This window comes from Coptis chinensis, chromosome 1, assembly GCF_015680905.1.
Source record: "Coptis chinensis isolate HL-2020 chromosome 1, ASM1568090v1, whole genome shotgun sequence".
In the NCBI taxonomy this organism is placed as follows: domain Eukaryota; kingdom Viridiplantae; phylum Streptophyta; class Magnoliopsida; order Ranunculales; family Ranunculaceae; genus Coptis; species Coptis chinensis.
Window position 1 is genome coordinate 60,762,330 of NC_141456.1, and position 72,089 is coordinate 60,834,418.

At 35.9% G+C, this 72,089-nt stretch overlaps 2 protein-coding genes, 2 long non-coding RNA genes and 1 pseudogene across 4 annotated transcripts; 3 read left to right on the forward strand and 2 right to left on the reverse strand.

Annotated features, from left to right (window-relative positions):
- The first annotated feature begins 26,195 nt into the window (after positions 1-26,195).
- Positions 26,196-27,350, forward strand: LOC147524790 (uncharacterized). Its single transcript, XR_015197310.1, has 2 exons — positions 26,196-26,313; positions 26,785-27,350. It is a non-coding gene; the product is annotated as an uncharacterized LOC147524790 (long non-coding RNA).
- A 458-nt stretch (positions 27,351-27,808) lies between these two features.
- LOC147524791 (uncharacterized) lies at positions 27,809-28,808 on the forward strand. Its single transcript, XM_086563735.1, has 3 exons — positions 27,809-28,149; positions 28,237-28,302; positions 28,691-28,808. Exons 1-3 carry the CDS (start codon positions 27,874-27,876, stop codon positions 28,775-28,777), a joined length of 429 nt encoding a protein of 142 aa, XP_086419861.1. The 5' UTR covers positions 27,809-27,873; the 3' UTR covers positions 28,778-28,808.
- A 1,265-nt stretch (positions 28,809-30,073) lies between these two features.
- LOC147524792 (uncharacterized) lies at positions 30,074-30,892 on the forward strand. Its single transcript, XR_015197311.1, has 2 exons — positions 30,074-30,505; positions 30,660-30,892. It is a non-coding gene; the product is annotated as an uncharacterized LOC147524792 (long non-coding RNA).
- An 18,654-nt stretch (positions 30,893-49,546) lies between these two features.
- Positions 49,547-50,834, reverse strand: LOC147524793 (large ribosomal subunit protein uL18y pseudogene; annotated as a pseudogene).
- Positions 50,835-59,728: 8,894 nt separating this feature from the next.
- Positions 59,729-60,718, reverse strand: LOC147524794 (uncharacterized). The gene is made up of 2 exons (XM_086576465.1): positions 60,164-60,718; positions 59,729-60,028 (listed from the first exon to the last, which is right to left on the reverse strand). The coding sequence occupies exons 1-2, from the start codon at positions 60,716-60,718 to the stop codon at positions 59,729-59,731; spliced, it is 855 nt and encodes a 284-aa protein (XP_086432591.1).
- Positions 60,719-72,089: the final 11,371 nt, after the last annotated feature.

Consider the following 72,089-nt stretch of genomic DNA (forward strand, 5'->3'; position numbering starts at 1 on the left):
ATCATTACCTTCCCATGACCTTCTCATTAACCATTATGTTGACTCCACACCCCACCTGGATGAGAAAATTCTTGAACATGTTTTGGATGACCACTCAAATTCGATAGATGCCTCCGAGGAACCTCCCACTGATCCATCTGAAGATGAATATAATGATGACACATTAGAAGATATTTATAAAGATGTGACGGAGGAAGAATTTGATAACTATTGGCATTCTCTTAATATGGACCTTTTGGTTGAGCATGTCCAGGCCTTTGTGTTTGCTAACCGCACTCGGCTAGATGATTCCTTGACACATTCGAATGATGCCATTGAGGATACTTATAGTGTTTTTAGAGGAAGAGGGTGAGGAAATAGAGATTAACAATTCTAATATAAGGCATGAACAAGGTCATGTGTAGGAATTAAAGGAAGTAACTTCTTTATCGCAATGTGAATCTCAATTTAGTTTGGCAGCTGAGTAAATAACAATGAAAAAAATAGATGAATTTCTTAAAGATAAAGCCACGAACCACAACTTTATGGATTCAACTAAGCTAGATGATGACTTCTATGATTTCTTAAAAGCGTGTGAGGATCCACCAACAGATGAACCACCAACCAACCACCATCCACCTGAGTTACCACCTTCTATAATCCAACCATCTACCACAACTAAGCCATCCATTCACCCACCATTTCAAAGGAACCTCGATTTTGCTCTTGAGCCAATTGTCTCAGAGACCCTCTATAATTTTTTCAACCTTCACGATGAAGAGTGTTTACCTAGCACACAATCCCATGAGTACACCATTCTTGTAGTTGAGAACCAAGCTTTGACCGAGTGTAGTGAGACACCTAGTTTGTCTTATTTTTCCTCATCTGAGCCTCATGAAAGACATCAGGATCCATACTTCATTCCTTTCTCACCTAAAGTATCGTTAATTCATCTTTTGGGTCATTCCAACTTTTTAACGTAGCTACAACATGATGGTTTGCATATGTTCTTTGATAGGTTGCATAAGTTTTCTTTCATTCTTTTACATGATTGCTTCCAATTATACAACTTCATTCTATTTGGAGGTGCATTTAGTATCTTGTTTTTATGTCTAGACCCCCAACTCTTTCAACTATTAGTTTATAGTTGACCAGGCATCATCTATTTTGTGTCACCCCAGAGTTTCTTGCTTGTTTAGGGGTGTGCACAGTCTAGGGGAATCTGACTTAAAACGACCCAATATTAAGTCTAGGAAAATCTGACTTTAAAAGACCCATGTTTAAAACAAATTTTCTAAACTCTGTTCTATAAAATTTGTTTGGGGGTGGGGTGTTTGGTTTTTCCATTCTTGATCACTCAACTTCCTATTCTTTTCCCTTCCTCATCTCGTAGCTAGATTTCTTGTTGTTTGTTGTTTTGATGTTGTTTTTATTGTTTTTAGTAGATTGGATGTTAAGTTGTTAAATTCAGTAGTTAAATTTGAATTCGGTAGTTAATTGTATTTGAATTTGAATTTTAATTTAATTTGGTTCTTTTCAAATTATGCATTGATTTTAGTGTTAATCCCACCTTCTCGAATTGTTTGGGGGTGGTATTATTTCTTTTAGCATGGTTTTTATATGATCCACAATTTATTATGTAATTTTGCGATGATTGTTGGGAATGTTGCTGATATTGGCATGGCTATGAGTAAATATTGTGGTAAGATGAAATCTCAATGAGTTAGGCAGTTACTACCCTAAATTCAACCTAAAAGATATTAAGTTTGTTTTAGAATCAAGAATATGGGTTGTTTCCGTTTTCGGTTTTGGAAATTTTTGTTTCCGGCAATTGCCTTAAAACTTTTTGGCAACTTCCCGATTCGTTTTGGAAACTAAAAACCTATATAAACTCTATTCATTCTCCACACAAAACTTACATCTCTCACTTTCATCTCTCAACTTTCACTCCTAAGTTTTCCTTCTTTTTCTTTCTCACTTCAGCATTTCAGCACCTCGGAGCGCACCTGCGCCTCAGTGGAGTGCCACCTGCACCCATAACACTGCCAGTCCAAATTCACCTTAGCGCGACCCGCGCCCTACCCAGGCCTAGGTTGAGCACGAACCGTGCCCAAAACACGGTAAGTCTAAATTCTTCACAGCGCTTGTAGCGACCTGGGCCCATACAAGGCTTTAGTTGAGCGCACCCCGCGCCCTGAACCCCATGGGCACGAAAAATTCCAATTTTTGGTGGGTTGTTCCAGGATCATTTGCAGCTGTTCTAGAGGGTAGTTTTGAAATGACATCCCCTACAGTCATACCGGAACAGTCTTTCAAAGATTTGTTCCAAATCACCACCTATGATGCTTGGTTTCGCGAGGTGATCATACACGTAGGCTGGGAACCACTAATGGTAAGACTTGATGAACATTATTCTCCAGCACTTACATCTTATTTTTATGATAATTGCATGTTCTTTGATAGACCGGAGGGAGAATAAGTGTTCTCCATCAACATTGAGGATGAACCAATGGAAATTACCAGGTTCTTGCTAGCATTTATTCTTGGACTTGCTATGCCCGCTGAAATACAAGACCCATGGGGCTATTGGGCAGATAATATGTATGTCTACACCTATGAGTTTTTGTATGAGGCTTATGGGCAGGAATTTTCCGTATCAAGGACCAAGGGGAATACAACGTCACCTTTGGTAGCCTGTCCATGAATGTGGGCACTGTTATGTTTTGGATCATGCTAAACATATTAGGGGAATGGCGTTTTTCGTTTGTGAATGACGCCACTTGTAGCGTCTTCCTTGCTTTAGCCATGGGACGTATGTTTTATGACCTTCCCTGAACCTTAGTTTCTAGTTTAGCGCGAGCCCATAGCATGAGGCATAAGTACCTTCTTATGCCTGTTTTAGTTTGCCGTATTATGCTATGTTTCTTCCCTATTTTTTGTACCCATTTCACGGATTAGGTTGGGGTCGACATTGTGAGACCCACCAATTGTATTATTCGATCTTTCCGTGCAATGACTTGGCAAGGGTGGAGGATACAACCTCATCAGGTTGCACCTTACACCCCATCCGACCAAGTGCCGCTTAATAGGTTAGCATCCGTAGATGATAAATGGCGTCAAGCCTGGAAAATTATCATGGCATGGTAGGACGCGAAGGAACCTCAATTCTTTATAGAAGGAGAGGATGAGGAGGACGATTAAGCGAGAGATAAGGTAAGTTTTTAGTTTCAGTTAGTGTCTGCTTATGTCCCAAGCAATTTATTTCTTATTAACCCCATAACGGGTGGAACTCTTATAGAGTTGCGTCAGTTTTATTTGCTATATTAGTATGTTATAACCTTGTTTTGCAGATGTTCCATAATTTCACGCATTTTCATGGTATTTTTCTACCCTTTTTATTTAAATACTTTGAGGACAAAGCATGTTTTTTGTTTGGGGGTGGGCATAGAAACACGTGTAATTTAGGCATCTGTTAGGATATAGATATGTATAATATGCACTTATTTTCTAGTAAAAATTTGAAAATTTTAAAAATATAAATAAAAAGTTATGTTATACACTTAGGAATATTGGTATTATTTTCTTTCTCTATGCTCTTAATAATCTAGAAGTCTCACGTAGCTTTTGCATTAGAATAGTTTTAGAAACTTAGGTTAATATGTAGGTAATAATTTTTGCATCTATCTATAAATATATTACATGAGTATCTATGATTATTTGGTAGTAAGTTTCTGAAATCTAAGCTAGAGTACTTATTCTACAAATTCTGTGAAAATATAGCCTAAAGCCTTATATAAGTGAAACATTTGAGAAATGACACAAGGGAGAAGTATAATTCGGATAGAGAAATCACACGTCCATTTGCTTGATCACTATACCATATCTTAAGCGAGAATTTAGGCCCTCTTTGGATCGATATAGCAAGAAATTCAAACCTTATGAAATTATTTTCCGCTAGTCGCCCCGTTGAGACTTTTCTTTAGCCTTTCATAAACCACAATTCCTTTACCCTTTTACAAAACAAAATAAAAATAAAAATCAGCTTACCCATTCTTTGAATGAGTCTGAGAATAGAGATGAAGAATAGAAAAGAGAAAGACCTTTGAAATCAAGAATTTGTTAGTCGCTTCAGATAAGAAAAGAAAGTTTCCATCCAAATAAATAAATAAAAGAAAATAAAGAGTTAGAACTCCAAAAAAAAAAAAAAAAAATAGAATCAAAGGAGTCAAAAGCCAAAGAAAAAGGAAAAAATATGGCTAAGGATGGAAACAAAGTGTAAAAGCAAAAGTAAAGAACAAGGTTTTCTCTAGTACATAATATGAAGACTCTATTATCTCAGACTTGTCTATTTTGAATATCCATTTCCTTCCTTCTTAAACCATCTTCTAATCCCCGCAACACCTAATAAATACATCTAGCTCAATTATAAATATGTTAGTGTGATAGTAAGTGACAGATGTGTTTAATCGACTCCGACTTCCTTGTGTATCATTGAGATTGTAAGTTAAAGTGTGCCCATCGCATTAATTTGGAATATAAACTTGAGCGGAAAAATCAGAGTGGTTTTTGTCTTGACATTTATGTGAGGACCTACTTAAGGATGATATTCCGAGTTTTCATAAATGGACCTGCTAGTGCATTTCATAGTATTGCTCATTGTATATATGTTTATTCGTAGATGATTGATTATTATGCATATATTAGCTTAGGTTTCAACTTGATTATTCTTTATTCATTGCTAGTGAGATATATAGAAAATTGGGAGCATAAATAAGGAAATAATAGTTTTATTTCTTAGTCGTTATAGTATAGATAAAGTTTGTGAGTACATTCACTGGAAAACTCTCATGAGGCTATAACTCGTCCACTAGGGAATTCCTAGTGGTTTAAGACCTTGTTGCATATGGTCAATGCAATTGCACTCGGCAAAACGAGATTAGTTAGAACTCCATTTTTGGTCACTTATTCTAATTTCTCATATTTGCTTGAGGACAAGAAAAATGCTGTTTGGGGGTGGTTTGATAAGAGCCCAAAACTGTAGTTTTAACCCCTTAACAATATTGCTTTTAGACAAATTATATGATTAATAAGTAAGAGTTAGTACTGTTATCGTGTTCTTATGTATTTTAGTCTGAGATAATATGGCCTTCAAAATATGTAACTAGAGAAAACTTTGTTCTTACTTTGCTTCTACACTTTGTTTCCTTCCATCCTTAGCTCTTTTGTTTTGGTTTTTGACTCTTTTGATTCTATTTTTTGGAGTTCTAAGTTTTTATTTTTATTTTTATTTTTTTTTCTTTTCTTTGGATGGAAACTTTCTTTTCTTTTCTTATTTGAAGCAACTAACTAATTTTTGTTTACACAGGTTTTTCTTTTCTATTTTGCTTCACTCATCCTATTTCTCAGACTTATCAAGATAGGTAGGCTGATTTTATTTTTTTTATTTTGTTTTATTGGGAAAATTATTTGTGGTTTGTGATAAGAACCTAAAAGTTTAGTTTAAACCACTTAATAGTATTACATTTAGGCCAATTATGTTTATAATAAATAAGAGTTAGTAATGTTTTTGTGTTTTTGTGTATTCCTAGTCTTGAAACTGTTTATGTGCTTAAAAACACTATTTTGCATGGAAAATGAGTCAAGATGATTGTTGAGGAAGTTTTATGTTTAAAGCCTAAGAATCATGAAGAAAAGCCTTTTTCAAGCCCAGTCAAAACTGGGAAGTCAAAGTCAATCGGGTAGAAAAAGAACATAAAAGTCAATATAAGTTCAAATAGACATATCTTTGGACTCGGGCCTCGGAATTGGGCCTACTTTATGTCAAAATGACCATCTCGGAATAAGCTTTCCAGTGGATCTAGCCTTGCTCCGATTAGAATTGTAAAATTAGATGAAAAGGGTACTAAAGTAATTTCCATTATAATTGGCCCTTTTAGACTTGACCTAATGGACTTTGGGCTCACATTAGAGGCCCAAAGTCTAGCCTCCATGCCCATGCATGAAAATGTAACTCTAACCCTCTCCTATATAAAGAGGGTTAAAGCTAAACTTATTCTCTCCTTCTTTTCCTTCCCTTCCTTAGTTAATAATTAGTTTAATATACTTGTAGTTTAGCTTAGGGTTAAAATTAGGTTAACAATTGTAGCCTCCATTAAAATCTTATCAAATAAAGCTTTAGTATATCATATTAAATTCTTGTTTTATTATTTATGTCTTTAATTCACTGTTTTAGATTAATGAATCCAATGAAACAAGGTTAAACCTCCATTAGAGGGGGTTCATGAAGCCATGTGAGGATGATTGATTAATAGAATGGTTGTTGTTTAGAATAGCATTTTAAGTTTGATTCTCATGGTTGTTTAGAAATAAAAACCATAAGAGTTGAACTAGAGTTTAGAGCCACCATCAAAGAGATTTGTGGTGGAGCTAAACTCTCATGCTAGTGGAACCTTGATCCAAGAGGACTTGGTGTTCACTAGCGATTAATAGGTAATTCGATAATCAACCTAATGATCAATCGAATTGCGTGGTGGATTAAGTCTTCTCTAATTATCTTTCTCACCTTTAAATCTACTATTTTCAATCTTATATTTATGTTTTCACATCACATATTACTCTCTCATTAGTTTAATAGTTAGCTAGTCTATATTCGTTACAAGTACGTACAAGCAAGAGTGGAGAACACGATTACTCTTCTTTATCACATGATATTTGAGAGTATTATTATAACTTGATTAGAATGATTTTAGCATGTTAGAACTACTATTTTCACATTTAATTTAATTAACTTGTCAAATGGCACCGTTTGCCATCTTTATTTATTACGTATCGCGTGTTTAGCATTAGCAAAACTGTTTTCACTATTCACAAAACACACACTAAAACACTGTTCGTAATTTCTTCAATTTTTTCTGCTACTATTTGAGAGCATACGAGTTGTTCAGCCAACTCCCTGCCCTCTCGTGACCTGACCCTAAAAATTTGAAACCCTAGTTTTAAGTCACGCGCGCCCCCTAAAATTGCCTTCACTGAGTGCTACCTGCGCCCAATATAACTAAATTCTAAGTGTGCACGCACCCTAGATTAATTAGCTTAAATTAATTATTTTAATATTATTTGCAATCTTATCTCACGAGTATAGTACTCGTATGCTATCAACTATAAAATTAAAAATAATTATTTTTCTTCATTCTAAACGGTGTCTAGAAAACTGAAAGAATTTAGGGTTCTCTAATTAAGGAACGTGCATTCACGGACAACCTCCCTCAAATTCCTAAGTGACCTGGCCATTGATTTGATAAAAAATACAAAAAAAAAAAATTATTAATTAAATATTAATTAGTAAGCCCACCCACTACCAAAGCCCATTTCACAGGCCTAACATCAAGGCCCAACACGAAGCTTATAGTAAAAAGCCTTTTCCTAATTCTTAAAACTTTAAAACTAATAAGGTTAATCTTTTTACAAGGCTTCACAATCCACACCGTGTACCCGGACCAGTACTCGTAAAATTGTTCAAGTAACGTAGACGTGCTTCAAGGCTGTTGAAGACGCTATTTATACGCGTAGCAAGGACGCTCCAGGTAACACCTCTATGCATCCTCAAATCTACTGTCAGAGGTAGGATTATATTTCTAGTAATAATCAGGCTATTTTTGCATGCTCATTAGGAATTGCCTATTAGACTTAAAACTTGCATGAGATTAAGATCTGGTACGCATAAACTTGCCTTATTAGTTTATCATAGGCGCAAAAATAATTGCCTATCTAGAATTCATATATCACCACACACATAACACCTACACCCACCCTAACTACATTTGTAGCAATGGGTGAAGAAATAGCAGAGAAACCCTATCTGATTTTTATAAGGCTTGAAACAATGAACCTGACTCCTGCATAATTCTTGTAGATACTACGGGAGATTTTAGAATTCCCCCCAATATATTTAATCTGCTACCTGTTTTCCATGGGTTAGACCATGAGAAGCTTTATCAATACTTATGTAGGATACAACCGGTAATTATATTACTACATTTCATCATCCTAATGTAAGACTGATAAGAGCCCAAAACTGTAGTTTTAACCCCTTAATAATCATACTTTTAGACCAATTATGTGAGTAATAATTAAGAGTTAACACTGATTACGTGTTTTTATGCATTTCAGGCTTCAAAGTCCATTATCTGCAGAAATGTGTCACTTTAGCGAGATAAATGAGCAAAGGTCGGTTACTAAGGAGTTCCGTGATTAAAGGCCAAGATTCAAGAAGATAAAGCCTTTCTAAAGTCCGGTCAAAAGCTGAAAAGTCGATCTTGGTAAACAAAGACACACAAGTCGTGAGAACTTAGAAGGCGTCGTATCTTTGGATTCAGACCTCGGAATGGGGCCTACCTTATGTCAAAACGACCGGCTCGGAAAGAGCTCTCCAATGGTCGAAGCCTTGACCTAATCAGAGGAGCAGAAGTGGACGAAAAGTCTGTTGAAGCCAACTGCAGCTGAAGAGGCCTTTTTGGACTGAAAGAATTGGGTTTTGGGCTTGATTCTCTGGCCCAAAACATGGCTCCAAGCCCATGCACGATTTTTGGATCTGAATGTATAAAAACAAAAGCTTAGCTCTTTGTTAATGGTAGATACTTAGACCTAGATTAGAAATTAGATTAGTAGCCTCCATTAATTAGTTTTAGATCTCAGTTTTAGAATTTCATTCCCTGTTTTAGATTAAAACTTTAAATCATTTATCTTTATTGATTAAATAAATAAAATAGTTATTCTTGTCAATTTCGATTTTTTGTCATTTACAATTTATTAGATCTAATTTAAATTCTTGTTATCATTCAATTCTTAGTTATTAATTAGATTTCGATTGTTGTTTAGTTAAATTTCATAAAGTTAGAATCTTTGTAATATGTTGTATTCAATTTCAATGGGAAATGATGGTTTGATGAATCAAGGCTAAAACCTCCATTAGAGGGGTTGATGAAGCCTTGATGAAAACTTAGTTGTATAGTGTAGAAGCGTTGTAGAGTCTATTCCATTCTAGAAGGTCGTGTTTCGCCATGAGAATGGGTGGACGACCTCACATGCTAGTTATAATTGGTAGAAATGCCATGTTAATTAGGGATTAGAGCGAGCAATTCTTACCGTAAGAGCGTAAGAATTGGATTACAACGATCTATTCTAGGTGATTAAGTTGGATTTGAGGTGGATTCAATTCCCCTCTAATTCTTTATCTAGATTCAAGAACATTAGTATTTCCATATATTTCGTAGTGACATTCAACATATTGCTTTTCATATTGCGTCGTAGTATAATTCCCCCTCGTAAAACTCTCATTAAACTTAAGACCGATTAATTAGAATAGAAAACACTCCATGCTAGAGCACTAGGAGTGGAACGAATTTGTTACTCCACTCTATTTCGATAGAATTGAGAGTAGAAACTTTGATAAATATAGACACATAATAATAGTTTTAGTTTACTTACGTTTTGAGTTCATCGTTCATTTCGTAGGTAAACTATCAAAATTTACGTTTATCAAATGGCACCGCTGCCATCTTAGTTGCACTTTAGCATTGTTTTCATAGTAGAATTAGTCATTTTTAAGTCCCATTAAACCCACCCACCCTTGTTTGATTCATACTGTGGTTATCCGTTTCAGCGTTGAAAAATACCGCGACAAATTTACACTGAGCGCGACCGCGCCTGTAAGGAGCGCACCTGCGCCCTATAGTCTGGAACACGAGTGCGACCCGCCCTCATACCGAGCGCAACCCGCCCTATTTTTTATGGACCACGGCGACGACCGCCCCTCACACCGAAGCGACCAGCTAAGTCATCGAACAAAGGAGCGACCGCTTTTGCAAAAGCGCACTCGCGCCCTCATCAAAAATTTTCGGATTTCTACAGGTTTGTTTCGAACTTCGATTTTTTAAGTTTTTCAGTGTTCTAACTTGTTATTTACACTGAACACGCGTAAACAAGACGCTATTCATAAGCGAAGCAAGGACATTTATCGGTATTCCTTTCTTCCATACCTCACATCTCCAGTTAGAGGTTCATACTAATATATCAAGATTGTTTGGATTGTTTTCGTGTTTAGACTTAGACTTGCATGAGATTAAGGTCTGGTCGAAGAAAAACACCGAACATAATTAACCGTCAACAAACAAACATATCGAGTATACCAATCACTACACCTCTAACTACTATCCCACCAACCATACGACATAATGGTGAAGAAAGAGAGACTCCTCTCTCGACTTCTACAAAGCTTTGAGCGATAGCCCTAAATCTTGCATCGTTCTAGCAGACCGGTGGGGGATTTTGAATCCCCAAACATATTTAATTTGTTACCCGTTTTTCATGGTTTAGACCATGAAAAACCTTATCGGCATTATATCGTAGGATTGAACAAGTCCTTACAACATTTCACCATCCTACGGTTGGTGCGAAACAAATTAAATTGAGGGTATTCCCTTTCACCTTAGCCGATAAAGGCATCATCTTGGTTAACGCTGCCAAAGCCTAATTCGTGGACTCGTGGGCCAAACTTGTTCACTATTTATGGAACATTTTACCCACCCCTAAAGACGGATGAAATGCCTTCCAAGATTCACTTCTTTTCGATAGAATCCTCATGAATCATTTTCGAGGAGGCTTGGAATCGTTTCACCGATCTCCTTATAGAGTGTCCACACCATCACCTAGCAAAGACACGTTAGTTCGTGCCTTTTTCAAAGGACTTCTACACCACCATAAAGAAGTCCTAGACATAATGAATGGGGTAGTTTCCTAAGTAAAGGAGCACCGGATGCATATCAATTTTTGGAAGATCGGACTAAAGCGTAATAATAATGGGGGGTAGTGACGATTACTCCCGCTCCGCTAGTTCTTCTTCAACAGATTAAGGCTACCAAGTATGTTTGAGGTTAAATCAGATCCCGAGCTTAAAACTCTAATTGAATCCCTCACAAAAAGGTAGAGGCCATTTACGTACAACAAAAGCCTATCCCCGTCATGAATGTAAATTCAAATCCATGTAGTTTTCATTTGGAGTCCCGAGCATCCGACCTTCGACCGCGTCCTATAGCCTATGAACATTTTTGTTCCATTAATAGTGAACCTAACACCCCTTGGAGACAAAATCCCAACTTCGGTTGGAGAAATAACCAACAAGTCACACCTACTGTGGTACAATAATCAATATGTTAGGCCAACGACGTTATTATAACCAAGCTCCACCACAACAAGGACAAGATCGGGGTAATTATAATAATTATAACAACCAAGTGCAACCTCGACAAAGTCAAGCACAAGGTCAATGTAGTTATAATAATTATAATGCTAATAGAGGTATCGTTAGGTAAATAATAACTATCACAATCCGCCCATAAATAATCAACGCGAGATAGTTCGGTCCACCACCCGTGACTACTACACCCACACAACCGGATCGTCTTGACACCTTCATACAAGTGAGCCAACAACTTTTTCAAACCATGGCTCAATCTAACCAACACATTCTACAATCCGTTAATAATTTAAACCAACAGTTAGCCCAAGAGAAAGCCCGAACAAAAGGTGTTTCCGGCCAAGCGATACCCAACCCTAGAACGACAAACACGGCCTTTGAAGTAAACGGTAATACTAGATGCGGAAACTACAACCGTAGGTGAGCTAAATGCCATCACCACTCTCCGTTCGGAAGAGTGGTCGATAACAAAGTAACTATGCCTATAGTTACCCCATCAAGATACTCCTACACCGGATATCGAACTAGATACCAAAATAGAAACTGAAGAAGAACCTACCACCGTAGAAGTACGGTTAATCCACAACCTAAGAAACGAAAGCCAAGGTTACACATCAAGTCGAGCCCATACGCTAAATATAGAGTTTAAACCACCGTTCCTCAGAAATTAGCCATGCTAACCAGGGATACTAACTTTGAGGAGATTAGGAACATTTTCAAAAATCTAACGATAAACCTTCCTTTTCTCGAAGCTATAAAAAGGCTACCTAACCATGCTAAGTTTCTTAAGGAGTTGTGCACTACTAGGCGTAAGACCAACATACCTAAAGACGCCTTTCTAACTGAATAGTTCCCAACTTTATCCGAAGATAATGGAATTGTTAAGTACAAGGACCCTGGTCGCCCCATCGTGCATAATGCACCTTAGGAGATTCTCACACGACGACCATGGCTACTAGACACGGGGGCTAGTGTTAACTTTACTCCCATTTTATTTGTATAAACAAATAGGTCTAGAGGAGATGCAACCTACTAAAATGACATTGCAATTAGCGATCGGGTCTATTAAGTATCCTAAGGGTGTGGTTGAAAACGTCTTTGGTTAAAGTCCAAAATTTTACTACCCACCGGTGACCGTTATCCTCGACCACGCGAAGTCACTAACGACTCTGTACCTATCATTTTAGGGCATCCCTTCTTGGCTACGCCAACGCGGCTCATAAACCGCCGCGATGGTTCGATGTCCTTGTCCTTTTGGCCATCTTTTACGTTGAGGTAAATGTTTTCAAAAGCGAGGACACGATATCGATTCATCTACAAATGGCGAGGTTAGCATGATCGAAAGTGCTTAGCTCAAGATTACTTCAAAAACATGTTTCCGGAGAAACAGATTAACAAATTCCTTTCGCCGAAATTCCGACTTTAACAATGACTCCCCGGTAGTAGATTTAAATCGAAGAAGAATTCCTGCGAACTCTTTTGACCGCTTCTTTTACCACTTCATGAGTCCCCCTTGCCAACAACCATTCATCCCTTGATGCTATGACGGAAGATGAATTTTTCAATCTCTATCCCAGTGATCCTTTTGACCCACCTATTGAGGAATGTCTTGCATATATCAAGATTTCGATGATATGGACTTGAGAGCTCTAAATGAGAATCATTCACCTTCCATCACCAATATTCCCACCCTCCACCTTTTTCAAAGGAACCTCGAGTTTGCACTTTCGATCCTTTAGTTTTCTCCTGTGCTTCATGATTTTTAAATCCACCTAGTAAACAAATACTTCCCAAGGATAAACCACTTGACACCTTCATTTTCAGACTTGAGGCAGGTCCCTAACTACACCATGAATAAGTTTTGTGCTAAACCCACATCCTCATTTTTTTCCATGCTTTTTCTCTAAAACTTATCCCAATCCACCATATCTTCCACAACCATTCACTTTTCCACACTTATTCACTAGGACACCCTCTCGTTCAAAGATGAAACATAAGGTGCATGCTCGGTTATGTTATAGGTCTATCCGACTTCGCTTTCATTCCACTAGGCTGCGTCAGTAGGAAATCTTGGTGCTTGATTGTGTTTGGATATGTTTTTCATGCGATATTTATTTATGGAACGATCCACAACTATTTAGGTTGTTGATATATGATAAACTGCATATTCATACATATGTTTAGATAAGTCTAGGAATCGACTTTAAAAGACCCAAGTTTTAAATACAATACCAACTTTACGGAGTATAGGCCAAACAAAATTTTCAAACTTAAAAGAGTTTTCCAATTTTGTTTGGGGGTGCGATTTTGGTATTCATTTCAAATCTTGTTGCCACCCTAAGCCTGTCATGTTTACTCGAGTAGAGTTTGTGTTAGTTAGTAACGTAATAACAGTTTAATTGTGCTTCATATTATCATATCATCTTTACAATATTTACATTACATGCAATGCGCCAATTTTTGCCATGTTTCTATGGTAAATTCTTTCTTTATCTCTTTACACTTTGAGGACAAAGCGTTCGATTGTTTGGGGGTGGGATAGAAACATTTGCAAAAATTAGACACTTTTAGGATGTAAATTATGCACTTTTATTTATAAAATGTTAAAAATTATAAAAATTAGTTAGTTACATAATTTAATTGTGCTATTTAATTGTTTCATGAACCCCCTTCTCCCAAATTGTTTGGGGGTGGTATAGAAACACGATGTAAATGTTAAGCACATATTAGGTTGTATATTACGTATTATTTGTCTTAAAAAAATAAAAATAAAAATAAAAATAAAAAGTTTATGCTATACACTTAGGAATATTGGTATTGTTTCTTTCTATGCTCTTAATAATCTAGAAGTCTCACATAGCTTTTGCATTAGAATAGTTTTAGAAACTTAGGTTAATATGTAGGTAATAATCTTTGCATCTATCTATAAATATATTACATGAGTATCTATGATTGTTTGGCAAGATAAGTTTCAAATCTAGGCTAGAGTACTTATTCTACAAATCCTGTGAGAATATAGCCTAAAGCCTTATATGAGTGAAACATTTGAGAAATGACACAAAGGGAGAAGTATATTCGAATAGAGAAATCACCGTCCACTTGCTTGACCACTATACCATGTCCTAAGAGAGAATTTAGGCCCTTTTTAGATCGATATAGCTAGAAATTCTGACCTAAGTATATTTTCCGCTAGTAAGCCTTAATTAGCTAGCTTTCATTAACCCTTTCATAAAACCACAAATCCTTTACCCTATTACAAAACAAAACAAAATGAAAAAAAAAAAAAAAAAATCAACCTACCCAATTTAGATAAGTCCGAGAATAGAATAAGGAAGAAGAAAGAAGAAGAAAAAAACTGTGTTAACAAAAGTTAGTTAATTGCTTGAGAAAATAAAGAAAAGAAGTTTCCATCCAAAGAAAAGAAAAATAAAAATAGAAATAAAATAAAACTCCAAAAAATAGAATAAAAGGAGTCAAAAGCCAAAGAAAAAAAAAAAAAATATGGCTAAGGATGGAAACAAAGTGTAGAAGCAAAAGTAAATAACAAGGTTTTCTCTAGTTACATAATATGAAGACTCTATTATCTCGGACTTATCCCTTTTGAATATCCATTTCCTTCCTTCTTAAACCATCTCCTAATCCCCATGACACCTAATAAAGACCTCTAGCTCAATTAGGAATAGGTTAGTGGGATAGTAAGTGGCAGATGTGTTTGATCAACTTTGGCTTCCTTTGTGTGTCATTGAGATTGTAAGGTAAAGTATGCCCACCGCATTTGGAGTAGCAAAACTTGAGTGGAAAAATCAGTGATTTTGGTCTTGACTTTTATGTGAGAACCTACTTAAGGGCGTTATTCCAAAGTTTGAAATGGACACATTCTGCATTTCATAGCATTACTCATTGTATATATGTTTATTAAGTAGATGATTGATTATTATGCATATATTAGCTTAGGTTTCGACTTGATTACTCTATATGCATTGCTAGTGAGAGGTATAGTTAATTTAGAGCATGAATAAGAAAACAATAATTTTATTTCTTAGTCGATTTGTAGTATAGATGAAGTTTGTGAGTACCTTCATTTGGAAAACTCTCACGAGACTATAACTCGTCCACTAGGGAATTCCTAGTGGTTTAAGGCCTTGTTGCATATATGGTCAATGCAATCGCGACTCGATTGAAACGAGGGTAGATAGAACTCCATTTTTGGTCACTTATTCTAATTTCTCATCTTTGCTTGAGGACAAGCAAAATGCTGTTTTGGTGGTTTGATAAGGGCCCAAAACTGTAGTTTTAACCCTTAATAATCATACTTTTAGACCAATTATGTGAGTAATAATTAAGAGTTAACACCGATTATGTGTTTTATGCATTTCCGGCTTCAAAGTCCATTATGTGCAGAAATGTGCCACTTTAGCGAGATAAAGGAGCAAAGGTCGGTTACTAAGGAGTTCCGTGATTAAAGGCCAAGATTCAAGAAGATAAAGCCTTTCTAAAGTCCGGTCAAAAGCTGAAAAGTCGATGCGGGCAGAAACAGCACACAAGTCAGCAGAACTTCCGAAGGCCGTATCTTTGGACTTAGACCTCGGAATGGGGCCTACCTTATGTCAAAACGACCGGCTCGGAAAGAGATTTCCAATGGTCCAAGCCTTGACCTAATCAGAGGAGCAGAAGTGGACGAAAAGTCTATTGAAGCCAACTGCAGCTGAAGAGGCCTTTTTGGAGTGAAAGAATTGGGTTTTGGGCCTGATTCTCTGGCCCAAAACATGGCTCCAAGCCCATGCACGATTTTTGGATCTGAATGTATAAAAACAAAAGCTTAGCTCTTTGTTAATGGTAGATAGTTAGACCTAGATTAGAAATTAGATTAGTAGCCTCCATTAATTAGTTTTAGATCTCAGTTTTAGAATTTCATTCCCTGTTTTAGATTAAAACTTTAAATCATTGTTCTTTATTGATTAAATAAATAAAATAGTTATTCTTGTCAATTTCGATTTTTTGTCATTTACAATTTATTAGATCTAATTTAAATTCTTGTTATCATTCAATTCTTAGTTATTAATTAGATTTCGATTATTGTTTAGTTAAATTTCATAAAGTTAGAATCTTTGTAATATGTTGTATTCAATTTCAATGGGAAATGCTGGTTTGATGAATCAAGGCTAAAACCTCCATTAGAGGGGTTGATGAAGCCTTGATGAAAACTTAGTTGTATAGTGTAGAAGCGTTGTAGAGTCTATTCCATTCTAGAAGGTCGTGTTTCGCCATGAGAATGGGTGGACGACCTCACATGCTAGTTATAATTGGTAGAAATGCCATGTTAATTAGGGATTAGAACGAGCAATTCTTACCGTAAGAACGTAAGAATTGGATACAACAACGATCTATTCTAGGTGATTAAGTTGGATTCGAGGTGGATTCAATTCCCCTCTAATTCTTTATCTAGATTCAAGAACATTAGTATTTCCATATATTTCGTAGTGACATTCAACATATTGCTTTTCATATTGCATCGTAGTATAATTCCCCCTCGTAAAACTCTCATTAGACTTAAGACCGATTAATTAGATTAGAAAACACTCCATGCTAGAGCACTAGGAGTGGAACGAATTTGTTACTCCACTCTATTTCGATAGAATTGAGAGTAGAAACTTTGATAAATATAGACACATAATAATAGTTTTAGTTTACTTACGTTTTGAGTTCATCGTTCATTTCGTAGGAAGACTATTCATTTTATGTTTTATCAAAGACCTAAACAAATAAAGCTAAGGGTGTTTCCTTTCACCCTAGCTAACAAAGAAGCAACTTGGCTAACAGCACAAAAGCCAAACTCTATCGACACATGGGAAAAACTAGTTGAATTATTTATGGAACAATTTTACCCACCACAGAAGATTGATGAGATGCTATCACATATTCATTTCTTTCGCCAAAAGCCTCAAGAATCCTTTTCTGAGGCTTGGAATCGTTTCATTGATCTTCTAATAGAATGTCCCCATCATAATCTTGGTAAAGACACACTAGTTCGTGCAACGTGCCTTCTTCAAAGGCCTATCCCAACACCATAAGGAGACGTTAGACATCATGAATGGAGGTAATTTCTTAAGTAAAGGAGCCACAGATGCTTATAACTTATTAGATAAGCAATCCAAAAAAAGTAACAACTGGGGAGGTAACAATTACTCCCGCTCCAATACTTTTTCTTTAACAGTTAAGGCAACCAGCATGTTTGAGGTAAAACCTAACCATGAACTTAAAACTCTTATTGAATCCCTCACTAAAAAGGTCGATGCCCTCTTCGTGCATAAACAAGAAGTGATACCCACTTCAGTCATGAACATCAACTCCCCTCCATGTAATGTATGTTTTAATCCCAACCATACCAATTCCTTTATTACCTTACTCTACGGTTCACCGCCACCACAACCCGTAGATAATTACACTTTCACCAATCCTAGCACACAATGGATGCAAAACACTAATTATAATAAAAAAGGTATTAATTATCAAAATGTTAGGCCCACTACAAACTTCACTACTAAAAGAAGGGCTTTTTGTGTCACTTATTTTTTTTTGTCTTGTGTCACTTACTAGAAAAAAGTGACACACAGAGTTTTGATGTGTCACTTTTTTATAGAAGGAGGGCTGATGTGTTGCTTCTAGGAAAAGTGACACAAGTAATTTTATTTTTTGTGTCCCATTATTTGAAAGTGACACTAGTGGTTTTGCCTTGATGTGTCACTTCGGGTGTAAAAATATCGAAAACAAAAATTAACAAATTATCGAAATAAATAAGCGACACGAGTACGAGTACGAATAATTACTTCGTATGCCATGAAACTCAAAGTCATGATTTTGGGCGCGCGGCTATATTTTTAAGTTCCCTCCCAAAAACAACTAACTTACTAAACCTAAAAGGAAACGGAATAGAAAGGGAATAGAAATAGAAACTGAAGGTCGTTTAAATCACTTCGTACTCATCATTTAGGGTTAAAAAAGAAAAAAACCAGAAGAAAAAAAACAGAAAAGAAAAACTGTCTCGTAACCGTTCTTCCTCCCAACTTATCACCGGCGTTTTATTGCACCACGAGCGCTCCTCACCCATCTCTCATCCATCCCTCGTTCTCCGGTTCGCTTTTCAGCTCTCTCTCTCTCTCTCTCTCGCGAGCAAGAAAATAAAGGTAATATTTTTTTTCGTTTTTATTTAATTGTCTATGTTTTGGATGCTATTGAAAATTAATCTGATCAAAGTTTTGTTTTTGAGTCTATTATAGCACTTTGTAATGTTAATATTCAAGTTTAGCATGGTTTTATCAATCACTGTCTCGTAATTAAATACTTTTTAAAGGTACCTTTCTTAAATGATTAACTTGAAATAGGTTCAGAGGTTAGATTTTAACAAAGACATTCCTTGATGTGAGTGGTTTCATGTTTTTTACATGATCTAGAAGGCCAAATCTTATAGTGGACCTGATAGGAAAGGGAAGGTAAGTTTGGACGAGATGTGGCGACTTTTGCCTTCGCTTCTTCTTTGCGGTCATTTCTTTGAGAAAGGAGGAACAGGAATATGATAACATGGTCAGGGTTATTTGTTAAGCTCTTGGATTGTTTCTTCTCTCGTATATTATTGATGAGTGATGTGTAACTGCACAAGTAGGAATAAATAGATTTAGAGTAAACTTGGTGGTTGTGGAGGCAACCATTGATTGGGGAAGTTTTTGTTCCAATATTTGGTGTGAACTGCAAGTATGGTCAGGTGTAAGACCACTGTGAGATCTATTGGAATCCAACTTGAAAGATAGTTGATCAAGGACCTGCCACTCTAATGGTTGACAGGGTATTAGATAGGGAGGGGTTAAGAGTTTATACGACATTTGCAATGTTTTTGCAAACCCAATAGTGGTGATGACCGATAGTAGTATTAGATAGGGAGGGGTTAAGAGTTTATCTGAGACATTCCCAATGTTTTACAAAACCCAAGAGTGGTGATTAGGATCGATAGTAGTATTGGTACCTTCTGAAGCCATTTGAAGGATATTCAATCGAGGACAAGGCCACTCTTCTTGGTTGGTTGTGGTACAAACTTATTATTAATGTACATTTTTATTTTTGTGTGGTAGCAGTCTATTATGTTGCTCTTTCGGTTGTTTCTTTGGATTTTTGCTTTTGTCATTTGTCAAAAGCGTGGGATTCGAACATATCGTCGACCACCTCTAATCTCCCCCGTTTGATACGTGTTGTGCCCTTCTGTTTTCCTCGCACGCTTTTATTGTTTGGTTACCCACTGAAAGTTGTATTATAAAGAAAACGTTCTTCTATCCTGTTTTGGCCTCGGAGCAACTTTTTTGCATTCTTTTCATGTTTCAAGATCTTTACCAAAAATTCTTTGAAGTATTTTTGTTTTTACTTAATTTTTTTTCAAGTAAGAACCCTTCTCTGTTGATAGGAAAATGGCATTTGACAGGGTATTCTGTGATGCGGATCCTTGTGTATTTTGCTCTTTGATTGCCTTGTTACCCTGTGTTTCTTGCTGAAAGGGCTTTGGATTGCATTGTTTGAGCTCCATCAAATATATCAAGTTTAGAGAACTATGTTAGTTTTGATCACTGTTGTATTTTTGGTGAACGGTTCTTTTGGACCTTTGCTTTAGGGAAATACTAGTATTATGACTGCAGTATGCATTAGTGAAAGTTAAATCTCTTTTTAATGGACCCTTAAATGTTGTCTGTACTTAATTGATTCATTTGTGCCCATTTCTTCTTTTGGACTTTGGTGAAGAAGCAATGCTTGGAACCTAGACTGGACTGGATTATTATATTTTTTATGGAGACTCATGAAATCGAAAGAGATTACACTTGTCATTGTGTCTAGCATTTTCTATAGATCTATAGGAATTTTATGGTGTACTGGATCAAAGATATATGGTTAGGTCTGTATATAGAATTTCATTGACAAATTGTCAGTTAGGACCCTTTGCATTGCTTTTGGTGCCCTAATGTTTCAACTAATTCATCCATCTTCTGATGGGCATAATGATGAATGAGTGCAGTTGTGCATTTTATGAATGTTGCAAGTGATATCGAAGTTCATATATATGGCGATCTTTTAGCTTGAAAGCACAGCAATTCTGAATTCCTGTTGTGGCATGTATGTTGATTGTTGTATTTTCAATCTGTTGGCTATTGATATATATTGTTTGTAATTTAGTTATTTCCTGTCCTTGTAAACATCAGGATGATAAGTTTTACAGGGTACCAGTTAATGTACCCACTTTCTTACATTTGCTAAAAGCCTAAAACTACTTCGTAAGAGCCACTTTTGGATTGGTTCAATAAATAAAAATTGGTTTTATATCAAAAATGCAAAACAACATATGCAAATGGGAAGCAGGTGCACCCTTTACACTTAATTTGTTTCTCCTTCTGGTATATGATTTAGTAAATCCCTGCCTGGCTATTTTGTTTTAGAAACTCAGAAGTAAAAAAAAGTGGTATGGTACAACATTTTGTTGACCGAGTACAGTGCGAAGAGATTTTTTAACCCTTGTATATATTGCCCACCTCATCTAATTTGGCAGTCATGTTTTCGAGTGAAACACTTATGTTTCAGCGAGATTGTCATTCTGAGAGTCCATTTTGGTTTTCGTACAAGCGATATGCGGTGTGAATTCTTGTGCTTATATAAGTTCAATGAAGTTTCAGCAGTTATGTTCCACTAGAGAAGTTATTTGTGGAACTCCATGTTGCATAAAGATTTTTAGTCTTGCATTTTATGTCAGATTCGAATCACAGTCGCAACATTCATAAATAACTCCGCTAGCTCGCGTCCCTTACGCGGACGGAGGTATATATATATATATATATATATATATATATATATATATATATATATATATATATATATATATATATATATTATTCAAACGTGTCCAAGACGTATCCGTTTCATATATTTTTGAAAAATGCCGTGTCCGCGTATCCATGTCGTGTCATATCCGTGTCGCGTGTCGGTATCCGTGCTTCTTAGCTTCTATTTGGTTATTGAGAGTAGCCTAAATTGGTTAGTTAGATTTCCAATGTAATTTGTTTTTGCATAATACCATTATCATATCATCTTAGACTTACTTAATGTTTTTCCTACTAATGTGTCATGTGTTGATATCATCTTGCCATGATACTTTATTTTTGAATGTGTGGTCTTTGTACTTGATTTTTTTTCTTGACTCTGTTTTTCTTTAAGAGATCGGTTTGTTGCATTTTGCTACGATATGGATAAGTCTTGGATGTCCAAGGACCGGTTAACAAGCGAATATATTCAAGGAGTTGAAAGGTTAATTAGTGTTGGAAAGGAAGAAGGAAGTTTTATACATTGTCCATGTAGAGATTGTTCAAATATCAACGAGTTAACTAAGACTGAGGTCAGAAATCATCTTTTCGAACGTGGTATTAGCCAAGGTTACACTATTTGGCGGTTTCATGGCGAAAGCTCTCTATTTTCCGAGACCCCAACTAGTTTTACAGAACAAGACACTTTTGGACATTATGATGAGGTTGAGACTTTTGAAGATGTTGGACATTATGATAAGACTGAGACTCTTGAAGATGTTGGATATTATGATGAGATTGAGACTCATGAATATGTTGAACACATGAGAGAAATGGCGAAGGCTGCAGAGGACCATTATACGACTGATCCCGAGAAATTTAAGGAATTGCTTGAAGATGCCGAAACGCCTTTGTACGAGGGTTGCTCAAAATTCACAAAGCTATCAATAGTTATTATTTTATTTAATCTGAAAGCAAATAGTGGGTGGTCTGACACAAGTTTTTCGAAGTTATTGAAGCTACTGGGACAGATGCTTCCTTAACCAAATCTCTTGCCGAAATCCTTGAATGGAGTCAAGAAGACATTATCTATTTATGGGATGAAGTACGAGAAAATACATGCATGTCCAAATGATTGTATACTCTATAGGGGTGATAAATACAAAGATGAAACTATGTGCCCTATTTGTGGAGTCTCAAGATATAAAGAGAACAAGAGAGCGACCAACAAATCAGGTGGAGTACCAGCAAAAGTTTTGTGGTATTTTCCACCAATTCCAAGATTCAAGAAGATGTTTCAATCTACCCAAACATCAAAGTCAATGACATGGCATGCCGATGAAAGGGTGGTTGATGGTAAGATGCACCACCCAGCAGACTCTCCAGCATGGAAGTTGCTTGACGAAAAATATCCAGAATTTGTAGCGAATCCGTAAATCTTAAGCCTAGCACTTTCAGCCGATGGAGTCAATCCACACCGTACTCTTAGTACTAAGTACAATTTATGGCCTGTTATGCTGGTCACATACAACCTCCCACCGTGGCTATGCATGAAAAGAAAGTATATGATGCTTACGATGTTGATATCAGGTCCAAATCAACCTGGAAACAATATCGACGACTACTTGGCACCCTTGGTTGACGACTTACATGTTTTGTGGGAGATAGGGGTGGAGGCTTATGATGTGTACCGTCATGAATCATTTATACTTAAAGCTGTTTTGTTATGGACAATCAATGATCTTCCTGCGTATAGCAATCTTTCTGGGTGCACTGTGAAAGGTTATTTTGCTTGTCCTATTTGCGGCGAGGGCACGTCCTCAACCAGGCTTAAGCACTCTGGGAAGAACGTATACACAACCAATAGAAGATTTTTTCCGCGCTATCATTCATATCAAAGACAAAAAAAAACCTTCAATGGTAAAACAGAGCTGTGGGAGGCACCTGAACCCTTAATTGGTTTGAAAGTACTGGAAGAAGTTGAAGGGATCAAAGTCATATGGGGAACAAAGGGAACCATTAAGGGTGCTACCAATTGTTTTAAGAAGAAATCAGTTTTTTTTTAGCTTCCATATTGGAGATATCTAGAACTCCGACATAATGTGGATTTTATGCACACGGAGAAAAATGTATGTGATAGCATTGTTGGGACCCTACTTAACATTCCACGTAAAAATAAAGACACCATTAAGTCTCGTCTTGACCTCCAAGAAATGGGTCTAAGGACAGAATTAGCTCCAACAATTGGGGAAAAGCGATCGTTCTTGCCTCCGGCTTGTCACACACTATCTAAATGAGAAAAAAAGACTATGCAAAACTTTGCATGGGTTAAAAGTCCCAAGTGGATACTCTTCGAATTTTAGGCCTCTTGTCTCGATGCAAGATCTAAAACTGCAAAATATGAAGTCGCACGACTGTCATGTTTTGATGCAACAACTTCTTCCGGTTGCAATAAGAACAATTTTGCCAAAGAATGTGAGATGTGCAATTATTAGGCTATGTTCTTGTTTTAAGGCTATTTGCTCGAAAGTAATAGATAAGGAAAAATTGCCTCAAATTCAGGAAGACATTTTGCTCACAGTATGTTTGCTGGAAAAGTATTTTCCGCCATCATTTTTCGACGTTATGATTCATCTAACAGTGCACCTTGTCAGAGAAGTTGATCTTTGTGGTCTTGTATTCTACCGATGGATGTATGCATTTGAGAGGTACAATGAATTATATAGTACCCTTCAATATTTCTTAATGCGCTTTTCTTTATAAACATTACTATTGTGCAATATCTTAGGTACATGACCGTGTTAAAGGGCTTTATATAATCGAAATCGACCGGAAGCTTGTATTTGTCGAGAATTACATTGCGAGAGGAAGCAATTGAATTTTGTAGCGAATTCTTACCTGACTTTGATGCAATTGGGATTCCTCTCCGTAAAGATAACACTACCACAGATTTGATATCATCTGGAAATCTTCCCCGAGGAAGTACCCATAGTCAAGTAGATAGAAAAGCGTTGGACCAGGCACATCTCTATGTGTTGCAAAACACAAGAGATGTTCAGCCTTACATCGAGTGAGGTTTCTTTAGTTGTTCACTTTAAAAGTCTATTTTAGTTCCTTGGTTTCGGATTCCGATAGCTAACTAGTTTATTTTGTGGCCTAACATGATAGAGAACATATGAACTATTTGAAGGAACAACAACCTCGTAAATAAAAAAAACCCACATGGTTGCATGCTGAACACAATCGCTCATTTAGTGATTGGCTTAGAGACAAGGTATATTATAAATTGGTCTTTTTTTTTGGTTTTGTTATTTTTGTATGTTAATTTAACTTAGATTAGGACTAAAATGTTTACACAACAATGCACAGGTTTTGCTCGAGAGGGGAAATCCTGACAACAAGGTGTCAAACAACTTGAAGTGGGTATCGAAGGGGCCTTTGGCAAATGTTTACAAATATTCTACCTATGTCACTAATGGTTATCGTTTTGCCACAAAACGGCAATACACTTTACGAGTAAATCAAAATAGTGGCGAGAGTTTGACAGCAACAACACCGCAAGTTTCAAACACAAAGGATCAAAACCCAATTTTTTCGAACATGTCTTTCTACGGTGTTATTGTTGAAATATGGTTGCTCGATTATACAAATTTCGAGATTCCAATGTTCAAGTGTGACTGGGTTGATAGCAAGAATGCAATTAGGAAGGATGACATGGGTTTCACTTTTGTGGATCTTGGTAGAGTTGGCCATAAATCTGATTCGTTCATCCTAGCTTCTCAGGCAAAGCAAGTTTTCTATGTACCTGATCAACTTGACCCAACATGGTCAATTGTTGTAGAATCTCCTCAAAGATGCTTTCACGAATACGACGACGATAATGATGATGAGCTCGTTGATGCTCATGTAGGAGATGACAATTTTGTTGAATTGCCAAATGTTGACTCATTGGATGTTAATGACGAATCTCAGTCAGTTTACGTCCGTGAAGATTGTGAGGGCACTTGGATTGAGCATAAAAAAACTTCTTGATTTATTAGTTTTCATTGTTTTTTGTGGTGGAATCGATATTTGGTTTGTTAATAAGAGATTGTGACCAACTTTTGTCTTTTATGTATTGGCCTTACGATTATTTTGGTTACGTTTCAAATTATGATATCAGGTTTTGCCATAGACATGCTTATTGATACTGATCATGTCATCTTCTAATGATTTTCCTATTCTATAGTTTTTTTTTAAGGTTTAGTTAGATATGGATCCAAAAGCAAGTGCCAAATCATCTCAGAAAAAAAGGAAGCATCCAATCGAGGAAGGTGACAATATTACAAGTGTTAGGGGTCAAGCTAAAAAGCTTTCACTCACTAAGCATTTTAAAGGTAAGCTTGTGGTGGAGTTTAATGTGAAAGGAAAGATCAAAGGTGCATTTATTCGAAGCGAGTTTAGTAATTGGGTTGGCACACTAGTTAAAAATATGGTTCCACTAGCTGAGTACCCAAACTGGAAGAAAGTTGACAAGCAAATAAAAGATGATATATGGGATTCAGTACTGGTAAGCGGTTGTTTTGCCTATTATACTAATTTTGGATTATTATTGTTGTCTTTATAGAAGTGTAGACTCATCTCTGCCTTGGTTATTTGTAGGAAAAATTTGAGGCAGATCCTAAGTTTAAGAAAAAAGGATTGCAACAATGTGGTAAGATATGGTGGAAATTTAAGAATTATTGCACAAAATATTTTGTCATACCTTACATAGATGACCCCGATCTAATGAATCCACCAAAAATCTATCCGAATGTTAAGAAGCAAGATTGGGAGAAATTTGTAAAAATAAGGTTATCGGAAGAGTTCTAGGTATATATCTGTCATTTCCTTTGAATTTTCATTTCTAATAAATTTATAATTTTGTTAAGGTGTGATAAACTAATATACTATTTTCATTTGGGCTGTTAGAAACTAAGCAAGATTCAATTGGAAAGAAGAAACTTGAACAAGTATAACAATCGACTAAGCAAATTAGGTTATGATGGCCTTGTCGATAAGATGGTAAGTAGATATTATATTTAAGTTTGTTAGATAAAACCAACGTAGGTAATCTAATATTACTTGGTTGGTTTGGTTATTTGTAATTGATAATAGATAGAAGTTGGGATACCTATTGATGAAGATGATAGATCTCTTTTGTGGCGTTTAGCTCGACAAGACAAAAGTGGTGAATATGCTGATGATGCCACAAAGGAGGTAGTTCAAAAGATTGTAAGTATCAAGCTCATCATTGTATGTGTGTGTTGCGAAGCATATTTGATATTGTGTAGGATACCTAGCTTTTTAAGAATCCCAAATAATGCAAAGGTTATAGTTTTTAAGAATCCTCTGAGACTCTGCCAGCAAGGCATGCTTCAATTGGCTATTTTGATACCGAAGAATTGAAACTTGTCAGGATATGCTAATGTTAATGACCCTTGTATGCTCAATGGATGTCCAACTGGCTATCTCACAATGTGTAACATGAAAGTAGTTCCCAAACAATGGGAAAATATTCAAGACTGTACTTTTCACTTGAACCACGTTCCGTAATCTGTAAAGAGTCGTCTGGTGGTGAGTTTTGGAATAAAATGCCCTTAATGGATGTACATGTTAGCATAACAATGTCTCAATCTATGGGTAATTTCACTAATCCTTGCCCCTGTGGTATACCAAGCATCTCATTGTTATCCGTTCTGTCAGGCTTCTGTGAACATGTTTGGTGAGAGTATGGTGAAGGGTTAAATATTGCTCTTTTGGTTGGTGGCTTGATCATTCAAACAAGGATATAATCATAGTCTACTCAAATCAAAGACACTCAGTGCAGTCTGAGCTCAATACCATACCTACTATAGTCTGCATAAGTTTCAGTTATCATGTATCCTTTAAAGTGGGTGAAAGCATCAGAACACAGAGTACTAGTTCAAAGTGCTTTGAATCAGAAGGTGATTGAGTTCTTGATGGAACAGTCACTTGTTGTTTTTGGATATAGATTGGTGTACAAGGCAACCGAAGCATCATCGATCCGTCTTGAAGGGAATCACTTTATTAATGGAAGATGGGGAGTGGGGAGTGGGGTGGTGGTTTAATCATCCTACTTTTCCAGAACATCTTCTGAAAGCAGGGGTTGCCCATTCTTTTAGGTCACTTGTATTCAAACAGATCTTTCACGCACTCTGTGCTATTATGCTTACATGTTGTAGCTTCATTTGAGAAACGCAGAAGAAATTTAATCCAATTTTACTGATTTCCAACTTTCCTTTCAGAAATACTTTTTTGTCAGAGTGACATTATGTCTTAGGAGGAGATGGTCGATCTCATTATTATTTTACAGCTACTAGGAATTATTAGTTTACATTATGTCTATGTTAGTATGACCTTTGGACATTAGAGTGGACACATTTAGTTTACAGCTGCTAGGAATTAGTTTCTGTATGATGTGGACCAGAAAACTGATTGCCAAATGCATTTTATTAGATTCAAACGTTTATCCATATTTAGAATTACAACAAGAACAGAAGATGAAAAAGAGACTTCGCAAACATGACCGAGACCAAAAACAGAATTCTGATTCAAGTATCTTATATACTCAAGTATCACCATTTAATTTGTATGCTTGAAGTATCTTATATACTCAAGTCAAGTGCATTTGAGTCTGACTTGTTTTTCGAATCATTGTTTTGCATTTGGTATTTGGAAATTTTGGAATGCTTGTACATACTTACTATGGCATTGGGAACTCCAGAGCCTAGTGGTCGAGTTAGGGCGGGTGGACAATATACGACTCCCACTATGTACTTCAATCTTCCTAATAAAAGATCAAAGAAATATCACGAGGATTTGGAAGTGAAGTTGAAAGAGAAAGAAGCTCAAAACGAGAAGTTGAAAATTTTGGTGCTACATGTGCTTAAAGAACAAGGTGAGACTAATTCACCAGCAACGACAGAACTGTTGAGCGAGTTTCTCAAGCAAGGACCAAAACTCGTCAACTCGTTGCCATTAGAAAATGTGGAATCCAATAGTGCCAAAAGTGATAATAGGCATCAGGTGATTGGCAAGTCTAAGCAGGTAAGGTTTTTGGCTTTTAAATTTGTATTTCTGATTTTCTACATATTTTGAGTGTTCTCTTTAACTAAACTCATATTTAATGTATAGAGAAAAGATGGTGGTCAACAAAAAAAAGGTGTGACTTCAGTAAAACTTAAGTCGAAAAATGTACAGGTAAGCTCATTCTATAGTTGCCTTAACCATGTTATATTCATTGTGGTATAATAAATGCAGAGAATGATACGTAGCTTTTTTCATTCCTTTATTCCAAGTGCTTCACATATACTAACTTGATGTACACTTCGTCGTATAGTCAAAAATAGACAACGGAAAGCATTGTGGATTCCAAAAAACTTAAAGCTAAAGATGGGAAGGTAAAAAAATATTTTCTTAATTAAAAAAGGTTGATTAAATATTTGTGTCAAATTTGTTACTAGATAATGTTGTTTTTGTTTTGCTTATTTGTTATAGGAGTAAATGTAGGGAATAATACATAGCTTTTTTCATTCTTTTATTCTAAGTGCTTCACATATACTAACTTGATGTACACTTCGTCGTATAGTCAAAAATAGACAACGGAAAGAGCATTGTGGATTCCGAAAAACTTAAAGCTAAAGATGGGAAGGTAAAAAAATATTTTCTTAATTAAAAAGGTTGATTAAATGTTTGTGTCAAATTTGTTACTAGATAATGTTGTCTTTGTTTTGCTTATTTGTTATAGGACCAAAATCGTAGATTGGCATTGGGATCTAAAGACAACATTGTTGCCGAAGGTCATGTTTTAGCAAGGAAGGGGCAAGAGGATACTATTCACAACATGCTTTTGGGAGAGTCATATCTGAAGGTCTCAATAAATAAAGCATTGTGTGGTGATGCCTTTCTCCCAGTTCGAAATAGCGATAAACATGTATTTGTTAAAGATGCGGTAAACTCGTTTGTGGCATGGCCTAAGGAACTTGTGATACTTAAAAGTGACGAGGTAGTATAAGGATATGGATATTTGTATGGTAATTTATTTAATTTTGTTATATAAACATCAATCTTGTTCATAAACTTTTTGTTAGGTAGAGAAGCGTATTCCACTTCCGCGGGGCAGTATTCAATATAAGATCAGAAAGTTTGTGGATTGTGTCGACAAAATAGTGAAAGAAAACGCTTTTATAGAAGTTCCAATGGTTGGAACTATTTTCCATGATGAGATGGCGGAAGTATGAGTTTCAAAAGATGAGTTGATGGAGGTGTGTGAGAAGAGAATGTTAAATGGTAGCTGCATTATCTCCTACATGAGGTATGAATAATTCGGTGAGCTTATTTGTGTTAGTTATAATTTAACTTTTCATATGGGACGACTTAACAGAATGTATATGTATGTTGTAGATATTTATATGCGACTTTTGGAATTGCTCGAGCAAAGTATGCAGTTGGTAACCCATAAAGTTTTACTATTTATACAAAAGATGATGAGAAGGCTCGATATATTCAGAAGTTGGTTGAAGAACACGGTGATCGTGTGCTTTTAATTCCTTTCAACACAGGGTAACTGTGTTTATACATTTGCAGTACATTTACATTATTTTCATATAATTAAAATTATTTTATTTTTATTTTTATTTATTTTTTTCCGATTGGTTATATAATTAAAAGTACTTAATTGAATTTGTATCCACATAACTGGTTATGTAGGGGGCATTGGGTTTTAATGGTTCTTGACATACCATCAATGGAAGTGTACTAGTTGGACTCTTTAAAAGATTTTCGAGGGCCGCCGGATCCAACTTTTAAATTATTAGTAAACACGTGAGTTTAGTCTTTATTTATTGTATTTTTCATTGTATATTTGATTCTATCTTGAAAATAATGAGAATGAAACAAATGCATTTTCATTTTCAGTGCGATCAAGACATCAAATATGTCTAAAGGAAAGAGAAAGATGAATCTAAATCCAAATTGGAACTATGTGACAGTAAGCTTAGTTTCTTTGGAATACAATACAAAGTATCTTTCAATTTGTGTATGTGTTAATGCAAGTATTAATTATGTATAGTACCCACAACAACAATGGGGGATTGTATGCGGATATTATGTATTGCGCTTTATGCGAGATTTAGTAGAGGATCCTGGTCCACCGAAAAAAAAGAAGGTGACTGTAAAGTAGCATTATTTTTCATATAGTCTTAGCTAGCTTATAAATTGGTGCATTTGTAAATATGGTAGGCAATGCATTGCCTGCATTATTCATTTTCATAATATTTATAATATATTTTTCGTCGAACAGGTATTGGAGTTCTCTAGCAAGAAGAGTTACACCACTGAAATAGATGAACTTTGTCTTGAATTCATCGACTTTATCCAACAATTTATTGAGTAGTTAATTTGGGTAAGTGGGCTTCCATATTTTCCCTTTGTTTATGTATATATACTTTTCTTATCGTTTTTTTTTCTTACTTGTATAATATACCCTTCTTGATTCACTTGCTTTTTAATTTTATATACTAGTCATAGTGGAATGACGACTTCATGATATGATATAGGTGTCATGGATCGATTAACAGATGAATAGATGGCAGCTAGGTTTTTGGTGTTGGAAGTGCGCACAACAAGCTAAGATATTGCTAGCAGTATTGGCGTTATGTAGTTTTTTTTTTTTTTTTTTTTTTTAATTGTGATTCTTTTGGTATTGGAATGACTTCTTTTGTTGGGAGTCAAACTAGATGATAAATACTTGGTTTGATCGATGAAATCAATAGAAGTTAATTGTTTTGAATGTTGTTTCTTTCTTCTCGAGTGGATGTTGTTTCCGTATCATAAAGGGTTAAAGTGATTTTGGTTGTGATGTTTTGATAAATGTATCTGGATGTTGTTTATGTCATAAAAGCAGGTTAATGGGATTTTGGTTATGACGATAGGATCTTTGATTGAGAAATGAATACGATCGAATACAAAAATGAGAAAATGTTTTAAAAAAAATTAATTTTCATTTGTCTCACTTTTGGAAAAAGTGACATAATATCTATTAAAAGTGACACAACTGAGCACTCTTATGTGTCGCTTTCTTTTTCATACGAGTTATATGGAGTTGATTCCCAAAAGTGACACAAGAAGTAAGGGGCTTTTGTGTCACTTTTGATGTACTTGTGTCTCACTCTGGTCCAAAAGTGACACAACTAGTATATTTAATGTGTCACTTTTGACGTATTTATGTCTCACTCTGGTCTAGAGATGACACAACTAGTATACTTAATGTGTCACTTTTGATGTACTTATGTCTCACTCTGGTCCAAAAGTGACACAACTAGTATACTTAATGTGTCACTTTTGACGTACTTATGTCTCACTCTGGTCTAAAAGTGACACAACTAGTATACTTAATGTGTCACTTTTAACGAAATTATGTCCCACTCTGGTCCTAAATGGATACAACTAGTGTCACTTTTGACAAGCACTGTGACACTCTTTCTTAAAAGTGACACAAGAGGCTATTCTTAAGTGTCACTTTTATTAACAAAAAGTGACACATTTAGTAAGGCTTTTGTGTCACTTTTGGTAGAACTTTATGTGTCGGGGGCTTATAGGTCACTCCAGAATTAGTTTCAAAAGTGACACAAGTGACTTCTTGTGTCACTTAAAAAGTGACACAAAAAGCCCTTCTTTTAGTAGTGCTTCCACCAATTTAACCAACATCTAAGACAATGTGATTTAGTAGACCAGAACAGAAGTTTAGTGCCCGTGACCCAGAACGATCAACATCAAGACATGACCACGCACCAAGCCTTAGTTCTAATCACTCCACTAGTTAAACCATCTACAGAGGATGTAGTAGTAACTTTGCTGCAACATCAAAATCAAATTATGCAACAAAACTCCAACTTGATGAAGGAACAAAATGAACAAAACTCCAACTTGATGAAGTAACAAAATGGAAAAAACTCCAGATTTATGAAAGATCAGCATGATCAAAACTTTAACATGCTACAACAAACGGTGCAAACTATGCAGTCTTTGGCCCAAAAGCTACTTGAGCTGTCTCCTAACTAAAATAATAACCAAAAAGGCGTGTTTCCAGGTCAAATAATACCTAATCCTAAGTCAACAAACACTGCCTTCGAAGTAAACAATATTCAATGTAATGGTAATATAAACTAAGGGGACCTATAGGCAATCATTACCCTTCGTTCGGGTAAAGTTCTTGATAACCAAATGACTATGCCTAAAGATCACCCGCAAACTAAGAAAGATATCATACCTAATACTGTCATAGAAACTGAAGACCTTACAACTATAGAAGTACCAGTCCAACCACAACCAAAAGATAAAACCTTACAAGACTTTTTAATAGAAATTGATGATCCTACACCTGTAGAGGTTCCAATATGGAAACTTAGTTGGAAAACGGCAAAAGATAAAGACAAGGTTAATAATATTGTTGACCCATATGCTAAGTATAGAGAAAAACCACCATTTCTCCAGAGACTAGTTATGTCTAAAAAGGACGAGAATTTTGATGAGATTAGGAAAATGTTTGAAAATTTGACTATAAACCTTCCTTTTCTAGATGCTATAAAAACTCTACCTAGACACGCTAAGTTTCTAAAAGTGTTGTGCACCATGAAGAGGAAAACCAACATACCAAAAGAAGCCTTCTTAACTGAACAATATCCTTCTTTATCTGAACATAACGGAATTGTTAAGTATAAGGACCCTAGTTGTCCAATTGTACAATGCACCTTAGGTGATAACTTCATAACAACTACACTATTAGACCTAGGGGCGAGTGTTAACTTACTCCCTCTTTATTTATATAAACAATTAGGTCTCTATCAACTTAAACCAACTAAAATGACTCTGCAGTTAGCCGATCGTTCTATTAAGTATCCCAAAGGCGTAGTTGAAAACATTCTAATTAAAGTTCAGGATTTTTACTACCCGGTTGATTTCGTTATTCTTGACACCAAAGTTGCCTATGATTCTATTCCCATCATCTTAGGGTGTCCTATCTTAGCAACCGCCAATGCCCAAATTAATTGTCAGGATGGATCAATGACTCTTTCTTTTGGAAATCTTTTTGTGGAGATTAACATGTTTAGGCTCAAGTATGGGCAACTAGGTTTGCTTGTAGAAAGAGAAGTGAAATCTATTGAGAGTTTTGTATATCACATTAGTGCTTCTGACATTTTCCTTCCCACACTAGTAGATACCCCTCTTAAAGAAGAAGACAAAGATCACAATTTTAACTCTTTAAACATAACAGAAATAAAGGACGAATTTTCCAACCTGCCTTCCGACCCTATAGGAGATGTAATCAATCTCACAATGGATGAGATAGATGAATTCCTCAAAGATGCAGATGAATACCATAATTATGTTGATGCAAACAACCTAGATGACGAATTCGATGAGTTTCTAAGAGCCTGTGATGATCCACCCTCTTAAGAATTACCTAAAGCACCACCCGACCATCATTCACCTCTAATCCCTAATAAATACCAATCATTTACCACCATCTCGATTCCCTTCCCTCCACCTTTTCAAAGACACTTTCAGTTTGCATTAAACCTTCTTGTTTCTCTTGTGCTTCATGACTTTCTAAACCCATTTGGTGAAGAAGTAATACCCAAGGACAAGCCACCTGACACTTTTTCCACCTCTTTCTTCTATCACTTATCCATATCAAACATATCCTCCACAATCATCCATTTTCTTACGATCATTTACTTGGAAACCCTTTCGTTCAAAGAAAAAGAAGAGAGTTAATAACCTGTAAAAACTCTACTAGATTTCTCTAACTTTATTCTTACTTTATCAATTATTTTATTTCCTACTCTCATATATATATATATATTTATGCAATATATAGAGTACGGAATCGTTCCACTCTTAATCTATCAAGACTAAATATAATTCAATTAATCAAACATAAGAAAACAATGGTGAGAGTAATATTATGTTGAGAGATTTCTACTATATATATATATATATATATATATATATATATATATATATATATATATATATATATATATATATATGCAATATATAGAGTATGGAATTGTTCCACTCTTAATCTATCAAGACTAAATAGAATCCAATTAATCAAACACAAGAAAACAATGGTGAGAGTAATATTATGTTGAGAGATTTCTATTCTATGATTATACTACGGATTCAAATAAATCTAAATTAACAAAACTAAAACTAATAGAAATAGGGTTTTGATGGAAGAGAATGTTATAGAGAAGAATAATCAATCCACCTAATGATTAGTTTTAAGCAAGAATAGAATTATTCATTGGAAAGAGATCATCTTTTGGTTTTCACACAATGATCCAACCTAAGCCTCAAACTTTATCATCCCTAGCAACAACCTACATCTCTATAGTCATTATTACTAGCATGCAGGATTATTACAACCAAGTCTCTCGACTTAATTATAATAATCCCTAGTTTAATTTACTATATGCTTATTTTGGAAGTCATACAATAAACTAAACTTATTGAAATACATACATAATTAAATAATTCTACTAAGCAATTTATTCCTCATTAGGCTTCATAATCATTCCCTCTAATGAGGAGATTAGTCTAATGATATAAGTAAAATGAATAGTTTTACCTATGAATAAACGATGAAACTCAAAAGCAAGTAAAACTAAAACTAGACTCTACAAAGGTTTTATCAAAGTTATTTTACTCTCAATGCTATCGCAGTAGAGTTGAGTAGAAGATTCGTTCCACTCCTAGTTCCTTAGTATTCAATGTTTTCTACGACTATCGATCTATCCAAAGTTAATGAGAGTTTTACGAAGTTATACTACAATGCAAATTATACTAACAAGATATGAATTTATACGACTACGGAATACTAAATTGATACTAGATAAAGAATTAGGGGGGATTGATTCCACCTTAACTCACTTAATTTACTAACGAAGAATCGTCGTAATCCAAATTGAACTGCTTTCGCATAACAATTGGTTCTTCCTAATCCCTAGTTATTCATGGTAATCTCTACCAACTAACATCTAGCATGTGGAACAATCAAACCCATTCTCATGGTGAACTAATCATTTTCTATAATGGAATGGAAATTACGACTATTTCTAAGTTAACTAAGATCAAGCTTCATCAAGGCTTCTTCAACTCCCTCTAATGGAGGTTTAGCCTATAATCATTATGCTATCATTTCCAATTGAATTTAAACAAGACATAATGTAAAGATTCTAACTTTACTAATATAAAGATTCTAATAAATAATTCAACACTAAACTAATACCTATGAAATGATTAACAACTAAGATCAAAATTAATTCTAATGAATTTAATAATTAAACTAGATTATGATTAACTAATTATGAAATAAAGACAACTAATTTATGAATTTAACAATACTAAAACTAAATAAAACTTTAATCAATAAACTAAATCGAAATTAAAAACTAATACTTTATTATAAAACTAAATATGATTCTCAATTAATCACTTACTTGTTCTAACTAATCTATTAGAAAAGTAAAAACTAGATCTAAAAACAAGAATTGAAAACTAATTTATGGAATGTAAAACTAGATCTAGAAAAAAAAACTCTCTAATGGCTACTTGCTACCCCCACTCCTTATTCCTTCAGAGTGAAGTCTTGTCTTGAAATGGAGGAGACCAGATTCACATTTTTGTGCATGGGCTGAGGAGCCATGTTTTGGGGTAGAAAATCAAGCCCAAAGCCCAATTTCTTCAGTCCACAAACCCTTTTCCAGTCGGATTTGACTTCAGTAGACTTTGCATCCATTTCTACTCCTCTGATTGAGTTAAGGCTTGGACCATTGGAAATCTCTTTCTGAGCTGGTCGTTTTGACATAAGGTAGGCCCAATTCCGAGGTCTGAGTCCAAAGATATGGCCTTCAGAAGTTCTACTGACTTTTGTGTGCTGTTTCTGCCAACGTTGACTTTGACTTTTCAGCTTTGACCGGGCTTTATAAAGGCTTTTTCTCCTTGAATCTTGGCTTTTAATCACTGAACTTCTTAGCAACCAACCCTTGCTCTTTTATCTCGCCAAAGTGACATATTTTTGCACATAATTGACTTCAATGCCTGAAATACATGAAAGCACGTAATCAGCATTAACTCTTATTTGTTACTCACATAATTGGTCTAAAAATATTATTGTTAAGGGGTTAAAACTACAGTTTTGAGCTTTTATCAAACCACCCCAAAATAGCATTTTGTTTGTCCTAAAGCAAATATGAGAAATTAGAATAAGTGACCAAAAATGGAGTTCTAACTACTCTCGTTTCGCCGAGTGCAATTGCATTGACCATATGCAACAAGGCCTTAAACCACTAGAAATTCCCTAGTGGACGAGTTATAGCCTCGTGAGAGTTTTCCAGTGAAGGTACTCACAAACTTCATCTATACTACAACAACTAAGAAATAAAACTATTGTTTTCTTATTTATGTTCCCAATTATCTATATATATCACTAGCAATGAATAAAGAATAATCAAGTCGAACCCTAAGCTAATATATACATAATAATCAATCATCTACGAATAAACATATATACAATGAATAATACTATGAAGTGCACTAGCATGTCCGTTTATGAAAACTCGGAATAACGTCCTTAAGTAGGTCCTCACATAAATGTCAAGACAAAAACCACTCTGATTTTTCCGCTCAAGTTTCGCTACTCCAGTGTGCAGTGGGCACACTTTACCTTAAAATCTCAATGACACACAAGGAAGCCGGAGTCGATCAAACACATCTGCCTCTTACTATCACACTAACCTATTCCTAATTGAGTTAGAGGTCTTTATTAGGTGTTGCGGGGATTAGGAGATGATTTAAGAAGGAAGGAAATGGATATTCAAAACAGACAAGTCTGAGATAATAGAGTCTTCATATTATGTACTAGAGAAAACCTTGTTCTTTACTTTTGCTTTTAAACTCTGTTTCCATCCTTAGCCATATTTTTTTCCTTTTTCTTTGGCTTTTGACTCCTTTGATTCTATTTTTTTTTGGGAGTTCTAACTCTTTATTTTCTTTTATTTATTTATTTATTTATTTGGATGGAAACTTTCTTTTCTTATCTGAAGCGACTAACAAATTCTTGATTTCAAAGGTCTTTCTCTTTTCTATTCTTCATCTTTATTCTCAGACTCATTCAAAGAATGGGTAGGCTGATTTTTTTTATTTTGTTTTGTTTTTGTAACAGGGTAAAGGATTTGCGGTTTATGAAAGGCTAAAGAAAGGCTCAGAGGGGCGACTAGTGGAAATTAATTAATATGTTTGAATTTCTGGCTATATTGATCCAAAGAGGGCATAAATTCTCGCTTAGGATATGGTATAGTGATCAAGCAAGTGGATGTGTGATTTATCTATCCGGATTTTACTTCTCCCTTGTATCATTTCTCAAACAACCCACACTACATCCATATCTACTCATAGCCTGCCAATATCGGCAATATTCCCAACAATCACTCACAAAATTATATAATAAATTTTAGATCATATAAAAATCATGCTAGGCTAAATAATACCACCCCCAAACAATTTGGGAAGGTGGGATTAACAATAAAATCAACGAACAATTTAAAAAGAACCAAATTATATTAAAATTCAAATTCAAATACAATTAACTATCGAATTCAAATTTTAGCTACTGAATTCAACCACTTAAACATCCAAACTAATAAAGACAATAAAACAACTAAATAACATTTAAACAACAAATTTTTCTAAACAACTAGCCATGTGATGAAGATGGACTCTGAGATGGAGATTGGGCTTGGGATTGTGATGGGGCATGAGATGAAGAAGGGCCCGAGCCATCCATCCTTTGACGACGACACTCATACCTCTCAGACTCATCTGAAACAGAACCCCCCAGGGGTGGCATGCGTCGTAGCATCTCTACTTGGAACAGGCGTTGTGCTTCCATTGTTGCTTTCATCTCTGCCTTCATCTCTGTATAATGCACATCGTGACGCTGAAAGAGTGTCTCCATGTTACACAAGAGATCCTCTTGACCCTTTTCGAGCATTTCAAAACTCATCTGAAGGTTCTTTTGTTTATTTTGAATTATAATCTGCCTATCCCGTACATCTTCACAAATACCATAAATGCAACGCACGCCAGTATGCAGCACTGACATGCGTTCTAAATCAGACGTACACCTCTCCAAGGCACCTTCATCCAAACATGTCATATCCTCCATTTCCTCATCCGAATCAACCACCCTATCCTCCGACAACATACAAGTCTTTTGGATACACTCTGTATAAATAATTTCATTTGAATGCAATTTCAACATAGTCTGCTCAGTTCTTGGTCCCCCCAAGACAACATTAGCTTCGTAATTAAAGCAGGAAATGGTGTAATACTCTTCCCAACTCCTCTAATCATATTTATCAAAAACTCGAGGATACAGAATTCATCCTTTTTCTCTTGCAATATACAGAGAACGTGCAGACATATCAAACTGATGTCGCTCACTTTCTCCTTCCCAATGACGTTCTTACCAATCTACTGAGCTACAACCAGTTTGTTGGTTTGCAGAGATGACTGTCGAGCACAATGAGAATTCGGATTGTATTGACCCTCCATGACAGTGTCTTTCATCAATGCAGGAACTCCAGTATACTGGGATTCTTGCAAGGTGGCTTCGAGGTGGCGTTCAGGCGTAATGCCTAAAATCTCAGCCAACTTCTCTCTCGATAATTCTCTCCTAGTCCCAGCCACCTTCATGAAAATTTTCTAACCCTCCAACTCTCTCTTCTTATAGAATTGTTCGACCAAATCGAAGTGGTAGAAGTCATCTGTCGAGTACCACAACTTATTCCAATTCCTCCTAATCATCTCGTCACTAAAAAACGGCGTAAAGCGGGTGGCAGTAAAATCTTGTTCCGGCAAAATTCGTAGTCTTAGAGCTATTGGAGTTTTTAAACTAGTTGTGGGTTTGAATAAGGTTGAGGGAACGAGTTGGAAATCAAACTCACTAAAAATAATGGGAGGAGGCGCGGTGGTGGCGGTGGAAGTTCAAAATTTGTGAATTTTGGATGTTTTCGGTGGTTGAAATTGTTGGAGATGGTGGTGGGAGAAGTTTGGAGAAGATTTGAAGTTGATTTGAACTTTGGGTGTGGGTGTATTTAGGGTTTCTTTTATTTTTTAGTTACGGTTTAAAGCTTTGTTAATGGCGGAATGAAAAAAATTGCGATTCTGTTTTTGATTTGGAGGAAGGAGACGCACGTGCGTGCTTTGGGCCCAAGCCCAAATTGTGTTTTTGAAATTTTTGAGCAACTTCAAACTAAAATTGCCGATTCGTTACCAGTCCGATTTTTGCGAATGAGATATGAAAACGATCAGGAGAGAATTTCCAATCCAATGATCCATAAAACATGCTGTTTTAACTGTGGGTGACATATAAGAAGATGGAAAATGCCTCGAAGTGTATGCGTGACATAAGTTATACGAACGAATGAAATCTAAATTAATAGATAATGTCAACCCGAATCGAAATACAATTAAACGGCCTAAGTAACACAAATGGACGTTGAGCAATCAAGGATGGAAAAAATGAACACCCCACCCCAAAACAAATTTTAGACAACAGAGTTTAGAAAATTTGTTTTAAACGTGGGTCTTTTAAAGTCAGATTCCTAAATTACTATTTTTATGATTTTTGATTTTATTTATATATTTTTTTATGAAAAAGATTTAATAGAGAAAACAATAAAGCAATAAATATATAATTCACACCATAGAGGAACATGACTTAAAAACCGAGAAAACATGCAAGAGTGGAAAACGTGAATTATGTTAACCGTAGACTTAGGATCTGGTACTTACAGCCACACACTCCATAGGGAGGGCCCGGTTACCTGAATGGTGCACTTACCAATATATAGAATTGTAAGAAAGTACACCAAACAACAAAATGAGCCGTTATAGTCGAATACTCGAGACTTTAACAAATAACTGGATATATATATATATACCCTGCAATTTTCCATAAATCAACAACCTAAAGAGTTATGGGTCTTTCCATAAATAAATAACGTGTAATGCACCCCCGAACAGAGTCAAACACCAAGATTTTCTATGACGCAACTTAGTGAAATGGAAGCGAAGTCTGATAGATCTAGAATTTAACCGTGCATGTACCTTCTTTTTCATCTTTGAACGAGAGGTTGTCCAAGTGAATGATATTGAGAAAATGGATGTTTGTGGAAAATATGGTGGATATGGATGAATTGTAGGCGTAAGGAATGGCATAAATGAGAGTGTGGGTTTAGCACAAAATTCATTCATGGTGTAGATAGGAACTGTATCAATTCTGAAAATGAAGGTGTCAAGTGCCCTTCCCTTGGGAATTATTTTTGTATTAAGAGGATTTAGAAAATCATTAAGCACAGAAGAAGCAAGAGGGTTAAGCGCAAACTCCAGGTTCTTTTGAAAAGGTAGAAGCTCGGGAAAATTAGTGATAGAAGATCAATGAGTGTCAGCTAGAGCTCTTAGGTCTAGATCATTAGAAGCCTTGAGATATGCAAGACATTCCTCGATAGGTGGGTCAAAAGAATTACTGGGATAGAGGGTGAAAATTTTATTTTCCATCATAGTGTCAAGGGATGAAAGAATGTTGGCAGGGTGGGACTCGCGAGGTGGCAAGAAAGAGTTGCAAAATAGACGAAGGAAATCTTCCTCGACTTCCAGGGAGTTCTCGTAGAAGTTGGAACTTCCAAAGGAAAGGAATTTGTGTATCTGATCATCCGGAAACGTGGCTTTGAAATAATCATGAGCTAAGCTCTAGATCATGCTAACCTCTCCATCGATATTCGTGTTAGGAAACTGTTTCCTCATTTTAAAAATATTGACCTCAACAGAAAGATGGCCAAAGGACAAGGACATCAAACCATTACAGCAGTTTATAAGCGCGTTTACAGTTGCCAAGAAAAGGCACCCTAAAATTATCGGAACAGAGTCGTTAGCGACTTCTGTATCGAGGATAACAAAATCCGCAAGATAGTAGAAATCCTGAACCTTAACCAACACGTTTTCAACTACACCCTTAGGATACTTGATAGACCTATCAGCTAATTGTAATGTCATTGTTGTAGGTTGCATCTCCTGTAGACCTATTTGTTTATATAAATAATAAGGGAGTAAGTTAACACTCGTCCCCAGGTCTAATAAAGTAGTGGTCGTGTGAGTATCCCCTAAGGTGCATTGTACAATAGGACGACCAGGGTTCTTGTACTTAACGATTCCATTGTGTTCTATTAAAGTTGAAAATTGTTCAGTTAAAAAGGCGTCTTTAGGAATCTTTGTCTTACGCCTAGTAGTGCACAACTCTTTAAGAAACTTAGCGTGGTGAGGTAACTTTTTAATTTCTTCAAGAAAAAGAAGGTTTATTGTTAGATTTTTGAAAACTTCCCTAATCTCATCGTAATTTGTATCCTTGTTCAACATAGCTAATCTCTGGGGAAACGGTGGTTTCTCTCTATATTTAGCTTATGGGTCAACTAGATGTCTAACCTTGGCTTTCTGTTTCTTAGGTTGTGGTTTAACGGGTACCTCTATAGGGGTAGGATCTTCAGTTTCTATGTCGGTATCTAGTACAATATCTGCTGTAGGGACCACAGTTGGGGTAACTATAGACATAGTTACGTTGTTATCAACCACTCTGCCAGAACGGAGAGTGGTGATGGAATTTAGCTCACCTACGTTTGCATTTTCAGTACTAGTATTACCGTTTACCTTAAAGGCTGTGTTTGTTATTTTCGAATTAGGTATCGCTTGACCTGGAAACACACCTTTGGGTTGTACTTTCTCTTGTGCTAACTGTTGTAAGGAAAGTTGGATAGCTTGTAAAATCTGTTGTTGGGTTTGCATAAAGGCATCAAAACGATCCGGTTGTGGAGGAGTGTTAGCTATAGGTTGTGTGACAGGAACTATGTCACGTTGATTATTAATGGGTGGATTTTGATAGTTATTATTTACCGGAACGATACCTCTATTAGCATTATAATTATTATTGTTATAATTATTATAATTCCCTTGTCCTTATCCTTGCCTCGGTGGAGCTTGGTTGTAATTGTTTGTTGGTCTAACATTTTGGTTATTAAACCTTGAAGGTTGTTGATTATTTCGCCAACCGAAGTTGGGGTTTTGTCGCCAAGCTGCGTTAGGTTCGCTATTAATGAAACAAACATTATCTTGTTGTGATTGTTGTTCATAGGCGAGAGGACAATAGAAGTCGGGATGCTCTGGACTCAAACAGAAATTACATGGATTGGTGTTAACATTCATGACGAGAATAGGTTTTTGTTGAACAGAAATAGCCTCTACCTTTTTACTGAGAGATTCGATTAAATTTTTAAGTTTAGGATCGGGTTTCATGTCAAATATACCGACGACCTTAACTGTTGTAGAAGAACTAGCGGAACGGGAGATATCGTCACTACCCTCCCAGTTATTATTACGCTTTGTTTGATCTTCTAAAAATTTATAAGCCTCTGAGGCTCCCTTACTGAGGAAACTACCCCCATTCATTATGTTAAGCACCTCTTTGTGGTGGTGTAACAGTCCCTTGAAAAAGGCACGAACTAACGTGTCTTTCGCGAGGTTATGGTGTGGACACTCTATAAGAAGATCGGTGAAATGATTCCAAGCCTCTGAAAATGATTCATGAGGATTCTGTCGAAAGAAATGAATCTTGGAAAGCATTTCATCGGTCTTCAGTGGTGGGTAAAAATGTTCCATAAATAGTTGAACAAGTTTGGCCCACGAGTCCACAGAATTAGGCGTTTGGGCAGTTAACCAAGACGCCGCCTTATCGGCTAAAGTGAAAGGAAACACCCTTAGTTTAATTTGTTCAGCACCAACCATAGGATGGTGGAATGTAGTAAGGACTTGGTCAATCCTACTCATGTGCTGATAAGGTTTTTCATGATCTAATCCATGAAAAACGGGTAACAAATTAAATATATTTGGGGGGGATTCAGAAATCTCCCACTGGGTCTGATAGAACGATGCAAGATTTTGGGCTATCGTTCAAGGCTTTGTAAAAGTCAGAGAGAGGAGACTCTCTTTCTTCAGCCATTATTTCAGGTGTGGTGTGTGGTATATTAGCTAGAGGTGTAGTGAGTGATATACTAGAAAGGCGTGTTTGTTGACGTTGCCGGTTGATTACGTTAGGCGTTTTTCTTCAGCCTGACCTTAATCTCATGCAAGGCTAAGACCAATCTTAACTAAACACGACAACACTCCAAACAATCCTGATATGCTAGTATGAACCTCTAACAGGAGATACGAGGTGTGGAAAAAAGAAGTACCTGGAAGCCTCCTTGCTTCGCTTATGAATAGCGTCTTGTTTACGCGAGCTCAGTGTATATAACAAGTTAGAAACACTGAATAACTTGAAGAAATGGAAGTTTGAGCTAACCTGCGGAAATCGAGTGTTTCAGAGTAGAGGGTGCGGGGTGCACTTAGAATCAGCCTAGGTGGGGCGCGGGTCGCGCTCAGGTCTAACTCGAGCTCCAGGCGCTTCAGCGCGGGGGGCGCTCGAACTTTGCCTTGGCAAGACGCGGGTCGCGCTCAGGTAAAACTCAAGTTCCAGGCGCTTCACACGGGGGGCGCTCGAGTTTTGCCTTGGCAAGGTGTGGGTCACGCTCAGGTAAAACTCAAGTTCCAGGCACTTAGGCGCAGGGGGCGCTCGAGTTTTGCCTTAGTAGGGCGCAGGTCGCGCTCTGTGTCTTCCTGCGAGGAAAAATTCAGTTCTGAAACAAACAACCACAATTAGAATCAAACAAGGGTGGGTGAGTTATGTGACTTTGGAAGACTAACAATACTAAAGAAAACAATACTAACGGGAACTAATATGGCAGCGGCGCCATTTGATATAAGTAAAATGAATTGTTTTACCTACGAATAAACGATGAAGCTCAAACGCAAGTAAAACTAAAACTATTTTCTACTAAGGTTTTATCAAAGTTTTCCTATTCTCGATTCAATCGCAATAGAGTTAAGTAAAAGATTCGTTCCACTCCTAGTTCCTTAGTATTCAATGTTTTCTACGACTATCGGTCTATCCAAAGTTAATGAGAGTTTTACGAAGTTATACTACGATACAAATTATACTAACAAGATATGAATTTATACGACTACGGAATACTAAATTGATACTAGATAAAGAATTAGGGGGGATTGATTCCACCTTAACTCGACTTAATTTACTAACGAAGAATCGTTGTAATCCAAATTAAACTGCTTTCGCATAATAATTGGTTCTTCCTAATCCCTAGTTGTTCATGGTAATCTCTACCAACTAACATCTAGCATGTGAAACAATCAAACCCAATCTCATGGTGAACTAATCGTTTTCTAGAATAGAATGGAAATTACGACTATTTCTAAGTTAACTAAGATCAAGCTTCTTCAACCCCCTCTATTGGAGGTTTAGCCTAGAATCATTATGCTATCATTTCCAATTGAATTTAAACAAGACATAATGTAAAGATTCTAACTTTACTAATATAAATATTCTAATCAATAATTCAACACTAAACTAATACCTATGAAATGATTAACAACTAAGATCGAAATTAATTCTAATGAATTTAATAATTAAACTAGATTATGATTAACTAATTATGAAATAATGACAACTAATTTATGAATTTAACAATACTAAAACTAAATAAAACTTTAATCAATAAACTAAATCGGAATTAAAAACTAATGCTTTATTATAAAACTAAATATGATTCTCAATTAATCATTTACTTGTTCTAACTAATCTATTGCAAAGTAAAACCTAGATCTAAAAACAATAATTGAAAACTAATTGGGTAAATTAGCGATTGCCCCAAGTTTTAAAGATTGGTTTTGCGATACCCCCCACATAATAATTTAATTCGGATTACCCCCCATATTCTAACTTCCCGTTAGTCAAACAGTTAGTCTTGACCATGGTCAACGAAGTCAACTAACTGTTTGACTGATGGGAAGTTAGAATGTGGGGGGTAATTTGAATTAAATTATTATGTAAGGGGTATCACAAAACTAATCTTTAAAACTGGGGGCAATCGCTAATTTATCCAAACTAATTTATGGAATGTAAAACTAGATCTAGAAAAAAAAAAAAAAAAACTCTCTAATGGCTACTTGCTACCTCCACTCCTTATTCCTTCAGAGTTATGTCTTGTCTTGAAATGGAGGAGACCAGATCCACATTTTCGTGCATGGGCTGAGGAGCCATGTTTTGGGCCGGAAAATCGAGCCCAAAAAACAATTTCTTCAGTACACAGACCCCTTTCCAGCCGAATTTGACTTCAGCAGACTTTTTGTCCACTTTTACTCCTCTTATTGGATCAAGATCTAAACCATTGGAAAGCTCTTTTCGAGATGATCATTTTGACATAAGGTAGGCCCAATTCCGAGGTCTGAGTCTAAAGATATGGCCTTCGGAAGTTCTGCTGACTTTTATGTGTTGTCTCTGCCCACGTTGACTTTGAGTTTTCAGCTTTGACCGACTTTATAAAGGCTTTTTTCTCCTTGAATCTTGGCCTTTAATCACAGAACTTCTTAGCAACCAACCCTTGCTCCTTTATCTCGCCAAAGTGACACATTTCTGCACATAATTGACTTCAATGCCTGAAATACATAAAAGCACGTAATCAGTATTAACTCTTATTTATTACTCGCATAATTGGTCTAAAAGTATTATTGTTAAGGGGTTAAAACTACAGTTTTGGGCTCTTATCACCTAATATCATTAAATGAATTAAACTAAAATAATGAAAGGAAGACATAATGTAAAGAAGAAGTAATTGAATTGAATAAACTAAGCTTTTATTAAAAGGTTCTAATGGAGGCTACAAACTAAACTAATTAACTAAACCTAAACTAAACTAAAAAGGGAGAGAGAAATTGAGTTTTACCTTAATCCTCTTTATATAGGAGAGGGTTAGGTTTATAATTTCGTGCATGGGCTTTGGAGCTATGTTTTGAGCCACTAAATCAAGCCCACTAAATCTAGCTGAAATTTACTGCAAAACCCTTTTCGTTTACTTTTACTACTTTGATTGGGTTCAGTCTTAGACCATTAGAAATCTCTTTCCGAGCCGGTCATTTTGACATATAATAGGCCAAATTCTGAGGTATGAGTTCAAAGATACGGCCTACGGAAGTTCTATTGATTTTTATGCTCTTTTTCTACCCACGTTGACTTTGATTTTTCAGCTTTGACTAGACTTTAAAAAGGCTTTTTTTCCTTGAAACTTGGGCTTTAATCATATAATTTCTCTAGTAAGCAATTTGACTCCTTTCTCTGGCAAAAGTGACGTATTTCTTTACATAATTGATTCCAAGACCTGAAATACACAAAAACACGTAAATATTACTAACTCTTATTTATTATAAATATAATTAGCCTATATGTAATATTATTAAGGGGTTAAAACTACAGTTTTGGGATCTTATCAAACCACCCCCAACCAACATTTTTCTTGTCCTCGAACAAATATGTGAAATTAAAATAAGTGGCCAAAAATGTATTCCTAACTACTCTCGTTTTGCTAAGTGCGATTGCATTGACCATATCCAATAAGGCTTTAAACCACTAGGAATTCCTGAGTGGACGGATTATAGCCTCGTGGGAGTTTTCTAGAGAAGGTACTCACAAACTTCATTTATACTACAACGACTAAGAAATAAAAGTAATTGTTCCCTAATTTTATCTCAGAACCTATACATCTTACTAGTATTTAAACAAGGATGATCATTCTAAAACTTAAATGAATACATACATAATAATCAAATCATCTTAGGGTTAGATAGACTTACCCCATTACTAGTTACCAATTAGTGTTACCCCCCTATTTTCAAAAATATTAGTGATACCCCCCCATTTGTAAGATCCAACGGTCAGATTTCTTCATCTGAAAAAAAAAATCATCTCGTAGCCGTTGGATCTTGCAATTGGGGGGGGGGGCGGTAAGTCTAACTAACCCATCATCTTAAGATAAACAACTATACAATGAACTATGATATGAAATGCAATGGCAGGTCCGTTTTTGAAAATTTTGGGCAGCGTGCCTAAGTAGGTTCTCACAAGGAATGTGTCAAACCACATAACACTCTGATTTTTCCACTCAAGTTTGCTAACTCTAGTGTGCAGTGGGCACAAGTTTCCTCATAATCTCAATGACAATCCAAAGAAACCGAGGTCAATCAAATACATCTACCACTTACTATCACACCAACCTATTCCTAATTGAGCTAGAGGTCTTTATTAGGTGATACGGGGCGTAGGTGTTGGTTAAAAAAGGAAGAAAATAGATATTCAAAAAGACAAGTCTGAGAAAATAGGGTCTTATTATGTAACTTAAAGAAAACCTTGTTCTTTTGCATCTACACTTTTTTCTCCACTACTAAAAATATGGTTTTTTGCCACGGTCAGTTGTGGTGGCAAATAGCCCAAAATTCGTGGCAACATGTGTTTTGCCACGAAAAACTTTAGCCTCATTTCGAGGCAAAAGGGGTGTGGAAGGAAGTTTGTTGCCACAACTTTTGCCACCGCTGGAAGAGAGTGAACATTTAGCCGCGACCATGTCGTGGCAAAACATTGTTTTTTATTTGAATTAATTTAATTGTCAAAATAAATTAATTTCTTTTTGTCACAGAACGACCCATTTGCAAAAGTATTTATTGCCACAAGTCGTGGCAATAAATGTTTCTCCCGCCATTATTTTTTGTTCTTTTTTGCAGCAAATGGCCGTGGCAAGACATTCTTTTGTTTTTTTTTTTGCAACAAATGGCCGCGGAAAGACATTATTTTTGGTTTTTTTTTGCAGCAAATGGCCGTGGCAAGACATTCTTTTTTTTTTTTTGCAACAAATGGCCGCGGCAAGACATTATTTTTGATTTTTTTTTTTTTTTTTTGCAGCAAATAGCCGCGGCAAAACATTACTTTTGGGTTTTTTTTTTTTATAACAAATGGCCGTGGCAAAAAGTGTTGTATATATAATAATAATAATAATAATAATAATAATAATAATTTGTGTACTAAAACCACATAGTGCTATGAATGAGAATCTAAACTGAAATTTCATTTCACATGGAAACTACATAAACCAATTCCAATCACTACCAAAAATAAGAGAAATAACAATCCATCTTTCGAGTATTTCGGTATCACACAAACAAAAGTATCAAACTATCTACACAAAAAATTCTTGTGATGAAAGTCCAAAATCCAACAAAGACGCGATAACTAATAGTAGTACCATATTCCGCCTATTAGCGCCAAAATCGCAAAAACTATGAAGTTTCAAAATCAATCATGCATGTACAATAAGCCATCGTTGTGCATTTATTTTCTGCGTAAACAAACAACAAGAAAAGTTTAGAAATAACAAGAAAGACATAAACCGAAGACAATAATTAAAGGTTTATCACTCCAACAGTGCTTAGTCATCTACCAAGCATAGCATATGCTTCATTAGTGTCGACTCTATAAACCAAAATGTTCACTATATGTTTTGTAGCTATTTCATACCTAAGACCCGAAAGACCAAGGATGATAGCCACTCCCTGCCCTTTTTTTCTCACCTGCCCAAAGGAAAAAGGAACAAGTCAAGACCGATCACTACTTGTAACATATCTAGAATTCTAGATTCTAGACAAAACAGAGTAGATGTAGATGCAATTCCATTATTAGAAACTGAATAATACAGATAGATAATATTATAATGTAGCAAACACATGGATTATGACGTAGTTGACAATACCCAATAATCGGCCTTAAACCCCATCAGTTATTCTACTTTAAGTAGTTGAAAACAAGGTACTACACAAATAATCACCGCAAATGAAACAAGATACTCTTTTTGCATGCAACTTCCGTAAATGAAAAACAAAAAGGTAATTTATACAAAAAAAGATCAAACTTCTTCTTTAGCCAAAACAATTTCAAATCGAAACAAAACTTAGGAGGCTACCCAATCTCATTATCAGTCTCTGTATCAGTTATAAAGGTGATCATTTCAGTAAAAGAATATATATTACTTTGCTTCTTTGTATTATTGTAAACTATAATAAAAGTATTGCTCCATCCCCCCTTTCTTAAAACCAAGATCAACCAGACATTGCAAACAATGCCTACTTATTAATCAGTCTACCCAATAACTTCTCAAATTACTAGAAGTTTTTTCAATAAGATAGGTCAATTGATGAACAAAACAATAACCACACTTCAAAGTAAATCCCTCAAAGTCTACCTTTTCAAGTTGTAAATATCCAAAACTATAAAATAGTAGATAACTGAAAACATAGCAAATCTAGAGAGCATAAGAGAAAAGGTCCCATGGGAAACTCTTGACAAGAAACAAAAACGACAAAAATGCATAATGGATCAGGTGAACTATCTCTAATCATCATTCTCATCATCATCTGCTCCCGCAGTTGTGAGTTGGCAAGATTCAATCCTTTTCTTTGGACAGCTCTATCTTGATTCCACTTCAAGTATGGATCCCGTTGATTTGCTTTTTCTCTAAGATCTGTTTTGACAAATCGATGCTCCGTGTACGGGCAGAATTGGGCATTGAGACATCAGGTCACCGAGATTTGTTTCATGCCATTTGCGCTAATAAGTCAAATCGCTTTCTACCCACAAAAAGACGGGGGTTTGATAAACATAGGTGCTTTCAAAACAGCGGTCCATTCAGCAAAGAAAGTAGATGTCCCAGGTTGAATAAACTTCTTGCTTCTTCGATCCTACGATCTCACAAGAAGGCAATGTAGCAGCCCGTATTCGCTTACTTCCCTCCTGTGAAGAAGAGCGGGCTTGACAATCAGTCAGCGGCTTCGATCCGAAGGTCTCCTCTCATCATATGTCAGCTTCTTCAAGTTGAACCTCTTGTGTGCCTTTGAGACCTCTTTCTCCGATTTCTATCTTTGTTGGATCGACGAATACCAGCATGTACCTTTCTGTATAGTTCTTCTATCCCATCAGCTTCAATGCCTTTCTTGATGTACTCAGAGAAATGGGTCTAGTACTTCTCTGGCTCATCCTCTATTAGTGTCATCATATAAGCAACAACATGGCCACCATAGACATACTTTCGGTGAACCCCTGCATCCAACTGCTTATTCTCTTTCTTAAATCTAGCAAATCTCTTGTCACTGTGAGGAATGTCAAGCCCACCATCCAATGCACCCTTAAGTGCACCAGTTGTTGTTCTAATAAGGCCTACATCAAGCAATGCACGGAAAGGCCTCCTGGAATCAGTGAGCTCAATAGAAAAATCTTCCCCAGTTGCCTCAACAATTCCCTCCTACTCCTCATCCATCTCGAGTGTTTTCAGGACACAACGAGCCAAGAGAAGGCCAGTGCAGTAAGCTGCAGAGTAATTGGTGAGACCAACATCAAGCCCATATCGGGGCAGTTCATGGGCATAAGTTGATGTAAGTATCATATCACCAACAATACTAGTAGATACAATCTGAGTAATTATATCTTTGTTGGTAAACCGCACAACAAAACGATATTTGGGTGTCCCGTACTTGTTCTTGTCCTGGTTGATAAGACGGATACGAGCCCTGTAATCCGTCTTTCCAGCTCTCCTTCTCCTGAACTTGACTTGATAACGCTTAAAATAAGCCCTCGACTTTGTGGGTTTGATGAACACCATGGTTGGGTTTTTGGATATGCTCTTTCTTCTCCTGCCGAGAAGAGAATGAGAGTGAGAGAAAACCAATACAAGTTGAGTGTAGGAACACCCAGCGTCCCCAATTTCTTATAGCTGATCAGAATAAAACAGAACCATGGCAACAGACTGATATGTGTGGCACATGAATATCTAGAAGTCAAAGACTCTACGACGAGAGTTTTACAAGACCAGTTTTTGTTCCCGATATGCCCAGTTCGTATCCTGCTGTTCCTGATGTTATTGAAATTGGGTCATCATTTTCTTCATGAAGAAAGCCAGCAAGTAGCTTAAACGAGACTGCGATAGCAGTTCAAGCCACAACCCTGCTCTAGCACCTCTTCCCAATTGAGTAGGAGTACTGAAACTTCAATCCAGAAAAATGGGTTTATTGAGGCTCAGCAGCATCTCACTAGCCATCCAAGATTAAACTCAAGTTTCGGAAGTGAAATATTCTACAGAAATGGTTTCTTACATGGATCACGGTTAGAATCTAACGCAATGCACGATCGATCATCCTACTACTAAAACGTGACAACCTCGTTTTCACATTTCTGAACAAAGACACCAGAGTAGACAATATCTCAAAAGTCAAAACATAGACAACACTCAAAAGGCACCAAGAGTCAAAACAATAAGCACGCAGTTGAATACAATCAAGCTTAGGAAATTAAAGGTCTATTATTCAGAACAAAACTTCCATAGTTCCCTTCTTGTTTCATAATAATCTATCAAAATGAACAGAAAAAAGGTCAATCAGCATTTAAAATGATTTGGGTATCTTTTCTTTTAATCCTAATATATATTCAACAACTCCGATAGTTTAAGTTTTCAACAAAGTCAAAACCAGAAAGACCAACTATGTTTTACCAAATAACGAATTTATCTTTCTTGCTATTTGAGAAAAACAAATTTCTGTTTCTTAACAAGTAGGTAGATTGCGGTTAATCACCTTGTTGATGAAGTAATGCCTTAGACACTTCATAGTTTTTCAAGTAGAGCTTCTCTATGTTTTATGAAATAAAATTTATGTCAGGCACTCTCCTCGTGAATGGCACTTCAAAATTTATGTTTAATTGATGAAAAATGTTCCCCTATACCACTTTCTTAAAATTTCTCACTGTTCTCTCATCCCTTCCCCCCCACACACACACACACAATACCTGTCTGTCTCCCAATAATTAATTTTGGCAAAACCACCACATACACAAAATCAAATTAGTTCTAAGTTATAATGACTATAATAGCACATATTTGTCTGAGACTGTAATACTTCTCTGGAATTAGGACGTTTGCACTTATAATATTAAGCCTTATTTCAATTCCTATTAATCCTTTTTAGTGTATACCCACTCTTGCTCTAAGAAGATCTATGTCTGTGCAGCACTCTGGTGGGATGGTAAGAACCTGAGCTCAAGCTATTATAGAATGTTTAAGTAGTTACACTATTATAACATAATAACCACAATGTATGTAGAAAGAAAAAACAAACAACAACAGCCAACAATAATAGGTTTGTTTCCTACAAGAAACTGTTAGATTCAGTAGAAATTTTTACAACAGTTGTTTAAGTAGTAGCACTAATATAACCAACCCTTGTAACGATCAAATAGGAACTCTAACTTGCTCTAGACTTGGACACCACCTGGCACATGGTTAATAATAAAAACGGATATAAGTTATTTATGTGAATAGGTACATACTTATCATTATTGTACTTGATTTTTAACCACACTAATACCGTGTGATGCAACTTTCCTTTTTGCATAAGTAATATAAGGTAACTTATATTCCAAAATTGGTGAAATCAGTGATAGAGGATACGAGGATTAAGCTGATGGCATTTGACATCAAGATGGAGAGAGGACCAGCAACGTAACAGTTCATGGATACTTGGAATGTTGATGATCAAATCGAGAGGAAGCAACTGAAATTATGCAGTTGGAACAAAGCAGAAGTGGCTGTAAATAATCTCAACACAGATGGTCCTCTTCAAGGGATGTTGGGTGGATGGGCAGCAGTCATTCGCAATGAGGAAGAAGAAGTGGCTGCAGCAAGTCATGGAAAGGCCAGCAAGAAATCCATAGAGCTGATTGAGATGCAAGCGGTGGAGCGAGGGACTTCGATGAAGGCACTAAGGCCGCGACATCAAAAGATCAGGGTGCAAATTGATTCCAGGACCATGATATTTTTCTTAACAAAGGGAAATTAGAACATGTGGCAAGCAGAAAAGTTGATAAGGAGTATTGCGCATCTTAACTACTATAGATTCACAACTTGAAATATACCGAGGATATTCGCACAGTAGTGCCTCCATTCTCATGAGCTATTTCACTTGTACTGTAACAACTTGTAACCCATTCGTTTGCTATTTATACAAATTACCCTTTAGAAAAAAAAAAGTTTTAGTATGTGGTTTTATTAGTATTCACATCGAAAATTTTATCTAGTTGGCATCACAATTGTCAAGTGGTCTGTCACTCTGACTTCTATTTGATATAAACAGTTTGATCAATCTACTGAATTACATTCTTAGGATACAAAAAGGGAAGTTTATTGAAACCAGTGCATATCGGGTTCCTGACTTGAACTCTAAGCAACTACTTAAATACTATTTGGACTCAAAGTTGTAAGTACTTGATATTAAGCTCAAAACCACTTCCAGAACTAACCAAGTTGCCATGAAATCTAAGCTAACTACTTAAACAAATATTTGGACTCAATGGCTTAACAATATGCATCCAGGAAGGTTTTTAACAGGGGTGAAGATAACTCTGAGGACTCTAAGAGACCAGCTCAGATTATAAAGAAAAAGAACATTCATAAACAAGAAACTAAGCATGTTTACGTACCTACGTGATACCATTTGGGCAAAATTAGCCACCTTTTGCATAAGTCGTGTTTCCATGTCCGCATCTCATGCATCCAACTGCCTCTTCATCTCATCTATTTCATGTCGCTTTTGCTCATCTTTCTCTTGTTCTTGCCTCTTAATCTCTTCAATCTCAAGCTGCCTTTCCTCCTCCTTCTCTTGTGCTACTCTTTGCATTTCAGCCAACTGGCTTTCCAGGTCATTCACACGATTGTCTGAAGATAGTCGGGAGCCAAAGTAGCTGGTTGGGGTTACACCTCGTCCCTTCAACCTCACACGTCCATGCCGCTCTGGAGGCATCACTTCCCTATAGATCTCATCTGAGAGAGGTAGTTGTGTCCCATGTTCATCTATACCTGCTAGATCTTTCATTTTGTGCCATTATTCCAAAAAAAAAAATTACACACGGGATATTAAATACAGCCGAGTATGATATTTAAACCTGAAGCTATTACTAAGATGAAATTGTTACATACAATGTATTCTCTTGATTGATCATCAAGAGCGTCATGCGTTGTGAACTTGTGTGAGTCCTCACAAAAGATCTCCTAGGGAAGGGGTGCTCCAGCCTCGACTCTAACCAAATATAAAGAAATTTATTAATTGTTAATCACTAGTCAAATTCAATGCCGCATGATAGGAAAATAAAAATAATAAGCATATGTACCATTATCTCTTCAAAACTGGGAAAACTTATTCTTCCAAAGAGCATGCTTAGCTATTTGCTTAGCACGGTTAGCCCAATTACGTTTAGAAATTGCCTATACAAAAGATCTCCTAGTTAGTATTGTACCCTATAAAAATACTTAAGTTAAACATTACACTTTTTCTTACTTGATGCTCGGAGTATCCCAAAACTCCATAAGTTGAACCCCTCTGTTTGCGATAGTTGCTCGGCCTATGGCTTATCGTTCTTCATATGTGGTATAGCGGGTATAAAAGTTCCTTTTCCATTTACTCTTTTGTTTTGAATTCGCCCCCGGAAATCAGAGCCAAAGTGGGCTCCTTCCGGGTCTCATCAAGTTCCCATTTATCCTAAAATGAGAGACAAAAAGATCTACTAAGAAATGAAATAGATAGTTTTTTTAAATTAGTGCAAGTGTGTGCAGATCCAAATGTCCATACCTTAATGTTATCCCATAACCACTCTTTGTCGCCTACATCTTGGAGCTCCCAATTTTTTGTCCAATCAAATCGACGTGACGTTGCCATTAATACTCCAAGAGATTCAGAGAACAAGCTTGGATGTTTCCGAGGTCCCATTGGTTGTCTGCCTTCCCATACCAATTCCAACTTTGAGCCATTTGGTTGGTTAAATACCTTAGGAAGGGTAGAAGTGCCCCTTACCCACTTTCCAGCTGTACACAAGCCCAAAGCTTCATTAATTAAACATAAGACAATAATGAACTATAATGTTTAGTTAAACTTACCGCTCTCGTCACCATTAGGATCCTCTCGAAATCGTTTGACCATTGCACCTATCTAAATCGTCACATAAAGCAATTCATCAAGTAAATCCATCAAGGAAGACACTAGATAATAACCACTCCCAAAACAAAAAAAAAAAAAAAAAAAATAGCACAAAAAACGAGTTTGTTCCCACAAAAAAAAAACAACACAAAAAATGAGTTTGTTCCCACAAAAAAAAAAATAGCACAAAAAACTACATATAATCATCGTCACTGTCATTGTCTTCATCACAATCACTATCATTGATGAAGTCTTCATCACATTCGACACCATCAATGATATCTTCATCAATAGTATCCGCAACAACTTTTACTCCATCAATCTCACTCCTAGCCTAGTCCAACCGTTAATGTCGTGTGTGCTGTCAACTATGTTATCCACATCTTGCTGCATGCAAGACGTGTTATCTTCAGTCGACTCAACTACTGAACCCATATCATACAAGTCCCTTGGAAGCGTCTTTAACACAACTCGCCAATTATCATCCAAATTATCTTGGAGATAAAAAACTTGTTCAGCTTGAGATGCTAAAATAAACGGTTCACTCGTAGCTAAGGTTCGTGTGTAAAGTTCCGCGATGTAGTGAACCCATATTCATCTATTTTCATTCTGGCGAGTCATAACATCCCACCAATCACACTTGAACAAAAACACTTTATTCTCCTTGCAATACGCGCGACTCAACTATGTCATTCAACACACCATAATAACCCACACTACCGGTCCTTTGGGTTCATGTCTTTCTTTCATAAAGCTTGGCGTTTCTACCGATACAAAAACTTCACTATTCTGAGTTTTCCTTTCGTGACTCACGAGCTTTTTGTGTGAAATCTGTATCCATTTGCAATACAGCCCTTGAAACAAGAAGCAAATCGACTAGGACCATATGCTAAACTCTGAAGTTGCTCGCTGACCAACTCCCCATCCTTTTTCATTTGCTGGACCTATTCAGATAAGGAGAAAAAAATAATGTTGAACTTCAGTAAACATAAGCAATTAGTAGCAAGTAGCTCCAATCAAAAAGAAAGGAGACAAAAAAATGGCTTCTTTTGCAACAAACAACATGGCAGAATATTGGACTTTTATTACAAGGTTTGAGGCTCAGACCTTAGAACACTCTATCTGAAGTAGAATATAAATTGTTGTACATGAGTAATTATTATAAGGTTTGAAATTTTGAATAGCCCTAATAACTTTACCACTATTGATAACACAACTAGATCAAGTAAAGTCATTATAGTAGATTGACATTAGATCAAGATATACTCTGAAGCAAAGAAAAAGAGCTATTAATAACACAACAGACTCATCAAAATCAAACTTCCAGCTACTACGTTCAGAAGGGTTGCCAAGTGACTTGATTATCCCATTAAATTCTGATTCTCTGGACGTCCATTCTCATGGTAAGTAGGGATGCCACCTCGGCTGCAACTAGCTCAACTTCCTCTGCAGATTCCGCTGTACATCTCTTGTAAAGTTGTAAGCTGCAGCTTGGGTACTTCGTTAATCTGCCCATAACACAGGTCTAGTAGCTCCCTCAACTATTTTCCTTGTCAGAGGCAGCATCCCCTCTAGCATAAGTACAGCAATACAGTTGAGTATTTGAATTAGTATTAGAAATCATTCTTGTAGGAGGGTTGGAGTTCTCCTGTTGGCTTTGGATAGCAACTTGGTTACGTCTCACAAGGCTTAAGTTCTTTCCGATCACTTCTTTGCTCTGTTTCTTTATTCCTGCTCCAAACTTAATTTCATTCCTATGCTCCCATATCCTTGCAGAAATTTGTAGGCATACAGCCCCAAGCCACTGAGATGTTGATGGCTATTCATGACCGAGTTCAGAATTTCGTCCAACTAATTTCTTGAAATCCAGTTAGAATGAGCATCTATTCTGATCGATACTGAAGAAGTAAACCACAGCCCCCTTGTCCTTTCATAAGTAAAAGAAGATGTGAAGTTAGGGATCCTTCACCAGTGGATAAAAGGGGCAATTTAATCCCACTATCATTTTCCTGGAAGCAAGCAAGTTTCCAGTAAGCCGTCATTAATGTATGTTTCATTGTTTTGCAAAGAAACAGTTGCCTCTTGGCTGCAAGTTTGGAACTCTAAATTCTCTTAACATGCCTGAGTTGGAAAGTTGACCCTCTTGGCCTTCCCAATTGACCTTCTTAAGATGGATCCAAGTAACCATCTCTCCCTTCCTCTCTCAATCATGTTATTATGAATTACCACCACAAGGTAATGCAGAGAGACATTCTCTGTCTTCCACTCTCCAGGACCCAAAAGAAAAGGAAACAACTAATGCAGGAGGGAGGGGGAGAGAGATTTACTAACATCTTCCTATTTTTTCCTTGTTCTTTGTGTTGGACATACTAATTATCAATGCTCTAGGAACCTGCAGCTAAATTCCAAGTAGAACAAACATCCCTAAATAAGAAACTAAATCTAAAATGTACTAAACATCCTCTAAATATCCCTAAATCAGCTAAATATAAATATAAATAAAACAAGTAGAATCCTTCTTGAGGCATGTTACTAAACTGTGAAATAATATTGCTATCTACAAAACTACTTTGGAAAAAAGTAAATAGAGTACATAAACTGATATACATAATCTAACTGCATACAATTAACACTTACTTGGTTTTCAAACCATTTACCAAACCGTTCATTATGAATACGGTCCACATTCCTAGCACTAGCCTGCCGCCCGAGCTCATCCCTAATCACTTGTTTGTGTTTCCTGTACAAAACATTATTGCATTTACGACATAGGTTTATAAATAATATTTCTTTTAACTAAGGTACAATTTCAATAAAGTGGACTTACTCAATAAATGGTACCACTTCCTCACAATTGATTAGCACATACAAAGCGAGCTTGTTCTCACTCATCGATGCATTAAAGTCCTAAAGCGTTCCTTTCCCTAAAGCACGCATTTGTATCACGAAAAAATAGAAAATTGTCCATCCAATCCAACAACTTCGAAACTCTTCATTTCCTCCTGCAATGCGGTTGAACTTAGTCTCCATCCCATCATCTAAGTATCTTGAGCAGAAAGTCAAGCATTCATCAGCAAGATACCCTTCGGCAATTGATCCCTCTGGTCTACTCTTATTACGAACATACTTCTTCAAAGTGTACAAGTACCTGAATAAATATAAAAGATGACAAAATTTAAGTTCAAATTTTAACAAAATACAAACAAAAGTAACCACTACTATTATCTTTACTTACTGACCTTTCGATTGGGTACATCCATCGATAGTACACTGGTCCAGCGAGCTTAGCTTGACCAGCTAAATGAATAGGCAAGTGCACCATAACATCAAAAAATGATGGAGGAAATATCATTTCCATTTTGCATAGTGTGTGACAATCACGGTACTCAAGGCGTTCCAACTCGCAACCCATAATACTTTTGAACACAACTGCTTGTAGAAATTAGAGAGTTCAACAAGAACTAATGTAACTTCCTTAGGTAAGATTCCACGTATTGCAACCGGATTCAGTTGCTGCACTAGAACATGCCAATCATGGCTTTTTAGGCGGGTATTTTGCATTCTTTCACTTGAACATGACGATATATTTGATGAAAAATTATCCGGAACTTTAATACCTTTCAAGAATTGACAAAGCTTCCTCTTCTCGGTCAAGGACAAGGTAAAGGGGCGCGGGGGATATAGTATTTGTTACCCTCTTTAGCTATCGGATGAAGTGACTTTTCGATACCCATTAACACCAAATCTTGTGTTGACTTCAGGTTATCCTTTGATTTCTTCTCTAAATTCAGCGGTGTCCCAAGCCAACTTTCACCATTGTTCTTTTCAATGTGCATGACATCTAGATTATGGAGTAAACAAAGGTATTTCCAATATGGGAACTCAAAAATACACTAATCTTCTTCCAGTATGTGTGGCAAAGAATTATCCTCTCGACTTCTCTTTTGTCCAATAACCTTATCACTATTCACCTTACAAAATGTGATTTGGTGAATCCATCTAATTGAGCAAAGTACATCACTTCATTAAAGGGGCTTGGGGCAACTCCCATTTCTGTCTTGTTATCAAAAGAACTCATATTCTTTTCGATATCTATGATCAAGTGGCAGGAATTTCTGACTTCCCATATAATGTAGAACTTTTTCCCATTTTGCAACCATTTTGAGCAAGTCTTCTCATGGCAAGAGGGATGGTCAAGTTGTCCTTTAGTGCTTCATCCGGACAAATTAGCAAATCTTTGGGAAGTCATTAATAGTCCACAAAACAGCTGCATGCATTTTAAAATTCTGTTTTGAAGAGGCATCATCGTCTCAACTCCCTTCTCCCACAACTCCTTTAACTCATCAATCAATGGCTGCAGAAAGTACGTCAATGTTATTTCCGGGGACTGCTAGGGCGGGGAATTAGCAATGACATGATGAGAAAAAAGGTTGTTTCATACACATCCAAGGCGGCATATTATACGAAACTAGAATAACGGGCCAAGTGCTATGAATAGAACTAAGACTACCAAAAGGATTGAAGCCATCACTAGCCATTTTGAGTCTGACATTGCGAGATTCTAAACCAATGAAGGATATCTTTGGTCTAAGCTTTTCCATTCCTTGGAGTCAGCTGGATGCCTCAAAGCACCATCTTTCGTACGATCATCAGCATGCCATCTCATATCTTTAGAAGTTTTTGAGCACATAAATAATCTTTGGAGTCTTGGCTTTATAGGAAAGTATCGCAAAACCTTAGCAGCCTTTTTCTTAGGTTTTGCAGATGAACTAACTCTATTTTCTGTACACTCCGAAGTCGTGATCCATCTTGACTCACCACATACATCACAGTTATCCTTGTCTATGACTGGTTTATCATCCTTCCAATACAACATACAATCATTAGGACATGCGTCTATCTTAATGCACTCCATCCCAAGATCCCGAAGTTGTTTTTTTTATTCATAATGATTCTTGGGCATATTGATGTCATTTGGAAGTGAATCATTTAATACCTCAAGCAACATGTCAAACGAATGATTACTCCAGCTGTTAAGACACTTTACATGAAGCAATCGTACTAGAAAAGACAATTTTGAACTTTTAGTACAGCCAGGGTACAAGGGTGTGTCTGCTTCCTTTAACAACTTGTAAAACTTATGTGCTTCTTCATTTGGCTCATCCGTTCGAGTGTCACTGGAACTAGACTCATTTGTATTCGAACTAGGTGGTATGTCATTGTCTATACCAACCATGTTTTGAAATCCTAATGCATCTTGCAACATTGTATGCATATCATCACCTTGATTAGACTTGGTATTCACCTCCACACTCTCCCCATGCTTTGTCCAACGGACATAACTCCGTAGTATACCACGATTCTTTATATGATGTTCCACTATATGTTTAGGCAATAACATTAGATTAAGGCATCCTACACATGGGCAGTAAATCTCACCACCAAGTTTCTTAATTCGATTATTCCAAGCAAACTCGATAAATTTCTCACAACCAAGTATATACTTACGACTGCATCTTCCTAGAGTCGGATCCATCCAACTTTTATCCATTTAAAACTGAACTACAACTACATAAAAAAAAAATAAGACAATCTTGTTCAGCAAGAATATCATATCCTACATCAAGTTCAAAAATTAATATATTCACTAACATATCCTAACATAACATAGGAGAACCAATAAAAAAAAGACTGTGACAAGGCCATATTAACTGTCCAAATGTGGGATTTACCACCAAATATTGGTCTCACATAATGGAAGAAAGTAATAGCCATGAAAACATAACTAGAACTCAAGACGAGGAAAGCTAAAGCTTTAAATTTGAAAAGTCGAACTTTTTATCCAAAAATAACGTAAATTGGATTAAAACCTCATATATATACAATATTCTAACAATAGAAAAGTCGAATCAATTGATCAAATATTCTTACGATATTTAGATTTAAATAAAATAATGAACTACTTCAAATCACAAAAAAATATACGATTTCTTAAACAAATCTCTAAAATAAAACGTCGGGGAAGAAGATGATGGATTACCGAAGGTAAAGTAAGCAATAGAGAAGGAAGCGATGATGAAGAAGAAGAAGGCAACCCGGTGAAGAAGAAGGCAAGCTGGTGCGGCGGCCCGGTGGAAAATATTTGGGGTGAAGAAGAAGAAGCAGTGCGGCAACCCGGTGAAAAGTATTTGGGTTTTCGTTTTTCTTCTTTTTTTTTGTTATTTGAGATTCAACTTTCACCAAAATAAAATAGCGAAAGATCTGGCGGGAGCAATGACATCTATTTTCTATTTTCTGATTTTTTTTTTTTTAATGAAAATAATTATTTAATGTTTTAAATAGCCTTTTTTGCAGCCATCGGCGCCAAACACTTAATTAAAGCCACAGCGCGCAAAATTTGTTAAGCTACTGAAAGGTCGACTTAAAGCCACGACCACATTGAAAGCGGTTGCAAAAAATGCACCTTTTGCAACAAAAGGATAATCACGAGGCAAAAAGGTACTTCTTGCCACATATTTAGTTTGTCGTGGCAACAAGTAAGATATAGCCACCAAATCCCTAGCCGCGACAATATGTCCGAGGCTAAAAGTCACTTTTTTGGTAGTGATACTTAGCCATTATTTTGGCTTTTGACTCCTTTTGATTCTATTTTTGGAGTTCTAACTTTTATTTTTCTTTCCTTTTGGAAGCTTTCTTTTTTTTTTCTTTTTCTTTCAAAGCAACTAAATATATATATATTTTTACACAGGTTTGTCTCTTCTCTTTTCTTCACTCATCTTATTTCTCAGACTTATCCAGATAGGTAGGTTGATTTTATTTTTTTGGTTTATTGGGTAAAAGGATTTATGGTTTGTGAAAAGGCTAATGAAAAGCTTAGTGGGGTGACTAGCGGATAATAAATTTCATATAGGTGTGAATTTTTGGCTATATCGATCCAAAGAGGCCTAAATTCTCGCTTAAAATATGGTGTGGTGATCAAGCAAGTAGATGCGTGATTTCTCTACTCGGACATGATTTCTCCCTTGTGTGATCACTCAGATATTAATTCATATGAGTTTTTTGTCTAGATGCTCACAAGATATGTATTAAGTACTCTAACCTAGGTCTCAGAAAAATAATGCCAAGTATAATAATAGATGCTCATGCAAGATGTTCATGAAAACATACAATGACTATTACCTACATATTAATCTAAGTTTCAAAAATTAAATCCTAATTTAAGTACTTTGTGATATTTCTAGACTAATATCATCATGGAGAAGAGAACAATACCATTATCACTAAGTGCCTAGTATAAACATTATTTTTAAATTTTAATATTTTATAAAGAAAATTGCATAATTTACATTCCAAAAGTGCCTAATTTTTGCAAATATTTTTATCCCACCCCCAAACAATCGAACGCTTTGTCATCAAAGTGTAAAGAGATAAGGAAAGAATTTACCATAGAAACGTGGCAAAAATTGGCAGTACTTGTAACAGAAATATTGCAAAGATGATATGATAACATGAAGCACAATTAAACTGTTACATACTAACTAACATAAACTCTACTGGAGTAAATATGACAGGCAAAGGGTGGCAAAAAGATTTGAAATAAAATACTAAAATACACCACCCCCAAACAAAATTTGAAAACTCTTTTTAAGTTTGAAAATTTTTGTGGCCTATACTCCAGAAAGGTGGTATGTTACAAAAAATTATATAGGTCTTTTAAAGTCAGATTCCCTAGACTTAATGTGATATATGTATTAACATACAGTTTACCATATATCAATAATCTAAATAATTGTGGATCTTTTCATAAATAGTTAATACGGAATGCACCACGAAACAGAATTAAGCACCAAGATTTCCTATGACGTGGCTTAGTGGAATGGGAGTGAATTCTGATGGATCTAGAACCTAATCGAGCATACAGTTTCTTCTTTTTCCTCCTACGAAAGGTATGCCAAGTGAATGAGCGTGAGAAAATGAATGGTTTTGGAAAATATGTGGGATGTGGATAAGTTTTAGAAAGAAGGAATGGAAAAAATGAAAAATTGTCAGATGGCTTGTCCTTGGGTATTAATTCTTCACCAGATGGGTTTAGAAAGTCATGAAGCACAGGAGAAACAAGAAGGTTTAGTGCAAACTCAAGGTTCCTGTGAAAAGGTGGAAGGTGGGGAATATTGGTGATGGAAGGTGAATGAGTGATATGAAGATGTAAGGTGGGTGAATGGTGCTCAACTAGTGTTCTCAATTCTAGATTATCAGAAGCCTTGAGATATGCTAAACATTCCTCAATAGGTGGGTCAGAAGAATCAGTGGGATAGAGGTTGAAAAATTCTTCTTCCGTCATGGTGTCAAGGGATGAATGGATGTCAATAGGAGGGGACTCATAAGGTTGCAAAGAAGGGTTGCAAAAGAGTCGAAGGAAATCTCCCTCGATTTCATCTACGTCTAGGGAGTCAAAATTGTGATCTTTGTCTTCTTCCGTAAGAGGGGTATCTACTAGTATGGGGATGAAAGCGTTAGCCGCACTAATGTGAGATACAAAACTCTCAATGGACTTTACTTCTCCTTCTATAGGCAAACCTAGTTGTCCCTGCTTTTGTCTAAACATGTTAACTTCTACAGAAAGGTTTCCAAAAGAAAGAGTCATTGAACCATCCCAACAATTGATTTGGGCATTGGCAGTTGTCAAGAAAGGATGTCCTAAGATTATAGGAATGGAATCATGAGCAACTTCTATGTTGAGAATAACGAAGTTGGCTAGATAGTAAAAGTTTTGAACATTATCGAGAATGTTTTCAACTACGCCCTTGGGGTACTTAATAGAGCGATGGACTAATTGCAAAGTCATTTTGGTTGGTTGAAGTTTTGTTAAACCTAGTTGTTTATATAAATAAAAAGGGAGTAAGTTAACACTCGCTCCCAGGTCTAATTGAGCAGTTGTTATGAAGTAATCTCCCAAGGTGCATTGTACAGTAAGACGACCAGGGTCCTTGTACTTAATAATTCTGTTATGTTCAGATAAAAAGGGATATTGTTCCGTTAAGAAGGCTTCTTGGGTTATGTTAGTTTTCCTCTTCTTGGTGCACAACTCTTTTAGAAACTTAGCATGTCCAGGTAGACTTTTTATAGCATCTATAAAAGGTAGCTTTATAGTCAGATTTTTAAACACTTCCCTAATCTCATTAAAATTCTTGTCCTTTTTAGACACAATTAGTATCTGGGAATACGGTGGTTTATCTCTATATTTAGGATAAAGGTCAAAAGTATTATTAGTCTATGTTTTATCTTTAGCCATTTTCCATCTAGGTTTCCATATTGGAACCTCTACAGGTGTAGGATCTTCAACTTCTATTATGGGGTCTTCTAAGGTTTTCCCTTTTGTATGTGGTTTGAGTTGAACTTCTATAGTTGTAGGGTCTTCAGTTTCTATGGAAGTATTTGGTATGATTTCATTTTTAGCTTTTGTTTGTGGGCGATCTTCAGGCATAGTTACTTTGCTATCAACTACTCTCCTTAAACGAAGGGTAGTGACTGCCTGTAGGTCTGCTAGGGTTATATTACTATTACACTGAATATTGTTTATTTTGAAGGCGGTGTTTGTTGACTTAGGATTAGGCACTGCTTGACCTAGAAACACGCCTGCTTGGTTATTATTTTGGTTAGGAGACATGTCAATAACCTTTTGGCACAAAGACTGCATCATTTGCATCGCTTGTTGCATCATTTTAGAGTTTTGATCATGCTGATCTTTCATCAAGTTGGAGTTTTGTTGCATAATTTGATTTTGTTTTTCCAACAAGGTCACTACTACTTCGTCTGTAAATAGTTGAACTGGAATTAATGTTTGTTGAACTTTCATGTCTTGATGTTGATAGTTCTGGGTCATGGGCACTAAATCTCTGTTCTGGTCACCTAAGTTTCCTTGTCCTTGAGGTTGAGTTAACTGGTTGAAATTTGATGGTTTTGGTGGTGGTTGTGCATAGACAAGAGGACAATAGAAGTTGGAATGCTCAAGACATAAATAGACATTACAACGAGTAGAGTTAATGTTCATGACTAGAGTGGGTTGTTATTGAACAGAGAGGAAATCTACCTTTTTAGTGAAGGCATCGATAAGAGTTTTAAGCTTGGGATCAGGTTTAACCTCAAAAGAAGAAGAGGAGCGGGAAGAGTCGTTACCTCCCCAATTGTTGTTCCTCTTAGATTGATCTTCTAAGAATTTATAAGCCTCCAAGGCTCCTTTACTAAAAAAACTACCCCTAGTCATGATATCTAGAACCTCCTTATGATGATGTAAAAGCCCCTTGAAGAATGCACGAACAAGCGTGTCTTTTGCAAGATTATGATGCGGGCATTCAATGAAAAGATCAGTGAAACAATTCCAGGCCTCTAAAAAGGATTCATGAGGAATCTGGCAGAAGAAATGAATCTTTTGAAGCATTTCATCTGTCTTCAGTGGTGGGTAAAACTGTTCCATAAACAATTGAACAAGATTAGCCCATGAATCCACAGAGTTTGGCATTTAAGCAGTTAACCAAGATACCACCTTTTCAGCTAGGGTGAATGGAAACACCCTAAGTTTAACTTGATCCGGAGTTACTCTAGGATGATGGAATGTAGTGAGAACTTGTTCTATCCTACGCATGTGTTGATAAGGCTTCTCATGGTCTAAACCATGGAAAACCGGTAACAAGTTAAATATATTCGGGGGAATTCGAAAATCCCCCACTAGGTCTGCAAGAATGATGCACGACTTAGGGAAATCATTTAGTGCTTTATAAAAATCAGATAGAGGAGTCTTTGGATCTTTAGCCATTGATGCAGGTGTAGTGTGTGGTATTCTAGATAGGCATGTGCGTTGACGTTTACGATAAAGCACGTTAGATGGTTTTCTCTTACCAAACCTTAATCTCATGCAAAGTTAATTCCAATATGAAAGAAACACTAACAACAGTCAAACAACAACCTGATATACTATAATTAAAACTCCTCTGACAGAAAAGGCGAGGAGTGGAAGAAGGAGTACCTGAATGCCTCCTTGCTATGCGTATGAATAGCGCCTTTGATACGCAATCTCAATGTATTGAAGAATTCAGAACATTGAATATAAAATAATTTGAACAAAAAGAGAGCCTGTGACTAACATGTGCAAATCGGGCTTTTCTTCAGAGGGGCGCGGGCGCGCTCAAATAAAGAGTTAGTAGGGCGCGAGCGCACTCAAGGTACTGGTTTGAAAAAAATTCCAGTCGACTTCTAGGAGCAAAAATCTCATTTTTTCTGAAAAAAAAAATTAAAAATAAATAAACACAGTGAGAACACAAACAATCGGGTGGGTGGGTAGAGAATGGGGGATTGCCCCTTGGATGAATCGGGTGGGTGGGTGGGTAGAGAAGGGGTTAAAACTACAGTTTTGGGCTCTTATCACCTAATATCATTGGATGAATTAAACTAAAATAATGAAAGGAAGACATAATGTAAAGAAGAAGTAATTGAATTGAATAAACTAAGGTTTTATTAAAAGGTTCTAATGGAGACTACAAACTAAACTAATTAACTAAACCTAAACTAAACTAAAAAGGGAGAGATAAATAGAGTTTTACCTTAATCCTCTTTATATAGGAGAGGGTTAGATTTAAAATTTCATGCATGGGTTTTGGAGCTGTGTTTTGAGCCACTAAATCAAGCCCAAAACATAAATACTTCTGTCCAATTCCTTTTCTGGCTAGAATTTACTGCAAGACCCTTTTCGTCTTCTTTTACGACTTTGATTGGGTTGAGGCCTAGACCATTAAAAAGCTATTTCCGAGTCGGTCGTTTTGACATATAATAGGCCTAATTCCGAGGTCTACGTCCAAAGATACGACCTGCAGAAGTTCTATTGACTTTTCTACTCTTTTTCTACCCGCGTTGACTTTGACTTTTCAGCTTTGACTAGACTTTAAAAAGATTTTTTCTCCTTGAAACTTGGGCTTTAATCATATAATTTCTCTAGCAAGCAATTTGACTCCTTTCTCTAGCAAAAGTGAGGTATTTCTTCACATAATTGATTCCAAGACCTGGAATACACAAAAACACATAAACATTACTAACTATTATTTATTATAAACATAATTAGCCTAGATATAATATTATTAAGGGGTTAAAACTACAGTTTTGGGCTCTTATCGAGTACACACTCGATTAGGTTCTCCATCCATCAGACTTCACTCTCATTCCACTAAGTCACGTCATAAGAAATCTTGGTGCTTAGTTCTGTTTGGGGGTGCTTTCTGTGTTAACTATTTATGGAAAGACCTGCAAGTCTTTAGGTTGTTGATATATGGTAAATTGCATGTTAATACATATATTTTAGATAAAGTCTCGAGTATTTGACTATAAAAGACTCATTGTATTCTCTGGTGTACTCCATTTCATTTAATATTTTATGAAAATGCACCTTTCATGTAACTCACGCATTCATATCTTGCACTTTTTCTCGTTGTTTGAGTAGTGTTTCTCTATGGAGTGAGTTTCATTTTCATTTCATTTCTTTTTTGTAATTTTGTTTTTTGTACAAAAATCATATATATAAAAGTTTAAAAATTAAAACATAAACATGTATTAGTAAGTCTAGGGAATCTGACTTTAAAAGACCCAAGTTTTTGTAACATACCACCTAAATGGAGTATAGGTCAAACAAAAATTTTCAAACTTAAAAAGTGTCTTCAAATTTTGTTTGGGGTTAGCGTATTTTGGCCTTTCATTTCAATACCTTTTGCCACCCTTCGCCTGTCATGTTTACTCCAATATAGTCTAGGTTTGTTAGTTATGTAATTTAAATATGATATTGAATTATTTCATGAACCCCCTTCTCTCAAATTGTTTGGGGGTGGTATATTTAATTTTAGCACATTGTATGTTCACGTATTAAAATTGCATGTATAAATATCGAAATATAGAACCTGTGGACCTTGTTGATTTAATTGGAATGCATAATGTAATTAGGTACCTTAATTTCGTGAAATGTCACTATTTTGTGAAATTTCGGAAGTTAATCCTATAGGAGCCATGATATGCACATGCTTGATTTGTGAACCTATGTTATAGTATTATTTTATTTCTGTTAGAGTCCACTTATGTCCCAAGCGCTATTTATTATTTCATGCAACTCATATAGGAGTTGCATATGTTTTTATTTCTTTATATTATTATAGGTTAACCTTCTTTTTCTGGTGCTCCCAATTGCAAAGCACGTTTCTATGGTACTCTCTATCTTTTATTTTCATTCCTTACTTTGGGGACAAAGCATGATTCTATTTAGGGGTGGTATAGAAACATGTTGTAAATATTTAAGCACATATTAGGTTGTATATTACGTATTATTTGTCATATAAAATGTTAAAAATCATAAAAATAGTTTATACTATGCACTTAGTGATAATGGTATTGTTTCCTTCTCCATGATGATATTAGTTTAAAAATCTCACATAGTACTTGAATTAGGATTTAATTTTTGAAACTTAGATTAATATGTAGGTAATAGTCATTGCATCCTTTTATGAACAGCTTGCATGTGCATCTATGATTGTACTTGGCAGTATTTTTCTGAGACCTAGGTTAGAGTACTTAATACATATCCTGTGAGCTACTAGCCTAAAAGCCTAATAAGAGTGAAATATCTGAGTGATGACACAAAAGAGAAGTAAAATCTGAGTAGAGAAATCACACATCCACTTGCTTGATCACCATACCATATCCCAAGCGAGAATTTAGACCCTCTTTGGATCGATATAACTAAAAATTCATACATATAAGTAATTATCCGCTAGTCGCCCCTCTGAGCCTTTCAATTAGTCTTTTCACAACCACAAATCCTTTACCTATCTTGTAAACCAATAAAAAATAAAAATAAGCCTACCCATCTTGAATGAGTTTGAGAAATAGGATGAGTAAGGAAAATAAAGAGAAAGACCTATGTAAAACCAAATATTACTTAGTTGCTTCAAAAAAGAAAAAGAAAAGAAAAGAAAAGAAAAATAGAAATAGAAATAAAACAAAAACTCCAAAAATAGAATAAAATGAGTCAAAAAGCCAAAATAAAAAAGGCTAAGGATGGAAACTAAGTGTATAAGCGAAGTAAGAACAAGGTTTTTTCTAGTTACATATAATTGAAGACCCTATTATCTCAGACTTGTTTATTTGAATATCCATTCCATTTCTTCTTAAACCATCACCTCAGCCCCGTATCACCTAATAAAGATTTCTAGCTCAATTATGATTAATTTGGTGTGATAGTAAGTGGTAGATTTGTTTGATCGATATCGGCTTCCTTGGATTATCATTGAGATTATGAGGAAATGTGTGCTCACTATACACTGGAGTTAGCAAACTTGAGTGGAAAAATCAGAGTGTTATATGTCTTGACACATTCCTTGTAAGAACCTACTTAGGCACGCTACCAAAAAGTTTCAGAAACGGACCCGCCATTACATTTCATAGCATAGTTCATTGTATAGTTGTTTATCTTAAGATGATTTGATTATTGTGCATGTATTAATTTAGGAGTTAGATTGATGATCCTTGTTTAAATGCTATTGAGATGTATAGATTCTGAGATAAAATTAGGGGACATTACTTTTATTTCTTAGTCGTTGTAGTATAAATGAAGTTTGTGTATAACTTCTCTAGAAAACTCTCACGAGGCTATAACTCGTCCACTAGGAAATTCCTAGTGGTATAAGTATTTATTGCATATGGTCAATACAATCGCACTCTGCGAAATGAGATTAGTTAGGACTACATTTTTTTCCACTTATCTGTTTTTATTTCTCATCTTTGCTTGAGGACAAGCAAAATGTTGTTTGCGGGTGGTGTAATAAGAACCCAAAAGTGTAGTTTAAACTCCCTAATAGTATTACATTTAGGCCAATTATGTTTATAATAAATAAGAGTTAGTAATGTTTACGTGCTTTTGTGTATTCCAGGTCTTGAAGCTGTTTATGTGCTTAAAGACACCATTTTGCATGGAAAACGAGTCAAGATGATTGTTGAGGAAGTTCTATGTTTAAAGCCCAAGAATCATGAAGCAAAGCCTTTTTAAGCCCAGTCAAAGTCAATTCGGGTAGAAAAAGAACATAAAAGTCAATAGAAATTCAAATGGGTATATCTTTGGACTCAAGCCTCAGAATTGGGCCTACTTTATGTCAAAATGACTGACTCGGAATAAGGTTTCCAATGGACTTAGTCTTGTCCCAATCTGAACTATAAAAGTGGACGAAAAGGGCACTAAAGTAATTTCTAGCAGAATTGGCCCTTTTAGGCTTGACCTAATGGACTTTGGGCTCACATTAGAGGCCCAAAGTCTAGCCTCAAGGCCCATGCATGAAAATATAACCCTAACCCTCTTCTATATAAAGAGGGTTAAGACTAAACTTATTCTCTCCTTCTTTTCCTTCCCCTCCTTAGTTAATAATTAGTTTAATGTAGTTGTAGTTTAGTTTAGGATTAGAATTAGGTTAGCAATTGTAGCCTTTATTAAAACCTTATCAAATAAAGCTTTAGTTCATCATATTCAATTCTTGTTTTATTATTTATGTCTTTAATTTACTGTTTAAGATTAATTAATATAATAAAACAAGGCTAAATCTCCATTAGAAGGGGGTTCATGAAGCCATGTGAGTTCATGAAGCCATGTGAGGGTGATTGATTAATTAAAATGGTTGTTGTTTAGAATAGTGTTTTAAGTTTGATTATCATGGTTGTTTAGAGATAAAAACCATAAGAGTTGAACTAGAGTTTAGATCCACCATCAAAGAGATTTGTGGTGGAGCTAAACTCTCATGCTAGTGGAACCTTGATCCGAGAGGACTTGGTGTTCACTAGGGATCAATAATAGGCAATTCGATAATCAACCTAATGATCAATCGAATTGCATGGTGGATTAAGTCTTCTCTAATTATCTTTCTCACCTTTAAATCTACTGTTTTCAATCTTATATTTAATGTTTTCACATCACATATTACTTTCTCATTAGGTCAATAGTTAGCTAGTCTAGATTCGTTACAAGTACGTATAAGCAAGAGTGGAGAACACGATTACTCTTCTTTATCACATGATATTTGAGAGTATTATTATAACTTGATTAAAATGATTTTAGCATGTTAGAACTACTGTTTTCACAATTTAATTTATTTATCTTGTCAGTTTGTGAAAAGGCTAATGAAAAGGCTCAGTGGGGCGACTAGCGAAAAATATACTTAGATCAGAATTTCTTGCTATATCAATCCAAAGAGGGCTTAAATTCTCACATAGGATATGGTATGGTGATCAAGCAAGTAGATGTGTGATTTATCTACTCGGAATTTACTTCTCTCTTGTGTCATTACTCAGATATTTCACTCATATGAGGCTTTTAGGTTAGATGCTCACAGGATATGTATTAAATACTCTAACCTAGGTCTCAGAAAAATACTGCCAAGTACAATCGTAGATGCTAATGCAAGATGTTCAGGAAAATATGCAATGACTATTACCTACATATTAATCTAAGTTTTAAAAATTAAATCCTAATTCAAGTATTATGTGAGATTTGTAGACTAATATCATCATGGAGAAGGAAACAATACCATTATCACTAAGTATATAGTATAAACTATATTTATGACTTTTAACATTTTTATAAAGAAATGGGTGTAATATACAACATAATATGTGCTTAAACATTTACAACCCATTTCTATACCACCCCTAAACAGAATCATGCTTTGTCCTCAAAGTTTGGAATGAAAATAAAGGATTGAGAGTACCATAGAAACGTACTGCTTGTAAATGGGAGCACCTGAAAAAGAAGGTTAGTCTATACTAATATAAACAAATAAAAATATACGCAACTCCTATATGAGTTCCTCCCGTTATGGGGATAACATGAAATAATAAATAGTGCTTAG

Bases quoted from the DNA above. Each gene is read 5' to 3' on its own strand.
- LOC147524791 (XM_086563735.1), top strand. From the start codon at position 27,874: ATGTACTTCAATCTTCCTAATAAAAGATCAAAGAAATATCACGAGGAT. The intron at 28,150-28,236 runs GTAAGGTTTTTG...TTTAATGTATAG, and splicing joins TGATTGGCAAGTCTAAGCAG to AGAAAAGATGGTGGTCAACA. The intron at 28,303-28,690 runs GTAAGCTCATTC...TTCGTCGTATAG, and splicing joins TTAAGTCGAAAAATGTACAG to TCAAAAATAGACAACGGAAA.
- LOC147524794 (XM_086576465.1), bottom strand. From the start codon at position 60,718: ATGGATAAAAGTTGGATGGATCCGACTCTAGGAAGATGCAGTCGTAAG. The intron at 60,029-60,163 runs GTATTAAATGAT...TTGTATTGGAAG, and splicing joins CGTTTGACATGTTGCTTGAG to GATGATAAACCAGTCATAGA.